The sequence below is a fragment of the Thermobia domestica genome, chromosome 1 (genome assembly GCF_964235325.1).
Source record: "Thermobia domestica chromosome 1, izTheDome1.hap1.1, whole genome shotgun sequence".
Classification (NCBI taxonomy): Eukaryota; Metazoa; Arthropoda; class Insecta; order Zygentoma; family Lepismatidae; genus Thermobia; species Thermobia domestica.
This window is the reverse complement of record NC_137454.1, coordinates 85,213,988-85,286,076: the sequence shown is the minus strand read 5'-3', so window position 1 is coordinate 85,286,076 and position 72,089 is coordinate 85,213,988. Positions and strand designations below refer to the sequence as shown.

The 72,089-nt window shown below is 35.9% G+C and overlaps 1 protein-coding gene across 1 annotated transcript; it reads right to left on the bottom strand.

Moving 5' to 3' along the window:
- Positions 1-20,101: 20,101 nt before the first annotated feature.
- Positions 20,102-69,208, bottom strand: LOC145686907 (epoxide hydrolase 4-like). Its single transcript, XM_081760550.1, has 6 exons — positions 68,800-69,208; positions 47,735-47,859; positions 46,607-46,719; positions 32,478-32,646; positions 31,795-31,949; positions 20,102-21,558 (listed from the first exon to the last, which is right to left on the bottom strand). Exons 1-6 carry the CDS (start codon positions 68,998-69,000, stop codon positions 21,293-21,295), a joined length of 1,029 nt encoding a protein of 342 aa, XP_081616676.1. The 5' UTR covers positions 69,001-69,208; the 3' UTR covers positions 20,102-21,292.
- Between the last annotated feature and the right edge of the window lie 2,881 nt (positions 69,209-72,089).

Below are 72,089 nucleotides of genomic sequence, written 5' to 3'. Positions count from 1 at the left end.
CGATATCTGTGTTCGTATCCCTGTCGTTGAAGGTTACTGGAAATAACTGTAAAACTATTACTAAGTATAATAAAGACAAGTAACGGAGATACTTTCCGTGAATCAGAAAAGAAAGTGGTCTGAGGCACTATATGTCTATTTTTGTTTTTTAATTTAAATTTGAAATCTTTCGACTATAGTATTTTATCATGATAGAAATCAGTGTGTTTCGTCGTTATCGTAAACGTGTGAAATTTACTCCATAAACGAGTGTTTTTTTTACTCTTACTTAACTGATCAGTCCTAACTTAGTGACGTGAGAATTCGTTTCGTAATTCAAGGGTCCCGGGTTCGATTCTCGTTGCAGGAAGTTGTTTTTATCAACTACAATATTCATGCCTCTGATGTGTAATAAGGTGAAAATATTCAATTTCTTTCGTTCTTACAAGTTAGGGTGGAGACGGCTCTCTTCATAGGGGAAACACTAGCAAAATGACGTCTACAACCTTAATTCTTACTGTGTGAAAACGTAACGTCTTTAGCAAACAATTCATGAATACGACCCACTTAGCCTGCTTAGTCATGGTTAGTGCCTAGTATGAGTCATAAATGTGTCCGAAACGATATTGTCTCCGAGTAATTATTCCGAACGTCTTCCATTATTACTCCTATTGCTAGAAATAATAATATTTTCGGTCGCCATTTCCAACACGGTCCATATATCCATTCAACCAACATTTGTAAATATGAACTACTCTTTTTTATATTGGTATGTATATTTTGTTAAAATATCAATATAACGAATACATAATCCAAATTTTTTTATCCAAAGAAAGCGTGTTACTATGTATCATGATGCAGACAAATCCTACTTAGTACCTATTTAGGCATCCGAAGTTTCGATATTAATATAGTCCAGGAACTGACACTTTCTTTCTCTCCTCGTTTCCTTTCGGACACTAATCCCTCGACCGTCTCTTTTAGCCTAATCGACATAACCGAGGGACGTAAAACTCAAAGATTTCATTTATTAATCCTTCGAAAGTATCTCTTATCCTTTCTTTTTCTTTTCCGATCAACTTCAGGATGCTTATTTACATTGCAATAAGACGTAATGTTGAAGTGTTAAATTTTCAGTGATAATAATAATAATAATAATAATAATAATAATAATAATAACAATGATATTAAAATTTTAAAAGTTGCCCTAAAATTAGGCAAAACTTACACATAAGTCGGGATTTCGGGAGGGTGTCTGGACCTCCAGGACACACCTCTGCAACTACCAAAATTCTAAACCAAAGCGTTCCACTGAAGTTTCATGTAGAAAGTATTCTACTGTACGTTTTGAGGAAGATAACTGTAATAAAAATAATTTAATATCACTGAACAGTAAGGCTTATAATAAACTAACTTTTAGGATATGCAGAAGTAATTATAACAGCTTTGCTACAAAAATACCTACACATACGATAATAAATTCATTGAGCTCCGAAATACAAAGTAACAAAAGAGCGTATAGGATTCAGTCTACAAAGCAATTGTTACTTAAAAAATGAACATACAATATTTCGAGAATCGAGATAAAACGAAAAATGTTTACGATACTTTTCGTCTCGTCTGGATCTCCAAAACGATACGATAAATTCAGTTAGCCTTGTCCCGTCTTGAATGTAAAATGTTAACTCTCGTCTCAATGTTGTTTGTTTTGTTTCAGAAACGAGATTAGAAATTCCTCTTCTCGTGAGCAACACTAAACAAAACCTAAATATTCTTGCCAAATGTTACAATTCTGGTTGTAATGTTATGCACTGAGCGACAATAAACTCCTAACTTTTAATCTTCTATGAGATAATAGTTATTGTTATTAGTTTATTATTATTATTATAATTATTATTATTATTATTATTATTATTATTATTATTATTATTATTATTCCTGCAGATTTGGTAGTTCAAGTATTGAAACATGCGAGTATTCAAATATCAGAAGAAAATAAAACGTGTGTCATCGCCGATCAATCACCACCAAAAATTCCAATATATATATATATATATAGATAGATAGATAGATAGATAGATAGATAGATAGATATATAGATATATAGATATAAAAGTACTGGTCGTTCGTGGATCTGATTCGATTCGACTATCTTCAGATTACGGGGCGAGCGCCTTGACCACTTACCCACGATCATTACGCAGCAATCGATTTGTCTTTCGTTTGTTAACGAGTATAATACACGGGCCACATTTGATTCAAAATAAAGATGATTTGTATTTTGTTTTTTAAAAAATCTATAATACTGATAATTTAGTGAATAGTGATATAATGCTCTCCGAGTCCTCAATTGTTTATTCGTCTGTTTTTGCCAATCATTTTTTACTATTGACAAGCTACTGTTTTGAGTGACCAGAAGAGGCTCTTTATTTATACGAGGAGGAAGACGTAACGCTTTAGATGAGTGGTTAGCGTTGTAATTTCGTAATCCGGCATTCCGTGTTCGATCCTCGCATTCGCCGTTTACACTTTTTAAAATTTCATTTACAAGGCTGAGCTCCAGTTGGATGCTGCTAAATGAAAGATAATCTCCAGTGGAGCAATTCAGTGATGCGTTAATTTCGTGCATTTTTAAATTTTTGCTTATTGACAGTATATTCTCCTTTTTTCTCGTTGTGTCTCAATGTGTAAATTTGTACACATATTAAACAAATCACGAACTCTCACTTATATTTGCAACCTAAGGAGAAATACACTTAGTAGGAGTAAGTTCTCCAACTCGTTTAAGTGTTATCGAATTTTTCATTTTTAATATTTACAAATAAATTACTGCATAACAATTTTTAGCATTTTCAAACGTTATTTGATGAATAATGGAATATGATAAGTTCTTCTTTCGAAGTAACATTACGTATCAATCAGTGACGCCGGAACCTAGAAGCTCAGACCCTGCTAGACCCCCAAAATTTTCATTGGGGGTTGGGTTCTTTTCCTGAATGATCAATCCATACTTTAATTGATTTGTAGGTAGGACTACTGTTAATAGTTGTAAAACTCGGCGCAAGGCTTTGTGTTTACTTTAAAAATAATAAACTAATACATATTCCGCATAATTTATCCCTATATTATTTGATACGCATATATGTATAGTCATTTGAAGTAAGTTAACTTATTTATATAATCCCTCATTTGAGTTAATTATAAGATTATTTAAGTTCCCCGACTGTTATCTTCTCATCGGCGCCTCTGGTGTCCGTATATTTTTTTCTGTTACTGTACTGTGTACTGTGAGTACAAGTATGCAAAGACTTCCTTTTGTCATTTCATCAGCCAGCGTTTTGCCTCACTCCTGCACAATAACACTCTTTACGATTTGTTCTTTTCACCAGTGGGGGAAACTTCATGCTGCTGTTCTAGCTACTCTACCACGCATAATTAATGTTGGAGCGGGCGTTAGTTGGGTTGCCTAACTAATAGATTTTGTACCTCAAGAATTTCTGTGACCCACTGTACACTCGCCTAGGGGCCATACCGTTCAACGTACCTCAACCAAATTTTAAACAAGTTTTTAATGTGATTCTTCAGGGAAAGGCTAGAAATTTTCTTTCTATTCCTAAAAATAAGGTTAAAATTTGCGATTTTCTCAAAAACAGGTCTAACGATTATATTTATATTTTATAAATAAATTTTTCAAAATCCACCCCATAATGTGATTATTCCTCTGGAAAGGTCGATAAGGGGTAGATTATTCATGGGTGAGTTCATCGGACGATTTTCTCGAAAACAACTGGCGCGATGTTGTTCATATTTCATACATAAATATTTCATTAATGACCTGACAATATGACTAACTCATTTGTGCTGAAAAATGTACGAAGAGTAGTTTATTTTGAGACGATTTTCACAAGAGCGGCTCAGGCAAATAAATATTGCATTATTATTCCTATAATGTGCATAAATCACCTTCATAAGATTATTCACAAGTTTCTTTCTCTTGGAGTAAGTTTCTTTCAGACAATTTTGAAAAATTCCACTCATGTGATTTTATTTAATTTTATAAACAAATATTTCATTAATAAGCCTAGCACATGGCATTAGTAATATCGTATGTAAAAATCTACAAAATATAGCTTACTGTTAGGGATGAGTTTCGTTTAGGTAAAGTTTTCCGAAAGCGCCTTATACTTTCATTCATATTTCCCAAGATAATGTTCATTAATAACTGTAGCACAATATTATTTAGTTTCAGAAATTGGAACGAGATTTAGTGAAATCGGCCGTGCCTTTGGTTCCATTAAGTCTCAACATCATAACTTTATCTTCAAATTCTACTTTCTCTTTTAAGTGCTTAGCAAGAATTATTCCCGCACCAGTATATCCTTTGCATTTCAATTCCCCATTACCTTCTTATCTAACTTCACAAACTCCTACCAAATATAAATTATTGGACTGGAATTCGAAGACGAAGGCATCATGGTACGATTAATTCAGTGCGCGTTGATAAACTTTGTCAAATCTCTAATCTAGAGCTGCCATCGTTAAGGTTGACAGGCTGTGTGCTTCACTTTATGCTTCAAGGAACATTTTCACAGGTTTTGGCAAGTGTGCCACTATTTAGCATAATATGAAATTCCGAATGTAGTTGGGATACACTTATTAGCCCAGGCTGCCACGTGAACCATCTTTGTGAAGGTGTATGTTTTAAGTTGGCTCTGTTCAGTTACTTTTGCATACTCAAATATCTAGTGAATAACATTCTCAGAGCGGACTGCTCATCATGTTTTCAAGTGAGCCATATTTTTACTTGCAGTCAGAAATGATGTATCTAATGTTCACTTAAATTTTTAGCAGCGGGGCCCCCCAACTCATTCGCAATGTCCGTGAAGCGTATCAGAAGTAAGTACTTTCATCATCTGTCCTAGTTAGAAATATCCGTGCCTTTATGTAATATGGAAGCATCAGGAGTTTATGGTAAATTTGCCAGTGAAAATATGACATTCCGGAAGTGGAATCCAGAACATTGTCATCACTGTGATTTATTCAAGTGGCAAGTACGGATACAGGTTTATCACTTGTTCCTGCTAATTTTGCTTGTGTTGTTTAGCCATTTAATCGTACGTAACCTGGTGACTTATGTGATCCAGTTATCCCGAGTGACTATTTAAGAAGTCAAGAATTCAGCATTCTCCCAAGAAGTTGGAATGGAACTTTGTACATAGTCTCACAGTTTGAAGTGTCTATCCATAAGAGTTAATATCTACACGTTTAAGTTTCAGCAATACACTATTTGTGTCTCTTACGAAGCGTTCAATTAATATGTCCTCAGTACGATGTTATGATAGCGCTACTTATTAGTCAAAATCTCCGTTGATATTCATAACATATACTTTATCTTCATTGTCTGTTAAACTGTCCAGTGAACGTCATGGATTTTTAGCATCAGGATCGGTGTGTTTACTTTTGGCGACGGTGCCCCCCAGCTTTCACCTGCCCAGATCGAGTTGTGTGCAAGACGAAGAATTCTCCTCATGTTCTATCTTCTAGACGTTATAGCTTAGGGGAAGTTCTCCACAACAGTGATCAGTTATTCTGTCTCAGTTTCTGTGCATCGTATGCGTTTTGAATAGCAGTTAGTGTGTATTTCTTTTGTGTCCAGTTGGAAATGTGTTCCGTTAATAGTGCAAGTGCATTTATGAAAGGTATAGCAGTCTCTGCTTGTTTACACCTGTCAGAAGGGTAAGTACCCTGTGTTGTGTGTGTGCCCGCCTTCGTAGCAGGCTGACCATAATTCTGCTTTGTACAGAATTATCTTGTTTTTGTTGCTGATTCATTGGAATCGTAATTGCATAGCGCCCGTAGGTGGATTTGCTGATGCCCTCCTTAAGAATGTAATTTCGACGATTGTCTGTTTGCACTTATCAATGCTGAAGTAAGCCATAGTAACACCACTACCTATATGATTGTTTAGTTAACTGCTGTGCATTGAATGTATCACTGTCGGAAGCAGGAGTGTGCTTTCAGTATTTAGGAGACACCTGGCCGTCTAGCACAAGTTGATTCAATATGTTATCCTTTTGTTTCTCCACTTAAAGCTGGTGTGACTTTTACTGTTGTCAGTCTATATGGATCACGTTACCGTCGTTTCCTTTTAAGTTCTGTCCAAATACGCCACTACTTGACGATTACATGGGTTTTGTTAGTCAGAGCATTACGCCTGTATAATTATGATGCTCACTTGTACCTAGCATCCTGATCAACGCTGACGTTCAGCAATGTATTGTTCGTTTTACTTATAATGCCTAATATTTTACAGTCCAATGTCCACCCTCTACATTCATGTCCTTATTCATTTGGGACGAGTCACTTGTCCTATGTTTACATACTATGTAGCGAGAACCTATCTAGCATGATGTTTCTTTAGGGTTCCTTACTCCTATAGTGGTTATTAGTAAGCGCATCCTATTATACTTCTGAGTATTACATAATTAATGTAAACCCGACTAGTCGTGGTAAGTAAATCTACGTTTGCTCGAGCCATTTATCCTAGTATCTGTTAGTGTCATATTACTAGTTATGCAATTTTATAGAAATATATATGTATATGTTCCAATATTTTTGTTTTATAAGAGTGTTGAATCCCATATCATTATTTTCAATTACAATGTAGCCATATGATGGGTGTGAGTTTATTCAGTTAAGCAACTGAGCAAGTCACTAAGTATAACATTGCAGGGTTATCTCAGAAAGCAGTCACAATGGTAACTTCATTATAATTTTGGTGCAATAATTGGTGAGATCCATTATTCTTAATCTGTGAATGTTTTTAAGTCCAATAAAATGTTGCAACACCCTACCATAAGTGTTATGCTTTGTGAAATTAACTCTACAGCCTTGTATTTCAGCTTTGGCATTCTCATAAGCTCCAAATAGGTAAGGAAATCACAGCACAAGGGAAGGGCTATGTTCTGTGCATTCGTAGAGTGTACAGGGGGCAGTCTCGCACATGTTGGATTCGTTTTACCGTTGTACTAGAAGTTTGTTTGTTTTTTTTTCTTTTCTCGTTCTTTTATTAACGCATTGACTTAGCGCAATCTTATACAGTGTTAGCATCTGTTGTTATTTCTTTCCTGTGTTCCGAGCAGATCACAGGTGGCGACCCCTATCACATACTTATCATCTCAGTGCTCTGGTACTGAGCAATCAAACTCAGCTGTAGTCTGCCAGGGATTGGGCCCTCTGGGGCGCTACAGCGGTTTGTGTTTGTGAGATAAGCAAGACAGACAATGTATTACTGAACGCCAGTGCTGATCAGGATGTCAGGTACAAGTGAGCATCATGATTATACAAACGTAATGCTCTGACTAATAAAACCCATGTAATCGTCAAGTAGTGGCGTATTTGGACAGAACTTAAAAGGAAACGACGGTAACGTGATCCATATAGACTGACAACAGTAAAAGTCACACCAGCTTTAAGTGGAGAAACAAAAGGACAACATATTGAATCAACTTGTGCTAGACGGCCAGGTGTCTCCTAAATACTGAAAGCACACTCCTGCTTCCGACAGTGATAAACTCAATACACAGCAGTTAACTAAACAATCATATAGGTAGTGGTGTTCCTATGGCTTACTTCAGCATTGATAAGTGCAAACAGACAATCGTCGAAATTACATTCTTAAGACGGGCATCAGCGAATCCACATACGGGCGCTATGCAATATGATTCCAATTAATCAGCAGCAGAAAAGATAATTCTGTGCAAAGCAGAATTATGGTCAGCCTGCTATGAAGGCGGGCACACACACAACACAGGGTACTTACCCTTCTGACAGGTGTAAACAAGCAGAGACTGCTATACCTTTCATAAATGCACTTGCACTATTAACGGAACACATTTCCAACTGGACACAAAAGAAATACACACTAACTGCTATTCAAAACGCATACGATGCACAGAAACTGAGACAGAATAACTGATCACTGTTGTGGAGAACTTCCCTTAAGCTATAACGTCTAGAAGACAGAACATGAGGAGAATTCTTCATCTTGCACACGACTCGATCTGGGCAGGTGAAAGCTGGGGGGCACCGTCGCCAAAAGTAAACACACCGATCCTGATGCTAAAAATCCATGACGCTCACTGGACAGTTTAACAGACAATGAAGATAAAGTATATATTATGAATATCAACGGAGATTTTAACTAATAAGTAGCGCTATCATAACATCGTACTGAGGACATATTAATTGAACGCTTCGTAAGAGACACAAATAGTGTATTGATGAAACTTAAACGTGTAGATATTAACTCTTATGGATAGACACTTCAAACTGTGAGACTATGTACAAAGTTCCATTCCAACTTCTTGGGAGAATGCTGAATTCTTGACTTCTTAAATGGTCACTCGGGATAACTGGATCACATAAGTCACCAGGTTACGTACGATTAAATGGCTAAACAACACAAGCAAAATTAGCAGGAACAAGTGATAAACCTGTATCCGTACTTGCCACTTGAATAAATCACAGTGATGACAATGTTCTGGATTCCACTTCCGGACTGTCATATTTTCACTGGCAAATTTACCATAAACTCCTGATGCTTCCATATTACATAAAGGCACGGATATTTCATGAATAGGACAGATGATGAAAGTACTTACTTCTGATACGCTTCACGGACATTGCGAATGAGTTGGGGGGCCCCGCTGCTAAAAATTTAAGTGAACATTAGATACATCATTTCTGACTGCAAGTAAAAATATGGCTCACTGGAAAACATGATGAGCAGTCCGCTCTGAGAATGTTATTCACTAGATATTTGAGTATGCAGAAGTAGCTGAACAGAGCCAACTTAAAACATACACCTTCACAAAGATGGTTCACGTGGCAGCCTGGGCTAATAAGTGTATCCCAACTACTTTCGGAATTTCATATTATGCTAAATAGTGGCACACTTGCCAAAACCTGTGAAAATGTTCCTTGAAGCATAAAGTGAAGCACACAGCCTGTCAACCTTAACGATGGCGGCTCTAGATTAGAGATTTGACAAAGTTTATCCACGCGCACTGAATTAATCGTACCATGATGACTTCGTCTTCGAATTCCAGTACCCAGAATCCCTTGCGCGAACCCGCGAACATGATGCTTCGGCAGGGTTGCCAAATACAAAAGGATTACAAGAGGAAAGTTATAACTTGTACTAATAATAATACAATTGTAGAATCGTTTACAATGGGGCGTTACAACCTCGCCCTGGTTGAAGAAAAAAAAAACTTTGACCAAATAGTTTTTTTTTTTATAGGTATGTATTCACCAACAATTCCTGGCGCTTCTCCAGAGAACAGTTAAACAACTTAACATTATCTAAATTATAAGTACCAATCCATTCATTGTTTAAATTAACCAAACTTACTGCGTTATTTTCTACACCTATGACCAAAAACGGACCCAAATACTTCAAGAAAAACTTGCTAATGGTCTTATCCATCATAGAGCTATGCTTCTGATTTTTTACGAAAACAAGATCACCAATTTTAATTTCGACACCTTTAGTTTTCACTTTAGAATCATTTTTCTTGAGACTTTTCTTTGTATTTAACAATACTGACTGATGTCTAAACTTATAGTCTACTTCACCAAACTCTGAAGGCCAATCTAATTCTTTCTTGAAATTATCTAGAGCTGAGAAATTAAGAAAAAGCTCTGAAGGAGCGTAACCAGTAGTAAGAGATATAGAATTATTTAACAGTGACTGAATCTCTGATAATTTTTGACTCCATTGAGTATGGTCTTTGTTAATAAATACTCTTAACAAACGAGAAACCTCTGAATGATATCTTTCTACAGGATTAGATTTTGGATTATACGGGCTCAACAACAAATGTTGAATGCCATTTCTGCGACAGAAACGACGCCACAGGCAACAAACAAACTGTGCTCCCCTGTCCGTAATGAGTTCCTGGGGAATAGGATAATGGTAAAAATACCTTTTAGTAAAAATGGAAGTGATCTCTTTAGCATTAGCATTCCTTACTGGATACAACACAAGAAATTTACTATAGACATCTAAGACAGATAATATGTAAGAATAAGAGTTACTCTTTGGTAAACGCCCTATAAGATCTACACTTAATTTACTGTGTGGGCAGTCAGCCTCCACATGGCAAATTTGATGTACCTTGGCCTGTGAACATGGTTTAGTTGTTGCACAAATTTCACAATCATTTATAAATTTAGCAATGTCACGCTTCATATTCGGCCAATAGAAAAGTTTTCTACAATGCAAGTAACATTTCCTGGAACCAAAATGGGCTTCCTTATGAATTTCGTCTATTACTACAGGAACTAAACTTTTAGGAATAATTAATTTCCAAACATTAGATTGCTTAACATACACTAAGTTTAAATGTTTACAATAATTTAAATTGCCTCCTTCCAATTTAGTTAAACATTTACTAACAAAAGCATCATTCTGTTGTTCTCTAGACATTAGCTGTAAGAAAGAAGATTGAGTTAAATTTCTAAACACAACATTCACCATGTACATAGCACTACCAGACTCATCCTCCTCAGGGGGATTACGTGAAGTAACATCAGCAATATAATTCTCACCAGAAGACAGGTGTTCTAATTTAAAGTTGCATTACATGAAGCATAAGGCTCAGAGACAGTTTGTGAATTTACACCCATACTTTCATGATTATTCCTAAAATTAGGACAATGATTACAATTACAACAAGATGAAATAGGTTCAGCCTGTTCACAAGAATTTCCTGACTGATTATTAGCATTTCTACTAGCATTTCTATTTCTAACATTTACTCTTCTTATATTACGATTAGCCTGTCTGTTGTTAAAATTATCATTATTCTGTCTATTGTTGAAATTGTTACTACTATTGTTATTATTACGGTTACCAAAACCAAACCTTATTCGGTTATTACGCCTGAAATTGACATTATTGTTATTATTGCTGTTATTGCTATTACCAGGAGGATTATTACCTAGGTAATCTTTTACGTTAGCATATCCCACTTGAGCCCACTTCTCTTTAGTAGGTACTTTATTTTCAGAACTGGAATTTACACTAGAGCTACCTTGTTCATTATTGTTTTCATTGATCATAGTAGTAGCAAGGTTAACATCAAAATGCACATTGCGTTTCTTACTCTTACTAGGAGTGTCATTGTCATTACCTGCTTTACGTTTGAAATTAAATGACTCTAAAGACACTAGAGGACTGTTTAATAACTTAGTTTTATCAGGTACTTCTAGCCTCATTAAGCGCTCAGCGAGTTCAGAAACCGAAGTGATTTCTACTTGACTTAAAGTAAATTGATACTCTGGAGGTAGGGTATCAATTAAATAATCCACTAATTCTATTTGTGACATGTTATTCCTGAGCATTCTTAAACCTTTAGAAAGTTTCCACACAAACTCAGAAGCTTTTCCGTGAATGCTGGGGTTATACTTGGTGGACAGCAAATATCTCCACTGAGCCCTACAAACTTTTGGATTGAGATACTGCGACAAGAAGAGACGTTTAAAGTCATGATATGAATGGATTTGATCTGAGACCTGTGAGATCCAACAAGCAGCAGAATCTTTCATAGCTCTCATAGCAACTAACACTTGATATTCAGGATCAAGATTCAACAACTTAAAATTCTGTTCTAATTGTTGCAAGAAATCAAGCGGAGAAATTTCCAACACATTACCTGTAAACTCAGGGAAATGACTCAAATCTGACAGACGCAACGATTTTAGACCATGACCATTATTATTATTATTACCATTGATGCTAGACAGTGGACAACCGTTTGACAAGAAAGAGGGAACATCTGGCTCCAAAGTGGAAGTTCTTGGGTAGGCAGAGTCACCTCGACCAACGCTAACCGATGAAACACCAGGCAAATCATTCCTATCTTTAGCATGCTGAAAAAGAAAAGGGTTGAATAAATTATTTCGCTCATAACTAGGAAAACCATCAGCTTTCCGACCGTTCAAACCTTTGTCATGACCAGGCTGGGAATGAGTGCAATGACTATGCGGCATACCATGAGCAGAAGCAGTGGAGACACAACTAGCATTGTTAAAGAAATGCTGTACCTGGGACAGATTGACTTTGGCAGGGCGAAGACAAGAGGTAGTGGTTACGGAAGTAGTTCCAATCAAAGGACTAGAAACAACCACTGGAATTTCAGACTGACTACTGCCCTCACAAGTACTAGGATTAACAAGACCTAAAAATTTTTCAAAGTCTGTGAAGTGTCTACGCTCCACGTTAACAACATCAGAATTGAGCTGGTTACTTTGCTCTTCCACTTCTTCGTCATAGTCTTGATCAAAAAGGCTGTCGACCTTCTCCTTCAAGGCTTCAAGTTCGTCCCGCAGTCCTAAACAGGAGTTGCTGGCCTGATGAATTTCTTTCACTTGGGTAGATAACGCTTCCAATTGACGCTTGCACATACTATTGTCTCTCAAGCAATTAAGCAGGGTTTCTTCCTGAGAGGCTAAATTTTCATTCACCACTTCCAACTGATGATTTAATTCCGCCGTATTATTTTCCAATTGGTTACTCAAGGCTGCTATACGAGCGTCCTGCTCCTTAATATGACGGTCCACGGTGTCTTTCAGCTCTGACATTTCCTTTCCCACAACTCCAGAGATTTCACTAATCACTGTCGCTTTAACCTGCGAAACTTCTTCCTTCAACTGGGAGGTTTCGTTTGCTACGTCCAATCTTAACTGCGTGGTCTCTTCAATCACCTTTGACTTCAGCTGCACCGCTTCTTCTGTCACAACCACTTTTATAGAGTTTATTTGGGTAGTGAGCTGCGCTAAAAGTTCAGAAAAATTAGAAGCAACACCAACTTCACTACTACTACTTCCACTTTGGCTCTTCTCTACCAAAGATCCAGCGTTTACATCATCTATTTCAATAGTATTATCCGCTACTCCTGGGAATTGTACCAAACATGAATTACAATCCCACGAAACATCGGGCTTGCCCTTCTCAACAAAAGCTTCATCACTTAATCCTGAACACTGTTTACAGTACCAAGTATTACAGGATGTACACTCTAATAAAGTGCCTGAATGGCCACACTGACGAGTTTTCCTCTTAGACTTGTTCATTCTGGCACTAACAGTTTAACACATGCACTAAAATTAAAAGAATACACTGAAAAAATAGTTTATTTAACGTTAAACACTCAATTGACTTTTACTTCACTGATATATAATGCGGGTCCCCAACCCAATTCGACAATGTCAATAAAGAGCGCTGCACCTCACCTACAATGAAAGTTGATTTAAAACAGTAAGGCTTTTTTTTTTTGAAAGATTCAGAGATGACGGTATCCATCTTCGGAAGCTAAGAAACATACAAAATATGCTAGATATACAAGATACTGATAAACAAGAATTGCAATACAATACCAACAAAATCCTATATAGAGAAATAAAAATAGAAATCACTAGAACACAAGAAAAATCAAAAGGTACCAGCCGATATCCTGGCGATCAGGTCGCCAAAAACAAAAACAATCCTATCCTGGCTGGGTCGCCAAAAACAAAAACAAACCGCTGTAGCGCCCCAGAGGGCCCAATCCCTGGCAGGCTACAGCTAAGTTTGATTGCTCAGTACCAGAGCACTGAGATGATAAGTATGTGATAGGGGTCGCCACCTGTGATCTGCTCGGAACACAGGAAAGAAATAACAACAGATGCTAACACTGTATAAGATTGCGCTAAGTCAATGCGTTAAGAAAAGAACGAGAAAAGGAAAAAAAAAAAACTTCTAGTACAACGGTAAAACGAATCCAACATGTGCGAGACTGCCCCCTGTACACTCTACGAATGCACAGAACACAGCCCTTCCCTTGTGCTGTGATTTCCTTACCTATTTGGAGCTTATGAGAATGCCAAAGCTGAAATACAAGGCTGTAGAGTTAATTTCGCAAAACATAACACTTATGGTAGGGTGTTGCAACATTTTATTTGACTTAAAAACATTCACAGATTAAGAATAATGGATCTCACCAATTATTGCACCAAAATTATAATGAAGTTACCATTGTGACTGCTTTCTGAGATAACCTTGCAATGTTATACTTAGTGACTTGCTCAGTTGCTTAACTGAATAAACTCACACCCATCATATTGCTATATTGTAAATGAAGATAATGATATGGGATTCAACACTCTTGTAAAACAAAAATATTGGAACATATACATATATATATTTCTATAAAATTGCATAACGAGTAATATGACACTAACAGATAATAGGATAAATGGCTCGAGCAAACGTAGATTTACTTACCACGACTAGTCGGGTTTACACTAATTATGTAATACTCAGAAGTATAATAGGATGCGCTTACTAATAACCACTATAGGAGTAAGGAACCCTAAAGAAACATCATGCTAGATAGGTTCTCGCTACATAGTATGTAAACATAGGACAAGTGACTCGTCCCAAATGAATAAGGACATGAATGTAAATAAAAGGTGGACAAATTAGACAAGTGTAAATATTACACATTATAAGCAAGACAGACAATGTATTACTGAACGCCAGTGCTGATCAGGATGTCAGGTACAAGTGAGCATCATGATTATACAAACGTAATGCTCTGACTAATAAAACCCATGTAATCGTCAAGTAGTGGCGTATTTGGACAGAACTTAAAAGGAAACGACGGTAACGTGATCCATATAGACTGACAACAGTAAAAGTCACACCAGCTTTAAGTGGAGAAACAAAAGGACAACATATTGAATCAACTTGTGCTAGACGGCCAGGTGTCTCCTAAATACTGAAAGCACACTCCTGCTTCCGACAGTGATAAACTCAATACACAGCAGTTAACTAAACAATCATATAGGTAGTGGTGTTCCTATGGCTTACTTCAGCATTGATAAGTGCAAACAGACAATCGTCGAAATTACATTCTTAAGACGGGCATCAGCGAATCCACATACGGGCGCTATGCAATATGATTCCAATTAATCAGCAGCAGAAAAGATAATTCTGTGCAAAGCAGAATTATGGTCAGCCTGCTATGAAGGCGGGCACACACACAACACAGGGTACTTACCCTTCTGACAGGTGTAAACAAGCAGAGACTGCTATACCTTTCATAAATGCACTTGCACTATTAACGGAACACATTTCCAACTGGACACAAAAGAAATACACACTAACTGCTATTCAAAACGCATACGATGCACAGAAACTGAGACAGAATAACTGATCACTGTTGTGGAGAACTTCCCTTAAGCTATAACGTCTAGAAGACAGAACATGAGGAGAATTCTTCATCTTGCACACGACTCGATCTGGGCAGGTGAAAGCTGGGGGGCACCGTCGCCAAAAGTAAACACACCGATCCTGATGCTAAAAATCCATGACGCTCACTGGACAGTTTAACAGACAATGAAGATAAAGTATATATTATGAATATCAACGGAGATTTTAACTAATAAGTAGCGCTATCATAACATCGTACTGAGGACATATTAATTGAACGCTTCGTAAGAGACACAAATAGTGTATTGATGAAACTTAAACGTGTAGATATTAACTCTTATGGATAGACACTTCAAACTGTGAGACTATGTACAAAGTTCCATTCCAACTTCTTGGGAGAATGCTGAATTCTTGACTTCTTAAATGGTCACTCGGGATAACTGGATCACATAAGTCACCAGGTTACGTACGATTAAATGGCTAAACAACACAAGCAAAATTAGCAGGAACAAGTGATAAACCTGTATCCGTACTTGCCACTTGAATAAATCACAGTGATGACAATGTTCTGGATTCCACTTCCGGACTGTCATATTTTCACTGGCAAATTTACCATAAACTCCTGATGCTTCCATATTACATAAAGGCACGGATATTTCATGAATAGGACAGATGATGAAAGTACTTACTTCTGATACGCTTCACGGACATTGCGAATGAGTTGGGGGGCCCCGCTGCTAAAAATTTAAGTGAACATTAGATACATCATTTCTGACTGCAAGTAAAAATATGGCTCACTGGAAAACATGATGAGCAGTCTGCTCTGAGAATGTTATTCACTAGATATTTGAGTATGCAGAAGTAGCTGAACAGAGCCAACTTAAAACATACACCTTCACAAAGATGGTTCACGTGGCAGCCTGGGCTAATAAGTGTATCCCAACTACTTTCGGAATTTCATATTATGCTAAATAGTGGCACACTTGCCAAAACCTGTGAAAATGTTCCTTGAAGCATAAAGTGAAGCACACAGCCTGTCAACCTTAACGATGGCGGCTCTAGATTAGAGATTTGACAAAGTTTATCCACGCGCACTGAATTAATCGTACCATGATGACTTCGTCTTCGAATTCCAGTACCCAGAATCCCTTGCGCGAACCCGCGAACATGATGCTTCGGCAGGGTTGCCAAATACAAAAGGATTACAAGAGGAAAGTTATAACTTGTACTAATAATAATACAATTGTAGAATCGTTTACAATGGGGCGTTACACTTAACTTCTTCTTTTAAAATTTTCTACCTTTCCTTCCTGTAATATTGTACGTTCGTTTGAAGTCACTACCCTAAACCTTCTGCTTTTGCTGGTCTTCCTTTCTCTATCTTACCCACATTTTTAATCTCTAGTCCAATAGTCCTTCTTAAGACATCCTCCTCCCGGAGATTCGAATGGGAGATATTTTACTTTCGAAACAATTATAAATAAACAAATTACTCGTTGGCTTACGGGATTCAATCACTGCTTTAAGTAAATACCAGACTGTTAGACACCAGCAATTGAAGGCATCAATCGATCTATCAGCCTAATGTGACCAGTGTAGTGGTACATCTACAAGTATCTAGATTGTAATGTCCGAACTTATACACTCTTTTTATCCATTTATTATTACTACCGATACAACACTATATTAATTCAATAAATAAACTTTACGTGCTCTCCATTATATTTATTACATCTCCTAAATCCAAACGATTTCCATATCACACAAATTACTTTCATGTATGTCAACATTATATCTATATTCTAGGTAAATACTCATTGTTTACATATTAACTTATGATCTCTACATAATTAATCCACAACTTTTGCGTAAATAATTAATATACTTTTTAGAGTTGCTGGTCTCTCGTGTTCCTGGAAACAACGTTCTTCTTATCTGTCCACTAAGTCATTGAGATATTATTGAATAGAATCATTATTCTCGTTGCTAAATTCATCTGGTTCGCGAGCAACCTGGACTGTACGGACAATTGGTATGGACTGCATCACTTGTAGTCAGAAAGCTAGGAAACTTTTTGTGTGACTTCTTTCATTAGGCCTCGATCTGTAAAACTCAGAAAACTTTTCATTCAAACATCTTGCAAAATGGTTCATCAATCCACAGGAGAAATAACGTGCGCCCTTAGCTCAGCATATGTTAGCTGCATGTCTAATTCCACAAGCTGTACATTTTCTAAAAGGCCAGTAACGACTATGTCCTCCTTATGCAGATTGATTTTCATGTCTAATTTTCTGTCTTCCTGAATTACAGAGGACTCACTTTGTTTGACCATCTCCAGTGCATGATTCCAAAGTTAAATTTTGCACTTCTAGCATTCTATACCGAATACTTTCATTCCTAACACCACAAATTTGCTGATCTCAAATTATCTCTTCTGTCAATGAATCGAATTTCCACCTGTTCGCCTGCCTCTTCAAATGCATTGCATACTGGTGCATTGATTGCCCCCAAGACATTTATTCATATTATAAAAGTGATATCTTTCTTCGACCACATTTAACGCAGTTCTGAATTGGTCCAGGAAAAGTTGTCTGATTTCACAAAAATCCATATCGAATAAGTAATTGGGGGTAGCTAATTCCATTAGTTTCAAAATCATGATGGAGAGAAAAATACAGGAAAAAGTGTAACTATTGATTCCGTTAGTCTAACAATAGTAGATAAATCTTTCCAACTACGTCTCTGAATGGTCCTCTTCTTTATTAAATGCCTCTACGTAACTCACAGTCATCTCTTGATCTACCCTCGTAGGTTCCAAAATACTCGTTGCCATGATGTAACGTCTTAACGTATACACTCTTTTTATACACTCTATACACGTTACACAAATTACTTTAAGGGTTAAGTTCCAAAGTTGTTCGTCCGTTTCTAGGAAAATTTTGAAAATTTACCGGGAAGAAATGAATAATTTACGTGTTTGTGTGCTTGATAATGTTTAAGGAGAGTGAAAGATGTGTTCATTTTCTTATATAAGCGGTTCTAAACATGGAACTATTTGGCAAGCGGAGGGAACTACTTGGCGCAAGATTATCGCATGGTAGGATTGTGAGAATGTATTTGTTTTGTAAACATGGCTGCTGGTATACAGACACGCAGTCCTGGATATGAGGTAACATTATTACAGTTTGGTAACAATAAGGCGGTAATCGGGAAAATCTACTGAAAGTAAGTAAAGGTCATGGCTTAAGAAATCTTAAATAAATTGTAGAAAATGTAATAAGCGAATAACTGTTAAGAAACGTGGAGAAAGTTATACTTTTCAATGTAACGGTAACATGACCAACATGGCGGCAAGGTTCTAGAACACAGGTTCTCCTTCACATTTAGCTGTAATAAAGACAGAAAAGTACATGCCCTGCGGGGCTCTAAGCCGCCTTCACTCGCTAACGCTCGCTCAGCAATACTGTTTGGATTAAATAATAAACCTTGATACAGAAAGGAACCAATTGTTACGCTTTTAACCACAAACTAGGCGGATGACCAACTTCGGAATAAATGTACGTCAACACTGTACTTATATTCAAGGTACATAGTCATTGCTTTCATATTAATTCATGATCTTTAACTTAATCCACAACACAAATTAACAAAACATTTGCTTCGTTTTCATCCAATCTGACATTTCACTTGTTTAAACATTTCTCGTCCAACCATTATATTCCTATACCCTACACAGATGACCAATTTATAGTCCAGCACAGACCAGGACAAAACTGTTAGAAACCATACTTGGAGGCCATTTTTCATTCTCATTGTTGCTCTTCTCTCGAATGGGACAGTTCGCTGAACGTAAGTAAGTGATTACCTTTTCTGAATATTTGTTACATACTGCTTATTCCGTTTCTTGTTTCATGTGGTTAGTCCACTTAAGGTCTGGATTACAAACATTTGAAAGTAACTCAGTGAAATTGCATTTTTCTAAATAATAATACTATCGACGCGGTATTAACAGCCATGTCCTCCAGAACGGGCTTAGTAACCAAAATATGAAAGAAAATACATTTAGTTAAAAGCTTACGGACGGCCATTTCGAAATCACTGATTTAAATAATTACTAGAGAAAATAACTATAATAGCATCAAGATAAAGTATTCTTAAATAAAATAAATATTTTTGTAAAGGAAAAATGTATTCCAACATAATTGCTTCATTAATCGTTTATTTGTTTATTGTGGATTTTGGATCCTTTTCAGCACCCAGACTGTAAACGACGGACTTGTCAAAGTTAGATTCAATCGACTATTCAAGCTTTTAGTATAGAGGTTCTAATCCGTCAACATGCGCACAAAAAACTTCAATTATTTTCGTTAACGCTGAGCAACGAATTCTTAAAGAGAATAATAATAATAATAATAATAATAATAATAATAATAATAATAATAATAATAATAATAATAATAGGGGCACCGTGGCTCAGTGGTAGAGCGGCGTTCTCCTCTGGTGCATGGGATCCCTGGTTCGATCTCAGCTCGCGTCAACTGGGCTTTGTGGTAGACAAACACCATATTCGTGGGTTTTGTCTGGACTCTCCCGTTTCCTCCCATTTTCTTCGTTCCATCATTGCATTCGTTCCATCATTACCGTCTCCTTTAGCCTAGCAGCATAACTGAGATGTAAAACAAAGATTTCATTTTATAATAATAATAATAACAAGAAGCTGAAACAGAAGAAAACATGACGTACGTTGTACATATAACAAAGGAGGATGTATGAAAATAATGCGAAGAATTATAAGAAACCATCTGAAAACTTTAAAACATTTAAAGCATACATGCTGGAACTATGAATAATGATGACACAAACTTGCTTATATATTTATTTTATTGTTTAAAAAAAAAAAAAACATTAATCTAAGTCAAATACAAAAACTATGAGTCTCATATAAATTTACGGTACTCTACACCTAGGTGCTCTAAAAAAATCTGTCGGATTTCCACGTAATGCACGCGCTGCTTTATTTTGTCTCGAAATGAAAACAAAAGAAAGTAACATGTTACTGGATGTTTCCTCTTGTAGCATATACCGTATGTTGCGGACGGGACTGTTAAACGGGAATGCCAACTTGAGCAGGTCACACATGGAAATTCCAAAAAGCGTTTAATGGACCTATATGCTTTACAAGTTTAAATTGGGAACAAACAGTAGTGGAAGAGAATGAAAACTATATCAGGCATTTTGTAGAAGTGCGATGCCACGAATAGTGCAGCAGCGTTTTAACAAATTTGTTTCAAGACGTTCGAAACCAATAACAATGGAGTACTATTGAGCCTAATAATGACCAAAGATGTAATGCATTGAGAGAAGAATTCGGCAACACTCCCACTACCCTCACGTAAGTTTACGGTGGTTCATTTTTTTTTTTTTTTTTTTTTTTTTTTACGACACTCGACGCCATGCCATCATTCGATAGCATCATATAAACCCACTACCAAACAACGAAAACCGCCACTGAATTGATATTGGGTTACGCTCTGTGTTAGTGGACTGTTCGGGGTATTGTGCATTAGAAGCTTCTGCAATTTGGCCAGAAATTCAATGCAACTGTGTACTCACATAAATTGAAACGTATGCACGAAAATTTGGGAACCATTATGGCAGTGGTTGTAAATCGTAGCGATGTTGTTTTGTTTCAGGACATCGCACAGCTATATTATTAAGACCACACGTGACATTATTATCCGATCTAATCGAAAAATGCTAATGCATCCCCCATATTTTCTGGGTATTGTAATGTTGGATCACGATTTCTTCTTTCGTTAGATAACCTTCGACTCTGAACACGTAAGCATAAGATAACTTCTTCGTTTGACGTTTCGCTGAGTTCTATCATCGTGGGTTATATAGTCTCTTCATACGTTTGAGCCAGGTTATTGCTACTGATAGGGACTATTTCCGACTTTCGACGTACATCATCATAGTTTTCATATTATCACTCTTCATAATCCGACAGAGCTTTTTAAAACACCTAGAAACTTTTTTTTTTTTTTAAAGGTTTTACGTCTTCAGAAAGTTCCACATTAGTTCATTTAGCTCTTTAGGCTTATGTTGATTAACAAAATGGTTTGCTCCTTTTACAACCTCTACTCTCAAGTTGCAAGCATGAGCTTTGCTGAGATTTAGGAAGTTAAAGCTTAAATATTTTTCCTTCTCCCCTAGTATGTACATTCCAGGAGCTTTAATAGGATCTCTTTTTGGTAAGTCTTCCCATAGATCACTAATGCAGTTTGCTCTGTAATAGTTCATAGGGGGAGTTAGAGCTCCTGCAAAAACAGAAAAAAAAATGTTAACATATGAAGCATCACATTCTTAAAACAAAAGTGAAGTAATGTTTCTAACAGAAAAATATCAAATTGTTCACTAAATGGCAAAAATGGGTGTTTATTTATTTATTTACTTTTGAGTTTTGCAACCTGACGGTTATATTATTTGGCTAAAGAAGACGACGATAAATGAAGATAGAAAAATGAGTTGTGAACAGAGGTAAAACTGGATATGAAAAGGTAAGGGGACGCTTGACGTCACGCCGTTCCCCGTGTCTATCTTTGCCCATTGTATTTTTTTTAGAAAGTGGAGGTACTGCATAGATATTTTTTTGGAAGTACGGGAACAACGTCCTCCCGCGTTCCCCTTACTTTTATCCCTGCTTGTGAAAGGACAATATCCATTACCTGAGCTAGATTTGAATCCGCGACATATAGTACTGTTGCAGTCGATAGCCTAAATCTTAAACCATACCCAAAACAATTGGCGGTGCAACATACCGAGGCCTACCGATGAAAGGGCTCCCGCAGCTTATATTAGTTATTACTGAACTTTTAATTCACTTTATTCATTTTGAGTATGTGGGATACGTATATTATAAAATAGTTGGAAACTTGTTTAGACCTCTTCCTTCCCCTTTTTCTAAAAATGAAGTATGATCAAATGAACAAAATGTATAAATCATTTAAATATTAAAACAATTGCCAGCAGTTCGCATTGTATAATACACATCATCTTGCAGACAGCCAGTTTTACCTGGGATTTTGAATGCAGAATAGCAAAATAGTCACTAAAACGATGGCGAAAATGCATCATTATAGACCTAATGTTTATTGAAACCAAAAGGTCTATTAGACTGACTTGTTTTATTTTAATGTATGATCACAGAAATAAAGGACCAGTCATTGCTGCAGCAAGACGCCCTAAGGAGAGAAGGCCTCACTGAACGAACCGGCGTACCATAAATCAATTCAAGGAAGCCCGTTGAGATAGTAAAGGAGTACCTATCGTGCTTCGAGCTTCAACGGTTCCTACAAATATTTTCCTGCACCGGGGCCTCGAAAAGATTTATTACGGCACTGGGTTAAACTTGTCTGCAAACCCAACACAAAGTTAGTTATAAAATGGAAACATCATATTAATTTTTTAAAGTATGTAACAAGTATTTGTACGTCAATACATAATTATCACACTTGGTTCAAAGCGCATTCATTTGCCATTTTTATTTAGTGTAGTTGTTTACAATAAAAAGATATAATAGGCCTATTAAATATTTAATCTGAACTTTATTATATCATAATTAGGATTCATGAAACTGTATTTAGAATTAATTTACAATTGTTACACTTAACACTATTTTTAAAATCGTAAAATTGTCATAAAACAAACAACTTTTATATATTTTTTAGCTCATCATCTACGGATGCGGAAATAGATATTGTGAATGCGATACGAATGCAGATGCGATTTTTTATGCCTTCGCAAACCTTTATCAATGAGTTAATAAAACAGAGCTGGCGCAGATTTTGAGCCTAGTTAAGCATATTTCTAATTTATGTTCGACATTGCCTTTGGTGTTGTCTTGTGCCGTGTTTGAAAGGCATTCCTTCTTATATTACTTCTTCTATCAATAAACTAATTCTTCTCGCCAAGCCTTTGGCTCGCCGTACACTATTAAAAAAACATGCTTCATTAACAGCTTCAACTATTTATATTTAAGAAATTATTTTATTTTTAGTTCGCCAACCAAACTTCATATCATATTTCATACAATTATTCAAATGGAGTTGAATTTTAATGAAAGTGATCATTGGTTTGTAGAGCAATGCTGTACAGCGAGCACCAGTAGGTAGTTACAGAATTTGATTTGGTTTGCTTTTCAGTTTAGCATCCCTTTCAGCAGCGAGACTATTTGAGACGTAGACCTGCAGATTAACGTGGAATCCGAGCTACCGCCGGGAATCGAAATCGGGTCTCCCATATCAAAGAAGCGTACACTAACGGCTTAGCCACAAAAAAATCACGGTTTTGTATTAGTTAAACTTTATTCTTCTTGTGTGAAGAACTGGTACCTCTGTTAGTAACAGTATAATTTATTGTGCTTTATTCTGTAATAGTAATGTTATGAGTGTTATGAGTAAAGGGGTAACTTGAATTTGTGTTTGCATTGTGAACAGGAAATACAAATCAATTCTTACTTGTTTATTTGAAGCACTACTACTCATGTGAAACAGATTCATTGTTATATTTTTTCTTTATTGTATAGTAAACTGCAAAAGAATATATTGAATGAATTACCATTTTCTACGAAGTATTTCAGCCTACCCTTTTCGAAACTTTTCGCTACGTTACTGTCTGCAAGATTGTCTTAAATCAAAAAGTTGCAAAGAAAAGAAGACTTGTTTGCAGCATAGTTCTCACGCCATTACGACAATCTTTTCAGTCATGGATTAGCTATAAGCATTACAACGAACGTCCATTTAGACAGCCCCCCCACCTTGTCAAAATTGGACGAAAATGGTGTCAATTGTTTGTGCATCGTTTGTGCAGAAATGTGCAACACAAATTTTCGTTTGTGCAACAATGAACAATGAGCTAGAGCGAAAACAAAGTGGGGGGGCTGTCTAAACGGTAGCCCCCCCACCTTGTCAGAATTAGTCGAAAATGGTGTCAATCGTTTGTGCATCGTTTGTGCAGAAATGTGCAACACAAATTTTCGTTTGTGCAACAATGAACAATGAGCTAGAGCGAAAACAAAGTGGGGGGGCTGTCTAAACGGTAGCCCCCCCACCTTGTCAGAATTAGTCGAAAATGGTGTCAATCGTTTGTGCATCGTTTGTGCAGAAATGTGCAACACAAATTTTCGTTTGTGCAACAATGAACAATGAGCTAGAGCGAAAACAAAGTGAGGGGCTGTCTAAACGGTAGCCCCCCCACCTTGTCAGAATTAGTCGAAAATGGTGTCAATCGTTTGTGCATCGTTTGTGCAGAAATGTGCAACACAAATTTTCGTTTGTGCAACAATGAACAATGAGCTAGAGCGAAAACAAAGTGGGGCGCTGTCAAAACGGTAGCCCCCCCACCTTGTCGGAATTAGTCGAAAATGGTATCAATCGTTTGTGCATCGTTTGTGCAGAAATGTGCAACACAAATTTTCGTTTGTGCAACAATGAACAATGAGCTAGAGCGAAACCAAAGTGGGGGCTGTCTAAACGGTAGCACCCACCTTGTCAAAATTGGTCGAAAATTGTGTCAAACGTTTGTGCATTCTTTGTGCAGAAATGTGCAACACAAATTTTCGTTTGTGCAACAATGAACAATGAGCTAGAGCGAAAACAAAGTGGGGGCTGTCTAAACGGTAGCCCCCCACCTTGTCAGAATTAGTCGAAAATTGTGTCAATCCTTTGTGCATCGTTCGTGCAGAAATGTGCAACACAATTTTTCGTTTGTGCAACAATGAACAATGAGCTAGAGCGAAAACAAGGTGGGGGCTGTCTAAACGGTAAACCCCCCACCTTGTCAGAATTAGTCGAAAATGGTGTCAATCGTTTGTGCATCGTTTGTGCAGAAATGTGCAACACAAATTTTCGTTTGTGCAACAATGAACAACGAGCTAGAGCGAAAACAAAGTGGGGGGCTCTCTAAACGGTAGCACCCCCACCTTGTCAGAATTAGTCGAAAATGGTGTCAATCGTTTGTGCATCGTTTGTGCAGAAAAGTGCATCACAAATTTTCGTTTGTGCAACAATGAGCTAGAGCGAAAACAAAGTGGGGGGCTGTCTAAAAGGTAGCCCCCCCACCTTGTCAGAATTAGTCGAAAATAGTGTCAATCGTTTGTGCATCGTTTGTACAGAAATGTGCAACACAAATTTTCGTTTGTGCAACAATGAACAATGAGCTAGAGCGAAAACAAAGTGAGGGGCTGTCTAAACGGTAGCCCCCCACCTTGTCAGAATTAGTCGAAAATGGTGTCAATCGTTTGTGCATCGTTTGTGCAGAAATGTGCAACACAAATTTTCGTTTGTGCAACAATGAACAATGAGCTAGAGCGAAAACAAAGTGGGGCGCTGTCAAAACGGTAGCCCCCCCACCTTGTCGGAATTAGTCGAAAATGGTGTCAATCGTTTGTGCAGAAATGTGCAACACAAATTTTCGTTTGTGCAACAATGAACAATGAGCTAGAGCGAAACCGAAGTGGGGGCTGTCTAAACGGTAGCACCCACCTTGTCAAAATTGGTCGAAAATTGTGTCAAACGTTTGTGCATCGTTTGTGCAGAAATGTGCAACACAAATTTTCGTTTGTGCAACAATGAACAATGAGCTAGAGCGAAAACAAAGTGGGGGCTGTCTAAACGGTAGCCTCCCCACCTTGTCAGAATTAGTCGAAAATTGTGTCAATCCTTTGTGCATCGTTCGTGCAGAAATGTGCAACACAAATTTTCGTTTGTGCAACAATGAACAATGAGCTAGAGCGAAACCAATGTGGGGGCTGTCTAAACGGTAGCACCCACCTTGTCAAAATTGGTCGAAAATTGTGTCAAACGTTTGTGCATCGTTTGTGCAGAAATGTGCAACACAAATTTTCGTTTGTGCAACAATGAACAATGAGCTAGAGCGAAAACAAAGTGGGGGCTGTCTAAACGGTAGCCCCCCACCTTTTCAAAATATGTTTAAAAAAAAAGGTGTCAATCGTTTGTGCATCATTCGTGGAGAAATGTGCAACACTAATTTTTGTTTGTGCAACAATGAACAATGAGCTAGATTGAATACAAAGTAAGGGGCTGTCTAAACGGTAACCCCCCCGCCTTGTCAAAATTGGTCGAAAATGGTGTCAATCGTTTGTGCATAGTTTGTGCAGAAATGTGCAACACAAATTTTCGTTTGTGCAACAATGTACAATGAGCTTGAGCGAAAACAAAGTTGGGTGCTCTCTAAACGGTAGCCCTCTACCTTGTCAAAAACAACTGAAACCATCGTAACTGGTTAGGGCAAATTGGAAAGCCGGATAAGACAGCAACAAGTTTATTTTTGTAATCGTTCCATGTTGCAAAAAAAAATTGTGTTGCAAATTTTTGCATAAACGATGAACAAACGATTAAAATAATTTCGGACCTATTTTGAAAAGGCGCAACCTACCGTTTAGACAGCCCAATTTTCTTTTTGTTCATTGTTGCACAAACGAAAATTTCTAATACATATTGCTGCACAAACGATCGACATCATTTTTGGATTGATTTTGACAAGGTGGGGGGTACCGTATAGACACCCACTTTATTTCTCCTCAAGCTCATTATACATAGTCGCAAAAACGTAAATTTGTCTTCCACATTTAGGAACAAAAAATTCACAAACAATTCAAACGATTTTCGACCAATTTTGACAAGGTGGAAGCTAACATTTAGACAGCTCCCCACTTTGTTTTGGTTCTAACTCATTGTTCATTGTTGCACAAACGAAAATTTGTGTAGCACATTTGTGCACAAACGATGCACAAACGATTGACACCATTTTCGACCAATTTTGACAAGGTAGGGGTCTACCGTTAAGACAGCCCCCACTCTGTTTTCGCTCTAGCTCATTGTTCATTGTTGCACAAAGGAAAATTTGTGTTGCACATTTCTGCACAAACGATGCACAAACGATTAACGCTATTTTCGACTAATTCTGACAAGGTGGGGGGGCTACCGTTTAGACAGCCCCCACTTTGTTTTCGCTCTAGCTCATTGTTCATTGTTGCACAAACGAAAAATTGTGTTGCACATTTCTGCACAAGCGATGCACAAACGATTGACATCATTTTCGACCATTTTTTACAAGGTGGGTGGGCTACCGTTTAGACAGCCCCTTACTTTGAATTCAATCTAACTCATTGTTCATTGTTGCACAAACGAAAATTAGTGTTGCACATTTCTCCACGAATTATGCACAAACGATTGACACCTTTTTTTTCGACATATTTTGAAAAGGTAGGGAGCTACCGCTTAGACCGCCCCTACTTATTTTTTGCTCTAGCTCATTGTTTAATTTTGTACAAACGAAAATTTGTGTTGCACATTTCTTCACAAACGATTGACACCATTTTCGACCAATTTTGAGAAGGTGAAGAGCTACCGTTTAGACAGCCCCCACTTTCTTTTCGCTCTAGCTCATTGTTCATTGTTGCGCAAACGAAAATTTGTGTTGCACATTTCTGCACAAACGATGCACAAACGATTGACACCATTTTCGACTAATTCCGACAAGGTGGGGGGGCTACCGTTTTGACAGCGCCCCACTTTGTTTTCGCTCTAGCTCATTGTTCATTGTTGCATAAACGAAAATTTGTGTTGCACATTTCTGCACAAACGATGCACAAACGTTTGACACAATTTTCGACCAGTTTTGACAAGGTGGGTGCTACCGTTTAGACAGCCCCCACTTTGGTTTCGCTCTAGCTCATTGTTCATTGTTGCACAAACGAAAATTTGTGTTGCCCATTTCTGCACAAACGATGCACAAACGATTGACACCATTTTCGACTAATTCTGACAAGGTGGGGGCTACCGTTTAGACAGCCCCCCCACTTTGTTTTCGCTCTAGCTCATTGTTCATTGTTGCACAAACGAAAATTTATGTTGCACATTTCTGCACAAACGATGCACAAACGATTGACACCATTTTCGACTAATTCTGACAAGGTGGGCGGGCTACCGTTTAGACAGCCCCCCCACTTTGTTTTCGCTCTAGCTCATTGTTCATTGTTGCACAAACTGAAATTTGTGTTGCACATTTCTGCACAAACGATGCACAAACGATTGACACCATTTTCGACTAATTCCGACAAGGTGGGGGGCTACCGTTTAGACAGCCCCTTACTTTGTATTCAATCTAGCTCATTGCTCATTGTTGCACAAACGAAAATTAGTGTTGCACATTTCTGCACAAACGATGCACAAACGATTGACACCATTTTCGACTAATTCCGACAAGGTGGGGGGCTACCGTTTAGACAGCCCCTTACTTTGTATTCAATCTAGCTCATTGTTCATTGTTGCACAAACGAAAATTAGTGTTGCACATTTCTCCACGAATGATGCACAAACGATTGACACCACTTTCGACATATTTTGAAAAGGTGGGGGGCTACCGTTTAGACCGCCCCTACTTATTTTTTCCTCTAGCTCATTGTTTAGTTTTGTATAAACGAAAATTTGTGTTGCACATTTCTTCACAAACGATTGACACCATTTTCGACCAATTTTGAGAAGGTGAAGGAGCTACCGTTTAGACACCCCCTACTTTGTTTTCGCTCTAGCTCATTGTTCATTGTTGCGCAAACGAAAATTTGTGTTGCACATTTCTGCACAAACGATGCACAAACGATTGACACCATTTTCGACTAATTCCGACAAGGTGGCGGGGCTACCGTTTTGACAGCGCTCCACTTTGTTTTCGCTCTAGCTCATTGTTCATTGTTGCACAAACGAAAATTTGTGTTGCACATTTCTGCACAAACGATGCACAAACGATTGACACCATTTTCGACTAATTCTGACAAGGTGGGGGGGCTACCGTTTAGACAGCCCCTTACTTTGTTTTCGCTCTAGCTCATTGTTCATTGTTGCACAAACGAAAATTTGTGTTGCACATTTCTGCACAAACGATGCACAAACGATTGACACTATTTTCGACTAATTCTGACAAGGTGGGGGTGCTACCGTTTAGACATCCCCCCACTTTGTTTTCGCTCTAGCTCATTGTTCATTGTTGCACAAACGAAAATTTGTGTTGCACATTTCTGCACAAACGATGCACAAACGATTGACACCATTTTCGACTAATTCTGACAAGGTGGGGGTGCTACCGTTTAGAGAGCCCCCCACTTTGTTTTCGCTCTAGCTCATTGTTCATTGTTGCACAAACGAAAATTTGTGTTGCACATTTCTGCACAAACGATGCACAAACGATTGACACAATTTTCGACTAATTCTGACAAGGTGGGGGGGCTACCGTTTAGACAGCCCCCCCACCTTGTTTTCGCTCTAGCTCATTGTTCATTGTTGCACAAACGAAAATTTGTGTTGCACATTTCTGCACGGACGATGCACAAAGGATTGACACAATTTTCGACTAATTCTGACAAGGTGGGAGGCTACCGTTTAGACAGCCCCCCACTTTGTTTTCGCTCTAGCTCATTGTTCATTGTTGCACAAACGAAAATTTGTGTTGCACATTTCTGCACAAACAATGCACAAACAATTGACACCATTTTCGACTAATTCCGACAAGGTGGGGGGGCTACCGTTTTGACAGCGCCCCACTTTGTTTTCGCTCTAGCTCATTGTTCATTGTTGCACAAACGAAAATTTGTGTTGCACATTTCTGCACAAACGATGCACAAACGATTGACACCATTTTCGACTAATTCTGACAAGGTGGGGGGGCTACCGTTTAGACAGCCCCTTACTTTGTTTTCACTCTAGCTCATTGTTCATTGTTGCACAAACGAAAATTTGTGTTGCACATTTCTGCACAAACGATGCACAAACGATTGACACCATTTTCGACTAATTCTGACAAGGTGGGGGGGCTACCGTTTAGACAGCCCCCCCACTTTGTTTTCGCTCTAGCTCATTGTTCATTGTTGCACAAACGAAAATTTGTGTTGCACATTTCTGCACAAACGATGCACAAACGATTGACACCATTTTCGACTAATTCTGACAAGGTGGGGGGGCTACCGTTTAGACAGCCCCTTACTTTGTTTTCACTCTAGCTCATTGTTCATTGTTGCACAAACGAAAATTTGTGTTGCACATTTCTGCACAAACGATGCACAAACGATTGACACCATTTTCGACTAATTCTGACAAGGTGGGGGGGCTACCGTTTAGACAGCCCCCCCACTTTGTTTTCGCTCTAGCTCATTGTTCATTGTTGCACAAACGAAAATTTGTGTTGCACATTTCTGCACAAACGATGCACAAACGATTGACACCATTTTCGACTAATTCTGACAAGGTGGGGGGGCTACCGTTTAGACAGCCCCCCCACTTTGTTTTCGCTCTAGCTCATTGTTCATTGTTGCACAAACGAAAATTTGTGTTGCACATTTCTGCACAAACGATGCACAAACAATTGACACCATTTTCGTCCAATTTTGACAAGGTGGGGGGGCTGTCTAAATGGACGTTTACAACGATAATGTTCTTTGGATGCTTTGCTTTTTAAAATCATGAAAATTGTTAAGTAGTACTTCCTTATAACAACAAATAATTACAATAGTAAAATCTTAAACCAACAGCGACATTGTTATAAGCAGAAATCATGCCCATGGTCGAATATATCACTTTACCTACACGTTAGGTTCGGGAAAGAGGACATATAGAAGGGATATTATAGCTTCCTTCAACGGCGCAGACTTTCCAAAATTTATGTGGGTGCATATCAATGGTGGGATGTGTTGGCCTATATGTTTTCAAGGAAGTTTCGATATTTGATTTATTTTTAGTTAAAATCTTTTATGAACACCGTCATAAAGGGTTGTGCTGTGCTAAAGTAAAATATACCGGTACTATAAGGATGGGCTGCTTTAGCTCAGTTGGTAACACGGCTGACTTAAACGCAAGAAAAACGGACTTAAACCCGGCTCCAAACTAAAATTCTTGTGGGTGGCCCGGATCACCAAGATTATAATTATTTGTGTGGGTGCCGGAGCCCCGGAGCACCTACGTAGTCGGCGCCCATGGCTTCCTTGCCTCAGCCTATGGCTTTTGTCATATGGCAACTTCGAAATTTGTAAAGCATGTTGGAAAAATTCGGGATCTATCTAGAAGGCTAGTCCACCTTATGCATCGAATGATTATTGCAACAGCTATCCTCACACGTTAAAGAGAGTTTTAAAAAAGGTGGAATTTCAGAGAAATTTTGTTGAGAATGGTATAACCATGTGAATTATGTTTCGCATTAAAGTAATTAGTAGCCATTCGTGTTTATACATACTATAAACTATATGACAATTCTCTGTGTACAGTTCTGTTCAAAAAAAATCTTGTCTTAGCCACTCACTTCTCTTCAAAAAGCCCCTCCAAAAGCGGAAATAAGTCAAACAAATAAACATCTTCTTTGGCTGTCTAAAAATCTTGACTGTGTCCTAGCCTATACAGTTGAACAAATACGGCCTTTTAAAACATATATGGGTGTTTTTAAACATATAACACTATTTTTTAAAAATGATTGTAAGCACAGATACATACCTGGTTTCCCAAAAGTGTATTTGTATGCCTCTACATCTTCTTGTGTCACATCTGAATCTAGCATATCACGCCTAAATATCTGATCAAAGGCATCTAAGTCGTCTCGTTGAATGATAAGTTCGGGAATGATAGGTACGTGCAAATAAAAAACATACCTGAAAACGTATAAATACAGGATGTATGTATGTATGTATTGTGTAACCAAATTGCTAGGCTATATCCAGCATCAAAATAATCCCTAATCATGAAGACCATTTAAAAGTCTAAAACACAACAAAGAAGGTATTGGCGAACATACAGAGATTTAAGGAGCTTTAGATTTGAAGGTTAGTCCCAAGTGTTACCTCTATTTTTTTCCTTCAATACAGCAGCAAAGTAACCAGAGATTACTGCTCATAATAGCGTATAAATATCCCGACTGTTCGCAAATAGCATTTGCATACTTTCAAAATAGAAAATTGCAGGAAAAGTAAATAATAAATTTAGAAAAAATAGACTAAGGCTAATTGGTTTCACTCAGCGGCAAGGTGATCAACTTCAAATGGAAAAGTTTTAACTCCGATTGTCATATCTCGGATATCACGAGAATTTCTCCAAGCTCCTTTAGCTATACACATAGTAAGATGTCATGATACCGAAGATAGAATAGATAAATGGTAACACAGTATAAGAAAGAAACTCACCAAGATTTAAGGAACTGAGAGACGGATGAAGCTATTGTTTTTCTCCAGTCATCCATCTGGGGGCCATCCATGATTATAAATTTCTCTACCATATTGGAATGTTTTATCACAAAATCCCAGCCAACAATTCCACCCCAGTCATGAGCAACAACGATGCATTTTTGTCGTCCTGAAAAATAAGTAAATAATTAGATAATAATAATAATTTTTGAAGATGATTTTAACAAATTTTGAAGATTCAGTGATAAAATAGGTTCAGTTCTTATTTCATATTAAAAAAAATATGCGAGTTTATAACTTCTAATCAAATTGGAAAGAAAGAAATATTTATTTTTCGTATATTCGCTATGTAACGAGGTTACCGAGAGGCTGTTGGCCTCCATTTTGTTCTATACGATTAACTTTTTTTTTTTAAGTACGTATTCATGTGAAATAATTAATTCTTTTATAGGTTTAAGCGGTATTTAGTGTCAAATTCTCAGAAACCAAAAGAAAGATTAATTTCTATTCATTCCCCATAATTGTTACATTTTGTGATATTTTAGAAGTACAATGAGTGCGTGTGCTGCAAATTTTACTACGACGTTAATTCCAAAAGTAAGGTCTCGAAAGCGCTGGGGACGCAGAGAAACTGTTCGTGTGACTGTTGCCAACACGGTTGTGCTTGTTGTTTCACGCACTGCCAAATAAATTTGCACACACCTCCCTGCACCCTCCCTGAAAGTGGGACGCTCAACTCGGGCTCAGTCTATAATAACAATAATAATAATAATAATAATAATAATAATAATAATAATAATAATAATAATAATAATAATAATAATAATAATATTGTGGTTCTGTTACTATTTCTACGTTTCTTCTTTTATCCAGCTAGTGCTTTAACATCGCCGTGGTGTTATTTTTACACTACAAAACTAACACCTTAGTTCACTTTAATATTACTTAACATCAACTCTGTTTAGCCTGTGTTAACCGCAATCCCCGACCTCTGGTGTCCTACATAAAATCTTAAATATCTTAAAATACATTTTAGACAGGTATAAAGTGTTCTGAAAAATTGATAGTTTCAATTTCTGCAAGAAATTCCATGTAAAAAGAAAATCTCCAAGAAAAAACAGAAATAGGAATAAATATAATTTCTAGCTGCGACATTGCGTTCACTTCCAGAATGATTAAGTATAATTTCTTCCGTTAGTGAAACAACTAATATCTCTTGTCATAAACGACACGCCTCCTTGACGTTGATTTATTATGTGTTAAGTGGCTTGCACTTAACTACATTCAATGCACATAGTTGCCAGATCTGTAAAAAATTGTATGATGGGCGTGGCTGTAAAGTAATTTAAGTATCATCAGCAATTCATCATTTTTAAAATTAGAAATAGACATTGAATGCAGGAATTTGGTTTTGGCTAAAGAATATATGTGTGCATAAAGTTTATTTTGGGTCTGCAAAGTACTGTTAACATTGCATAAACATTACAATACCAAAATATAAAATAGAGAACTCAAGGTTCATGTAAGTTGAAGTCTGCTACTACATAGCAAGTGGAATAGGCATAGCCGTTAAAAAAAAAAAAATAGTCTTTCATTTCATATGTATGTGTGTGTATGTGTTCAAAACATATTTAATTGCTGTTTAAATAGTATTTATTCTTATTCTTATGCCCAATAAATTGAATTAGAAATTTGTTTTTCCATAATCAAGAACACAGGAACCTTTACATTATAATATTTCAGACATTTGTGTAGCACATCAGGGTGTTTCATGCCAAGTTTGATCCGGATCGGATTATTTACATGATTTTTTTTTAAATATATGACTCAAACTATGACCGCTCATAACTCGGGAATCGAAAGCATGCATAGCATTTCACACGCTTCGTCTTTATGTATTTCACCTTATAATGCAAATCAATGTCTATCACTATGCCAAGTTTGATCCGTTCGGATGAAGTCGTATGATAAATAGTGTTCAGGGGAAATCAAACGGAGGACGAAAATATGCTATTTCACATAATTCATCACTGCCGAAATCCAACTTATAAATATCTACTTCAGCAACAAGCAATATATGTAAAATTATTTATACGATTTTATTAGTGTATTTTCTCAATTGCCACGTGGCACTTTAGTAGCTAATTCAGTATGCCTTGCACTGAGAAAAAAATGCTAATAATAAGTTGTACTACCATGAGCAAAATAAATGACGCGTCTCTTTATTTTGAAGTTTTTTGAAAATATCTCCGTTTTCTTTATATGTTCGAAATTTCGGAAGGTTTCCCCAGCAGGACAGGTTAATAACAAACCCGTTTTTAATATTTGTGTTAGATATTAGCTTAAAATAAAGAAATTAGAAGCAAAAAACATTAAATCGACAGAAATCTCGAGAATTACCAACTCTGCTAAAGTGGGAAATTTTCAAGAACACGAGGGAATTCTGCATTTCAACACGAAGCAGCGACATCTATGTCATTGAGAGAAATGTGGATTAAATCTACAAACTAACTTTTAACGAATATTTCTAGTATGTCTTATTATATGCATTATCTGCAAACTCCAAATATATGAATATATGCTAAGTATTAACATAAAGATAGAGCAAATAGTGGAAATTATCTATGGAAAAGGACGAATTGGTAGGACGATCGTAATGAAATATCGTCTTTACCGGAACAGGCTCAGTTCACGTAAAAAAACAAATAGCTCAGTTAGTTAAAGCAACGAGTCTGTATGCTGAAGGTAGCGGGTTCGATCCCATGGAAGTGCCGTTGTCATTTTTATCTCTACACTACGGTTATTTTATTTATTTTTTTATGTGGGAAAGAATTAAATTGTAACGTATGTGTAAAATTCATGACAATACCAAAAAAAGAAAAAATGCCGTTGTCGCACTTGCATTAGCGTCCCTAATTTTGTTTGCAAAGAGTTTCGTAATTATTTCCCCTGTGCTCACTGCTCACCATATGCTCGCTGGCGCATAACGAATGTTTCCCAGTAAATGTTAATTCTAATTTCGAGAATTTTATAAAGTTTCACAATATTTCTCACTAGATACTCTTCTATCTACGTGTTTGGATATTTTGATAACAGATGTCCCTATTAAATGTTTAATTTTCCCTAGATGTTTAATTACGGAAAAGTTTTACAATGTATTTGTATTGAATTGAAATTGTTTTGAATTTACTACATAAGGTAAGTAGACCGAAGGAGGAGAACTCAAGTAATTGATATTCTACGTAAAAGCAACCTATTGTAGAATGATGATGCTTCTTATCTTCAGCACATAATCTTTACGTTAGAGAGTCAGACAGAGAAAAATCCTGGTTTTTCCTCCTCTATGACCACCCATCTTAAACCTCTACATATCATTGTTCGTCTCACAAAATTTTGGTGCTCCAAAAACATTCAAATAATGATAATAATAATAATAATAATAATAATAATAATAATAATAATAATAATAATAATAATAATAATAATCCTGAATATGCCATCCTTACATAATGTAAGGATATCTTAGTTTCCTAGTTTAAATCTTAAATATCTTAGTTTAAAATGCTTTCTTTAGTACTTATTTGAGCAACCATGTAGGAGGGGGTACGACTTTTTATTTTGCCCCTCTCAGTACCCTTCCAACAGAAAGTAATTTTTGATAAGCAGGACAGACAAAATGAATAAGAAATATATTTACAGCATCCTCTCCCCTTTTATGATTGGAATATCACGTAATATTTTTTATTCTACGAAAGATGGCCCTGTGCGGTTAGGGGTAGGTAACTAAAAAAATACCTAATATATAGCGCCCCTTGATTGTAATATTACCGCTTCTTTATTTGTACGAGGGAGCCCCTACACAATCAAGGGTGACAAAAAGAATAGGAAGAGTGTCTATTGATTCCAGTGGTGGATCCAGCACGAACTCCTGGGGGAGGGGAGTTGAAGTGAAACATTCTTTTGATGATGTGAAGCTGTCACAAATTACCACTTAACTAAACTAAACAATAGTGGGGGGAACCGGAACCCAGTCAGTTTAAATTGATGTAAAAGTTTAATTTTTGGCTTCATATTAAAAGTTGTGGTTTCAAATGAGAATTTCAGTCCAAGTGGTCAATCATCAAATCTCGTGGGGCTATTCAATGTAGGCTAATACGGCCCCCTTATGAGAAAAGGCAAAATTATTAACATGTTTATAACTTTCGAATTTTTCGTCTATTTTAAAGAAATATTTTGCTTCGTATTAAAGTGTTGGTTCCAAATGACAAATTCAGTCCGAGTGGACAATGATCAAATCTCCGGGGGGGGCTATTCAGTATAGGGGGCTACGGCTCCCTTATAAGAAAAGGCAAAAATATGAAAATGCTTATAACTTCCGAATTTTTCGTCTATTTTAAAGAAATTATTGGCTTCATATTAAAGCCTTGGCTTCAAATGACAATTTCAGTCCGTGTGGACAATGATCAAATCTCGGAGGGCTCTTCGGTGTAGGGGTTTCGGCTTCTTTATGGGACAAGATTCACGTAGTTGATATTGCAAAATTGTTTTGTATATATAAGTGGAAACTTGCACCATTTGGTTAATTTTACCTCTTATGTTTTGCAGATTCATATTCCAAGCAATAGTTACTTCGCAGAGCTAAAAGAAGGCACTTACTAGTTTCATTAAAATGAAATGTCTTTTATGAGAAGTTCTCATGGAGCCGACGAACGAATAGGCACCCAAACGTTGGTTAAGTCGAACGGTTGAAACCCGTTGAGCTCGCTACAATTATTATTATTATTATTATTATTATTATTATTATTATTATTATTATTATTATTATTATTATTATTATTATTAATAATAATAATAATAATAATAATAATAATAGAGCATTAACCTTTGGTGCATGGGGTCCGTGGCTCGATTCCACTTCGCGCCAAGTGAAATTTGAGGTGGACAAATACCGTGTGCATGGGTATGTGTTTTCTTGAGATTTTCCATTTTCCTCCCACTTTCTTCATTTCACCATTTCATTCATCATCATTCTCCCTTAGCGTAGGTGCATAATCGACCAACGTTAAACTAGATATTGCAATTTCAATAATAATAATAATAAAAATTAATTCAACTGAAAGGACTGTAATTTATGTGGACAGCAATTATCATAAATATGCAACCATTATAAAAACAATGCTTTGAGTAGAAAGATAATCCTTTCCAAGTGTTAACGAATGCGCACGAGATAAGACATGTCTCGAGAAAGAGACAAGACGCGCTTTGTGACATCCAAGATAATACGAGGCAAATGTTTTGGACACGAGATAGCTTGTAAAATGTCTCGTCTTGTCTGGAATGTCTCGAAAACAAAAGTCTAAGTTTTAATATTATCTTTCAAGATCTATTCTCTCAGAAGTAGTTCTCTGCCTTAAAATTAATAACGACATTTGTGATTTAAAAAAAGATAAACAATGCCTAAAGTTAATAGTTAACTTTTCGAAAAGAAGCTTCATTAAGGGTGAACCTGAAAGATGTCCACAAACTTCGGGAGGTGATTCGTGACATAAAAAGGAGACAAATGGTCCTCTTGCAGTTTTCGAATTCAGCTTCGTTGTCGAGATACAGGGTTGCCAACTGGTCGTGTTTGAGAAACTCACTGAGAATAAATTCAAGTCCAAGAATAAACTACTACTCATATATTTTTCAGGTCAATTGACTTATACCATGTTGTAAGGTCAAATATTTATTTATGAAGTGTGTACAAAATTCGCCAGGGTCTTTTCTGAGAAAATCGTCGAGAAAAAGTCACCTCCAAGAATAAACTACCCCTTGTAAATTTTTCTAAGAGAAATATCTGATACTGCAATATAGGGTTGTTAATTAAATATTGATTAATGAAAAATAAACAAAATTGTTAAAACCATTTTTGAGAAAATAGCGTTTTTCGATTTTCGGCTGTTTGTAAACCACACTTATTTTAGGTGGTAGGAAAAAATGGAAAAGCTCCTGTAAGAATACTAAGTAAACCCTAAGTTTAAAATTTGGTGTAGATAAGTTGAACGGTATGGCCTCTAGGCGAGTGCATATAAAAGTGTGCCGAACGGACGGACCGGAAGGACGGGTGTCGAAAAGTCACATTTTCGGTATGTAGACGCCATGAAACATGTAAATCCGTTGAAATCTGAATTTGATATTATTTTCACAATCACTATATTTTCTTCTCTCTTTTGTCGCTCGAAAAAGAAAAGCCTAAGTTTACCACAAAAAGCTAGGGAGTTTCTCAAAAAATATTCAATTACAGGGCCACCGCACTAAACTTTTTCAATTCAATTTCTTAACTGTGTTAGGCCGCAGTTGTTACTGAAGTGTGTATTTGGATAATACGAATAAAATTATCGTATTATTCAAATACATCGAATGTCAGATTATCGAATAAAAAACTTCGATTGAAGAAAATCCACACTACAAAACTAACTTACACTTTGAGCACATTTTCATTAGACATATAATAGACCAATTAATGAAATCATTGTTTATGAAATATGAAAAAAAATCAAATGAGAAACTTTGGGAAAGTCGTTCAAAAAGAACACGTCAAGAGTAACCTACCTCTTGTGAATTGTTTCGAACAATGAGTTAAGATATACTTTTGGTTATTAATGAAATATTTATTTGCGAAATTTGAACAAAATCGCCTGTCGTTCGAGAAAATTGTCGAGGAAATAACCTTGACCCCAAAAATAAACTATCCGTTGTAATTGTTTTTCATAGAAATGACTTATACTAAAATATAGGGTTATTAATGAAATACTTATTTATGAATTATCAATAAAATTGTCCGAGTAATTTTTGAGAAAATCGTGAGGGAAAAATAACTCCCCGAATAAACTATCTCTTGAGGATTCTTTCAGGGTAAGCGAGTTATTCCATATTACTAGGTTTTTAATGAAATATTTATTTCTGAGTACGAACAAAATTGCTTGACTCATTTTTGAGAAAACCGTGGAGGAAAAACACCCCCAAGAGTAAACTACCCCTCGCATATTTTTTCAGGACAAACGAGTTTTGCTATATTGTTCGGTTATTAACGAAATATTTATTTTTGAAATATGAATAAACTCTTTTGAGTCGTATTTGAGAAAATCGCCCAGACAACACTCCACCAAGAATAAACTACCCCTCGCATTTTTTTAGGACAAACGAGTTGAAATCTTTATTTATGAAATATGAACGAAAACATTTGAGTCCATTTTGAGAAAATCACTGAGAAAAAACTCACCCCCTTAGTATAAACTACCCCTTGTAGATTTTTCTCAGATAAATGCCTTATACCACAAAATAGGGTTGCTAATTAAATATTGATTTATAAAAAAAGAAAGAAAACAAGATCGTTAGAGCCAGTTATGAGAAAATATCTTTTTTCTATTTTCATCGTACAGGAAACTACCCTTGTTTTGGGAGTAGGAGGGAAATAAAAAAACTATAGGAAATACTATGAAAATCTTAAACTAAAATTTGGTGCAGATAAGTTGAACGGTATGGCCTCTAGGCGAGTGCACAGAAAAGTGTAGCGAACGGACGGACGAACAGATAGACATGTATCGAAAAATAACTTTTTCGGTGTTAGGGGCTATAATACATATAAATTCGTTGAAATCTCAAATTTGATTTTTTTTTCGAACACCATACTTTCTTCTCTCATTTGTCACTTCAAAGTAAAAGGAACTCAGAACTACAGATAAAAGACACCTACTTTTACACATAGACATTATTTATTGATTTAAAACTGTTTTAGTTTGTGTCATTTCACTTCCAATTGAAAGGTTTTACAATGATTAACGGCATACCAATGACGAGACGGAAGTTTTCAGGAAGTAAATGCATTCAGAAGTCTAGATTGCATTACAGCTATCAGCCTGTTTTTATTTCTGCAATTGTTAACAGCTGTAATTTCGTCCAAACGCTACATGAAATAATTTTTGGTTGACGTCATTGTGTTACTATTTTAGTATTGTTCTCTTCAGACTTGGTTGAAGTTTTGTCTTAACGGTTATACATTTTTTTCTTATTTCATCGTTACACATAAGAATAAAATGTTGTGGTGACTGGATAGATTCGAACCTACGAACATTGAGTTTTTATTCTTCAAACAATTTACCAATGGACCAAGCTTTGTCCTCATGTTAACGTACGGTTACAGGGTTTATTACGATTTAAATAAAATGGCTGGCTGTTAGAGATTCCTGCCCAAATATTTCGATAAAAAATTTTCATTGCTTCGTACATTGTTTAGATACACATTTTAGGAGAGTGAATTTTGGTGTATATAATAATTTCATGCCAGATAAAAGCTGGATAAGTTTTAATAACATGTTTCATATGTAGTTCTCAATAATAGACTTGTTGTTCGGGATGACGTTCCAAGGTTTAGCATTGACTAGCAGTTTTTGCTATTAATATCCCTTCTAGCAATATTGGCAGTAGACAAAAGTTAGCCCGTGTTAAAGCTTTTTGCTCCTAATTTAGTTATTTTACTTTATTATTTAACGAATATATTGAAAATTGTCAGAGACACGTATGCAGTAATTTATTTCGGGAGGGGTCCGACTTCAATATTAGGATAAATTATAATAAAATTTTAAAAGATAATCCCCAAAATTAGGCTAAATTTACAGAAAAGTTGGGGTTTCAGAGGGGGTCCGGACCCCCTAGACCCACCCCTAAATGCGTTCTTGTTTGTCAGTAACATTTCCTCATTTTGAAACCCTCAAAAACTTCGGATATACTATATAAAGGAAAACGAGTTATTTTCGATGAAATATCACTTCAAGGAGACGCGTCAGTTTTATTGCACAGTGTGGTATCCCACGTTCACAATGGCAAGAGTTTCTTTCCTCTGATTCTCTGTCATTGTGCTCTATCGAAAGGTTAGGTTTGTAACATATTACTCCTACGAACAAGCATGACTGGCAGATAGGAATACTGAACACAACTCCAGAGAAATGCCTGCTGGAACTTACGTTTATAGCTACGCTTTGGGGATTTGCCCTCAAGGTCAATCGAATGGTAATTCAGTTCCGTCTCTGTTCTTAAGCCATGTTCGTATTACTTCGAACAGTTTTGATAATGAAAAGCATGCCTCTTAATATAACAGACTTCTTTCGCGTAAGAAATCGAAACTCAGTTGGTCAGAGCAACTAGTCTGTAAGAATTAGGTTGTTAGTTAGTTAGGAGCCCAGTACGAGTAAGGGTTTTTATTACTATTGTTTTTATCTTTTTTATGTGAGGAAAAATCAAATTGTGACATCGCGATATCAAATGTATTTGATTAGGTAGCTTTGTCTTACCTAAACTTTAAACATCAGTAACCGTCGAAATTATTTCACTAACCGATCACTTACTGAACATTTCAAACACGTCAAACCAGTGGCATAACATGAAGGTTAACCTCTCCTCCGCAGTCCTTAGTTATGCGTCCGTACTTTCAAGGGCGGACTAAGGGCCGGGCGACTGCCCGGGGTGCCAGAGAAAGAGGGGCACCAAAACGAGCCTCAAAAAGTAAATTTTACAATGTGTTTTCTACTGACGTTTTTGGTTTATATTCTTGTAAAGTAGTGGCAATTATATGATCTTTTTACATTTCACTATGGAAGAAGAGAGTTTCATAGTACTAAGGGGGCTGTATCGAAAAATTGAGAGATGGCATGTAGAATAAAGAGTGCCGGAAATTAAGTATTGTTTGTTTGTTTGCTTGAGTTTAGCGTTCCACGGTTATGCCTTAATGGGCAAGGGAGATGTGGATACTAATTATAGTGGAATCCGAACCACTTTTATCGTTCAACAGTAATCCACCGGGAATTGGACCCGGTACCACAGAGGGCAGGCGTGCTAGCCACTAGACCAGAGGGGGTGGAGTTGGTATTGTTTATAGCGGGCCATATTCTTTGTGAAGTTTTCCTAGGTAATGGATTTCTTTTTGAAAATGGGTTTAAAACAGGGGCGTCATTTAGGGAGGGCAGGGAGGGGCATTTGCCCCCCCCTGAGTTTGAGATGTATATAGATTTTATCATTAGAATAGTAGTAAATCAGTGAAAAACGCGAAATTTTACTTATATCAAGAGGTCTTGCCCCCCCCCCCCAAAGCAAAATCTGAAATGACGCTCCTGGTTTAAACTATTAAAAACACTATGATAAAATGTAAAATATAGGCTACTACTAGGGGAAGGGCGCCAAAAAGTCACTTTGCCCGTGTGAAAATTTGGCCTGCTCCGCCCCGGCGTACTTTCTGTATATTTTTTGGCCTTGCAGCTTGTGCGGTCCCCACGCCACATTGTTGCGGGGGCGCTATTTACGCCTACCTTTCGAACGTAATTCAATAACTGTTTAAGAAATTCTACCATCAGCGTGGAAACGGGAATATATTTTTCTAATAGTCCCATAGAACTTTCACTCAGAACGCCAGATGTAATTTTTCAGAGTGGGCTCTGGCTCATATTCAGGAATAATAATAATAATAATAATAATAATAATAATAATAATAATAATAATAATAATAATAATAATAATAATAATAATAAATATGAATGTCTTTCGAGAGCCGAAATTATGTGACACGAATCATTATAGATAGAGCTTTAAGATGAGTGGTCATAGGGGAGGAAAAACAGGATTTTTCTCTCTCTGACTCTCTAACGTTAAGATTATGTGCTGAAGGTAAGAAGCATCATCATTCTACAATAGGTTGCTTTTACGTAGAATATCTATTACTTGAGCTCTCCTCCTCCGGGCAACTTTGCTTATGTAGTAAATTCAAAACAATTTCAATTTAAGACAAATATTTATAGAGAAAATTAAACTTTTGATAGGGAAATCTGTTATCAAAACATCCAAACTTTTTTTTTTTTTTTGGTATCGTCATGAGTTTTACACATATGTTACATTTTGATTCTTTCCCAAAAAAAATAAATAAAATAACCTTAGTGATAAAAATGACAACAGTACTTCCACGGGATTCGAACCGTCTACCTTCGGTATACAAACTCGTTGCTTTATCTAACTGAGCTATTTGCTATCTTACGTAAGCTGAACCTGTTCTACAGTAAAGACGATTTTTCATTACGATTGGGCTAACAATTCGTCTTTTTCCATAGGTAATTTCCACTATTTGCACTATCTATACGTTAATACTTAGCATAGATTCATATATTTGGAGTTCGCTGATAATGCATATAATAAGACATACTAGAAATATTTCGTTAAAATTTTCGTTTGTAGATCTAATCCACGCTTCTCTCAATGACATAGATGTCGCTGCTTCGTGTTGAACTGCAGAATTCCCTCGCGTTCTTGAAAATTTCCCACTTTAGCAGAGTTGGTAATTCTCGAGATTTCTGTCGATTTAATGTTTTTTGCTTCTAATTTCTTTATTTTAAGCTAATATCTAACACAAATATTAAAAATGGGATTGTTATTAACCTGTCCTGCTGGGGAAACCTTCCGAAATTTCGAACATATAAAGAAAACGGAGATATTTTCAAAAAACTTCAAAATAAAGAGACGCGTCATTTATTTTGCTCATAGTAGTACAACGACAATCTTGGTGGTCTCAAGGAAATGTGTTCATTCAAAAATATGTTCTCAAAACTTTTCAAGGGGAAATAATGGAAATGTGAAAATACACTACGTACATGAGGATAACAAGTGAAAGAGTGGATAGCAGAATTTTAATATTTCCGCTAAGCGTAGTGAAATACGAAAACAATGCAAAATATAAGTCAATAAAACCTCGAGAATTCAAACTGCAATTTCTCCTGGAAATGGGATGGGTAGCATTTTCTTAGGTGCAATGGAACACTTTTTGTTTTAAAGGATAACTTACGTTAGTTGGAGCTGACATCGATCAAGGACAAGAAAGTGAATTCATTCCCATCTACTCCAGATACTTAAAATGTATTTCACGATAACTTAATTTTTTTTTTTTTTTAAGGTTTAAAAATTATCAGTAATACCGACTGAAATTATGTTAAAGATAAGGAGGTGAATTTAGTCCCCAACTTTAGTATATTGTTTATGATTCGTTGCTGAAAGCATCATCATTAGAGCGAAAGCCTAATCAAAAAGCTCTAAGTTGTTATTGTCCATAACTTTAATGACTCATGTGACTAAGGGATTACTTTTATTCGTGATAACATCCAGCCACACACTTTATAAGCAGCTCTTCAGTACTAGGAGAATGTCCACTATAACTTGTTAAGGTAGTCATTACTCTGACTTTAATACATTCCATGTCACTTTAGTTTCTATTCTTGAGTGATGTAAAGACCAATATGAAAATATCCTTGAATGGAATATTAAAGGAAACACTATGGGGCTCTAGGTTCAAATACTAGGCTATGGTAAAAAGTTGCAGAAATTTGGAGACAATCTGGTAGGTAATCTTCGTCATTGGTATGCTCCGAGGTATAGACATGTACAGGGCCGCGCCGTGGAAAATCAGCGCCCGGGGCGAGAGTATACGACGGCGCCCCCATACATATATTCCAAACAATTTTTCGTACCTTTTTTCCTTTTTTCTCCCGAATGTTTCGCCACTCTTACTTCGTCGCCCCGCTCGCCCCCCTACGGCACGTATATGGATATTCTTGTCGAATTTCCAAAAGTCGTTCTTTAGTGGTATCTTACGTCACAAATCGTATCTCTAACATAAAGTTTTTAGCTTAGACGGTTTGATCAGTCAAATCGGTCATTCAAGACTTACTTTATATATGGAGATTTTCTCTGTTACTCTTGATATTGCCACTTTTATAGAATTACATGTTTTAAAGTTATTTTCTGCGTGTGTCACGTTTTGAAGTCACATAATTCTTAGACTCAAGAAAAACAAATGTGTTTCGTTTTACAGTGTGAAATTATGGTAGACTTTCGAACTATAGGAAATCAATATTCAAATTTGGAATAGTAAATCTTAACTATTAGTTGCAATAGTTAAACAAAATCAAAGATAGAATCTGTTACTCGGACTCTTCAATCCATATCAAAAAGACATTACTCGTAATGCTTTACTGTTTTCTCCTATGGTGATAAAGCATAAAACCGGGAATCGTTAATTTGAACCATTTCCGGTTTGAATATTTAGATGTGGTTTAAGGGAAGAGATAGAACCTATTCTAGAGAAGCTGAATCGATTTCAAAATACTACATATCGATATCTCTTACTATTTTTGCTCTAACCACTTCCGATTTTGGTACAGTGTTCGACATAGTCATAGAAATTTGGCATGAGACGCTAAATCGTTAGCAAAAAACCGCTTCTCGCTATTTGTTACCGTTTTCGTTCTATCGCGATAAAAACTGAAGCCGGAAATTGTTAATTTCAACCACTTCCGGTTTGAACAGAGGGTTAATGGAGAATGTGAAACCTATTCTTCTGATGCTGAGTCTATTGCAGAAAACCGGATCTCGATATCTGTTTCTGTTTTTGCTCTGTGGAAATCAGTAGTAAATAAGAATATGAAGATAATTAATTCGGAAATTACACAGTATGAAAAAAAAAAAGAACTCCCGGGTCACATCGACTTCCGTTGGAAATGCTAAGAGTTTACATTATAAAAATATTTGTTTTCTTTTCGTATAGCAAAAATTAAAAAAAAATGTAAAATAAAAAAATCTGTATATAATGAATTATGAAACCATTATGATCTGTAAGTCAGTTGCCACTAGCAGTTTTTAGACTAATTTGGCTAACGTAGTAGCTACTTAACTACAGCAGTAGTTTCCATAATCCAATTGACACTATAAGTGACAGTATAAGTGATAAGACTTTCGTATCAAGTGAAGTTCTTGTTAATGTGAAGCAAACTCTTTACAAATCAACAGGTAGAGGAACTTTCTCGTGCAGGTAGGCCTAATAAATTTGTATATAAAAGAATTTAAATGTTGTTGCGCAATGTTTTCTACAGTTACTAACATCATCAACAGAATGAAAGCCACTTCAAGCACTTTCATAAGCAATTTCTGTATAGTTGAGCACTACTTCTGTTTTTATTATTATTATCACTTCTGGTTTGTACTTTTTTCTACATTAAAAACGCAATTTTGACTACTAAGTTATGGGTCACTCTGTATTGACATGTTGAGTACTTACGTACCTAGTCCTTCAATTAACAGTTTAATATCTTGTGTAAGATACTCTAGTTTGTAAGGAGACAATCCTGATGGTTTATCAGAATCTCCATAACCTCGCATATCCAGAGCAACAACCCTACACAAAAAGCAAATGTATAAATTACTACAATACTCTTTCAGTTATCTTATTAACGGTTATCACAGTTCAATATGATTAAATCCAGAAAAAAAGTCGAATTACATACTTTAATTTGACTTACTTTAAAATAATAATAATAATAATAATAATAATAATAATAATAATAATAATAATAATAATAATAATAATAATAATAACATAGTAAAAATATTAAATAATTTACAGTTAAATCTCATAGAAAACTGTCAAATCTCATTGTAATTTTTTCAATATTTTTTTTTGTTACTTTAGTGTGAACTGAAGGGACACACATACAGTGGCGGCTCGTGGCGTAGCCAGACGGGTGTGCAACAGTCATTAATTTAGATCCTGTCCCTTCACCCTCTGCACACACACACACACACATACACACATAAATTGCAAGCATTAGCTCAAGGGCTCACAAAATTCGACTTAATTAATTAATTTGAGAAAGCAATACTTTTTTATGTAGGAACTCATATGCTTATACTATTATAATTTATATTATTCTTAATAAAAAAATCAAAACAAGTATCTTGTGATGTCGTGAGAATTCAGCAAAATGTATTGTAAGTCAAAGTTGGGGACTACTGTATTAAAGAACACCTAAGAGCATTAATAAACTTGCAGATGTTTACTAAATTATATGAGCCAAGTGTCAACTACATTTTGCACAATTATGGAACATACTGTACTTATATTGTAACAGGACAATTCTTCATGTATTCCATCTTTCTGACAATTCAACTACATTTTGCACAATTATGGAACATACTGTACTTATATTGTAACAGGACAATTCTTCATGTATTCCATCTTTCTGACAATATTGTACATAAGCACTCTTAACATTTATGAAACTAATAATATTCATTTACAGACACTTTTACTATGAATTTCCAATTGGAGGAAAACAGACTTTGCAGAAGAAAGTCTCCCCTTCCCTTATAGAGCAAAGTGCAAATAAAATGAAAATGTGTATTTTACTTACCAGTATTCCTTTTGAAACTCTTTTAGTTGATATCTCCAAGAGTACCAAAACTCAGGAAATCCATGAATAAATACCATTAGAGGTTTTGTTCTGTCTCCAGCCTCTACATAATGTATTTTAAGTCCCTAAAGATAAGAGAAAAAGAGATAAAATAATCGAAATCAAAATGTATTGGAAAGGTGTTCTACAAATACACTACTGTTTGTTAAAAATTGCAACATTCAGAAAGAATGGCCCGAATGATACCACACTCGAAGGTTTGGTAGAACAGTGTACTAGCAATAGGTGATTATGTTTGCACTGAGATGGCGGATACGTAGTCCCAGCAGCATCCTATTTTTGAGCTGGTATTACTCCCTTTCTTGTGGTAGTTTTATGCCACGCTAAGTTAGTGAAGAGCCATCAAACGAAATAGCAACACTAAAGCAAATACTAATAAGCTTCTTTGACGTCAAAGAGCGCAGTGTCAGCATGTGAGTGCGCTCGAATGGGGCAAAATGATCGGTTTCCGAGAAACGGTTGTCATATCGTGATATTTCGTGTAATATGCCATTACAGTTTAATGTGATGATGTTTTAATAGGAGGATGCCCGAAATTTTTGCACCGACTGTACTTGACGTTTAACAAAAAATTTCTGGCTGTTCATATAATTCGTAATTTTGTTTGTTATTCTATTTCAAATGAACATGGAAAGCTGTAAAATATTCATTAGGAATTATAGTTTTGGGAATCAATATCTTTATTTATATATTAAATTAGTTATAAGTCTTGTATATGGATATGTAAATGGATTATTACAATTCTTACGGTGTCAGTGCGATCTGAAAATATAGGTCCACCATTGGAAGGAACTTTTCGAATAAATAACCAATCTAAAATTCGACAGAATTTTCAGGACCACCCTTCACCTCTCTTTTAGATACCTAGGTCCTTCTGAAATCTAGTTTAATCCAGATTTTACCAAATTTTATTCGTTTCAAAGCCCCACCGCCAAAAATGCTTTGTTTTGATTGGAGGATTCACCCACGCTATGATGTTAGAGCGCGATTATTCCCATTCCCTGCAAAAATTTCGCTGAAGACAGAGGACTAAGATCTTCCCAGCTCAGAAAATTAGAAATGAGCTAGAAAAGCTGCATTAACAAGGTAATTTTAGTTTGATAATTGAATAAACACCATCCAGGAAGCTACGGAGCCATAATTTGTTAAATGTCACAGTAAAAACCGGACTGAAGAACTAAAATAGGAAGCGTAACTCAGTGACGCCATGTTTTGCCGATATAATTAGTGATGGACAGGTTCCACTAAGTGAAGTGCATCAGTTTGCTAGTTGTTTTTAAAGATCCACAAACAGTTTCGGAAGATTAGTGTTTTCTCCCTTAAAATACTTTTATCCTTAAAATTATTCCTTTTCGAGTTACGTAAGGCCTGCCCCACTGCCGTTTGTGTTCGTGTATGTAGTAAATGTGATTTCTTCTTTTTGTACTTATTTAGTAGTAACATGGCGGTATTTAATTTCTTTGTAGTTAGGATAGTGATTATAATGCACGTGTAAAGTTTCAAGAGGGCTCCTGTCTACTCCCAACTTGGGGGCACGGCTTCCAGCAGGGATGGGTTGAAAGTGTAGTTGTCGTAAGGTTTGTTTCCCTTCAGGAAAGGGGCCTATATATTTTCCAATAAATAGTTTGGGTATTAATTAAACAGGTTGAATTAAGAATGTGATTTAGTGAATACAAGGGCCAATTGGCCCTGTTCCTTTCTCTCCCTTTCCTTTCGTAAACCGATAGAGCCGATTTAAAATGGTAAAATCTGAATGTTGTTTGTGTATATTTATTAGTATAACATGTATTAATGTAGTGTGTAGTATGGATGTGGCATGTATGTGTTCGTAATGTAGTATCAGTAGTAGTGATTGTAGTTAAGTGATGAAAGAGTGTGTGAAATAATGAAGTATGGACAGTGTATCATTCGTATTCGATCAATATTTAAACGCAACATATCGATCTATAGTAATATCAGAAAATGAGAGTGTCATAGTATCAAAATTTCCGTGTACAAGGTCACATTCAGTGGTTCAAGGGTTGATCATATCGTCGCTAGCCCCATAGTGTCAAAATTCAGTACTAACCGTCATTCTTATGTCGATGCTTTTAGTGATTTAGTTTCCATGGAATTGACCTTTCTTTTCGAAATAAAACCTAGTAAATATAATTCCCAGCCCATATGGATACACAGTTAGGTTAAGTGATCCAAAACTAATGTTTTCTGAAAATTACAACATTCTACTTAGTCTAGAAATCGAAATATTTAATTAAATAAACAATACGTAATTTCTTAACAGAAGTCGGGCGATATGATGCTAGTTCTTCGCTTTGAAATTAGATTAAATGTTCTTTTTTTTGTGGCTGCAGAATAATTTCATTGTTGTCAGAATTTCATAAACATTAAATAATATCGTGGAGAACTCTACTTTCTGTGAACATACATATATTTTTGTTTTTACGTGAAGCTACTAAGTATAACATAGTATTGTTTGTGTGTAAGGGAGTCTTGAGTTCGAGGGATGTTTTGTGTTGTGGCCAGAACATGAAATGTTGGCAATGATTTATAGATTTAGAAGTATATGACGAAGTGTGCATACAGTCTGGGTGTAGTTAAAGAAATAGGGTGTTTATTAAATACGACGTCGTAATAAATGAATAAAATGATAGTATGAATATATATTGTGAAACGAAATGAATGAGAGGACACCCATATACATATATAGGTATAGATATATATAAGCCCAGTTATGATTAGTCACGTTTCGGTAAAAGAATATATATATATTTAAGTATTATGTGTAGCTATCCACATCTCGGGTTCTGGCCCCTACACCGGAGCATCCTGCGAACATGTGAGTGAGATATTGCCGGATTATGTTAGTGCTTAATAGCTTAATTTGTGATTGCAGTCGTATTCGTTTAATAATATTTGTAGCATCATATAATCGCTGACTGGACATATTTAATAATCAATTATGTAAACACAATAGCTGTTACATAACGGGGCTGTAGTGAATTATATTTTTCGGTCGGTTTTAAAATAGAATATCCTGCTCCGTGAGATTTTTTTTTCTTCACGTTACCTACTCGGGCTAGCTCATAATATTCATGGAGGCGACAGCGCTGACAGGGTTACAGAATCAAAACAATTAGTTATTGAAATTTATTTTCGCGTACCCGGATGTCGACCCCTAGTCCCCTTAAGTATTTTCATTTCTTTTCTTAGTTTAATTAGATGAGGGAAATTAACGACATCCCAGACTGTGGCGTGTCTGCGCAGGGTAGCTATCGGTGATGTTTTGGTAATTGAAATCACCGATCCAAAATTCAGTTTATTTAATTTTTTTATTATTTCGGCAAATCATTAGTTAGGGATATCTTAGCTAATACTTTTACTCTAGTTTCATTACTGTCCTAGAACCTTCTTAGTTGTTCTGAGAGGTCGAATATTTTTTCCTTAGAGATTTCAAAATTGGGGACGCAGTTACCTGGTCCCTTCCCCCTCTCCTTTTATCCTGCTGGTCTGGGCCGGATACGGGGCTCGGATTTCAATCTTACAAGCAAACTCTTGTGGCATTGGGATCTGATGGACACAGAACTTGCATCCTTGGCAGCAGGACCTCCCCCTAGTTTACGTATTTAAGTAAACCACCCTCTTTCGGCATATGTGAATATTTTTGGCTGAGTTGTTATATATTTAAATTCGATCACTCTTCTGTGTAGTGAGTAGTACTTTAATCTTTCTCCTTTCGTTGGCGCCGCTTTCTCTCTCTTGTCTCTTCCTTCTTACTTCGAGATTTTTTTTTTAAATTTTCAACCTCCCCCCCCCCCGATTTTGAACTTGTCACTTACAATTTATTTAACGTACAACTCTAATCTGAAATTACCAGCGGAGACGTTGCAAGACACGATTCATGGATAAAGTAGATAGTGATTGGGTCCTCCATCACATTTTGACCTATTGCCAAAATGAATAACGACTTCATATTTGACGACACTTCAATCACGTTATTTCACCGTCGTTCCTCTAAGTTTTTTTTCATCGGTCACTTTCCTTCCGTTTTGGTTTTCGTTTATCTTGTAGTTAACCTGGGCCCAGAAATTGTATTTTGGTTTATCTATGTATATCTTTAGGAATGTTCTGTGTTACGTGCCTGCCTCACAAAGTTTTTTTTTTTTTTACGATTCATGCACGAATTGACTATATGAAAGTTGAATTTATAGATGCGCGGTATCAGGTAAAAAATCAATTCTTTTCTTCATATGTAATGTCGGAAGTCATTTGTTTTTCTTGTACAATGTTTGCAACCTTTTCTGAAATTATTGTTGGGGTTATTACTTTAAATGTGTGCGCATTTATTAAATATATATATATATATATATATATATATATATATATATATATATAGACAAATGAATACGTCGAAGTGTACATGTACTTAGTATGTGAATATGATGTTAAAGTAAAAGTATGATATTAAATGTATTATATGAATATATGTAAGAGCGCTCGTGTCTGTCCCCCCAGACGTGTATTGGTTGCTATAGTTTACAAGTAAGTTTTCCGACGAATATAATAATATAGATTTTTGTCAAGAATACCGCCGTGCACTCAAATAATTTTCCTTCTTCTGAATAGATGTAAATCATAACTTATGTAATCATTATTTAATGGCATGTACTAAGAAGTAACGGCAGGTCTAAATGTAACCCACATCATAATGAATATTATTCCCGAGCTACCAACCTAAAACCATTGTGGAAAGTGTACCTTTAATCCCTCTCACCTGCATATGTATCCTGTGACTTGACCAGTGTTTTTTTATCCTCAATGTAAATCATCATACTCCTTACACCTGTGGAAAATCGTCTTAAATTCGAACCATATATACATATATACAAAAGTGATCCTAAGGAAAGGTTTCATGACGTGTCCCAGTGTTAAACAAATAACTTGAAATTATCCAATTAATAAATTTGGAAATGGTCTGACTAAGAGGTGAAGCATCCTCTGGCGGAAAGTGAATTTTCAAAACCCCTAGATGGGTATACACGTCGCAGTATGCGAGTGCAGATATAAACTGCTAATAGTCACAAACTAAATATAGTTGATGAAGGGTTTTTATAAACCAATAGTTATATATATATATATATATATATATATATATATATATATATATATATATATATATATATATATATATATATATATATATATAGATAGATAGATAGATAGATAGATAGATAAACACAAACTAAGTTAAATGGAGCGAAATATTTTGGACGCTACGAGTAGTGCGCGATTTGTGATTTGAACGCTCGGAATTATTAATATTTTATTGCTCAATGTGAAGTAGAGACTCATAAGTGCTATTACACCCAAAAGCTTTATTTCTTTTCTTTTCTTTGTCTATTTTTTTTTTGTAAAACAAGTGTCTTCTTTGCGTATGTCGCAAATCATAATTTTGCTTTAGCATGCCTAAGATATAATATATGTAATTATTTTTTTTCTTTCCATTTGTCAATATGATCAAATATATAAAGACTTACTAAAGTATAACTCTATGTATTCTATTGATATATAAGCAAGAACTTGTGCTTTTAATATTTTTTTCTTTTCACTATGAATGTAATAAACTATTTGTACCTTTGTAGTTAGTTAGTTTCCTTTAAACATATATACACTGTCCTGAGTGAGTGAGCGAGTGAATGCATGATAGATTTAATTTAAGTAATTTTAGTAATAACCTTTGTCATATTAATGTGTATAATATATGTGTCATATTTTAATATATGTGGTAAGGTAAATAACCTAGGTCATGAAGGACCGCTACTAACGGTTTAAATCGGCTCTAGGAGTGAGACGAAAATAGCAGGATGAACCTAAATACGACATCTTTCTTCCAGGAAGTTGAAACTCTTATTGATACGATACATAAATTCATATTGAGTTATAAGTTTGATTTTTTTTTCTTTCTTAGCTAATTCATATGTGTGGTCGATCCTAGAGAACAGAGTTCAGATGCTGGATGGTTATCAATCACCGGTTGGAATAACATTACAGAGAATGATTTCGATTTTCTCATTTCCTGGTCTAGGTCTGGGCAACCCCACGGACGTGGTGCCTGGAGCTAGGTCTGGGTGGTATGAGGGAACATGTGTCTATTCCGAAGCATTCCAAAATTGAGTAGTCGTTAATAACACTTAGAATGATTTATCTTTCAACGATTTTCCCGACTTCTTACTATATTTCCGGAAGTATCCAGTAATCTGTTTCTTATTAAAATACTCTATTTGTTTTCTTTCTTTTTCCTCCCTTTTCCTACCTCCTTCTTTTACCCTCCTACTTTCTTCTCTTTCTTTTCTATTTCTGAATGAAAGAAAACGTAGTAACGACTGAGAGTAGTCGCTATTGGCACGGTCAATAAGTTGTTTCGATGAGTTTTCTTCGGGAGTCCGATGTGGGATAATTAACCATGAGATGAGTATGTATTGAGGGACGAACAATAACAAGAAAGTTTATTGAATTTTACTTTATTGGAAAATAATCATGATTTCAATTAGTAGGTGATGTTTCGTAATCGCCCTCGTTAAAAAATTAATTTTAGCGACTCCTCTACTCTACATGCAGTTCCACTTCTTCTTCGTTTACTATATATATATTTTTTTTACGTTTTCTTTCATTCGGACACACTTTTACGACAGTGGTGGGTGTCGAAACAGTGCGTAGATGATCGCACAAAGCGACAAGCGGGTACTGGACTATGTAATGCGATCATAGTATCGGATGACCGGCATCTGTCTATTTGGTCGCTTGTAGAGCTTGTTCACAGTGCTGACTCGAGGTTGTTACACTGTAAGGGTGCGTCAAGGGTTCGACTCCGTCTGCTACGAGATAGGTTGATTCCTCACATGCCATTGCGTTAGCCGTATTAGCCAGCAACCAGAAACACTTCAGACTGCAACAGGCACATTAATACTATCGTTGGCGTGGTGTATGTATAAAGATATGATCCCTTTATTCTCCTTAAAACGGGAATTTTCAAAAACATAGGTCCGCTGGAACATATATCCGCTTATTTTAAATTAGGAATTATATACAAAGTTTCACCTACCTAAATTGACAGGATTGTGAAATACTAAATTTTTCGCATAAATTTTGACCTCCGTTATTTTCTTAGGATACATGTTCTAAACAAAGCAACATGATAAAATCCTAAGTTAAGCCATGGTCCACACATGTATTAAAAATTTCCAATCCCATGCAAAGCTGCAAAGGTAATTCTAATTCATAATGGTGGAGATAAGTTGGATAGAAACAATTATAGACCTATATCTATATAAAGCTATGTTTCAAAAGTAATTGAGAAGTGTGCACATAATAGAGTGGTAACATATCTGGATTCTAGACAAAATATCAATATGGTTATAGAAAAAAATTCAGTACCTTGAATGCTGTAACTGATATAGTATATAGAAATTCGAGAATGTATGGATAACTAAATTTCAGCAGGATTATTTACTGATTTGAAGAAAGCATTTGATACACTCAAGCATATATTGCTACAAACGCTAGAGAATATAGGATTCAGAGACGTATCTCTTTCTTGGTTCAAGAGCTATCTACTTAAGAGGTTACAATATATACTAGATAATGGAAAAGAAAACAATTATGTAAAAATAGAATATGGCGTACCACAAGGGTCTTTATTGGGACCGTTACTCTTAATCTGTGTGAATGATGTACAATAACATAAACTAAGAGGTAGAATAACTTTATTTGATGATGGCAGTGCTATATTTTATGAAACAGACACTATAGAAGAACTGATAGCATATATTAATGAAGACATGTCTAAGCTATGTCAGTAGTTATGTACAATCTCTTTGTCTTTAAATTTAGAAAAGTCAACGTATATAGTTTTGTTTTTAACAAACCGTTGTCAAAGATAACTTTGCCCAATAAAACTGGTTTTAAGAACTTGGAGGTGAAAAGAGTCGAACGTACGACATATTTAGGAATAGTAATAGATCAACACCTGATTTGGAAATTGCATATTGAAAGTTTAGGAAAGAAGATAGATCCTATACTAGATATTATGCATCGCTTTAGAACAGTTTTAACAACAATTTTAAAAAGAATGGTGTACAATGCGTACATACGAAGTCATCTGGTATATTTACAGTAGAGCGTCGATTATCCGAACGTCGGTCAACCGAACGACCGCTTAACCGAACTGTGTACTCGCTCGCACCTGTTACTCTCCCACCTTACCGTCCATCATCCCCTTCACTCCCAAACCAAGTTTCCCACAGTAGTCGCCGCACTGAGCCACCGCTGGCGGAACATTGCTTCTAATGGGGCCTTCATAAGGCGCTGCTGACCGGCCAGGCCGCCAGTCGCTGTGTTTCAACAATCAGCACACTTCTGTCGGTTTGGCACTGGCTGTAGAAGTAGTGGCAGTATCAAAGCTGTTCACAGCAACAGCTGCGCCAGCTTAGAGTTGAGGCGTGCCGCTCCGCGCATGGCAAATAAACATGTACAGTTCGATTATCCGAACAAACCAGTTTTCCGAACACCTATGTCCCCCAATTACTTCGGATAATCGACGCTCTATATTATTTGGGGACACAAATAAATAAAAAATACAATCGCTTAATACAAAAGAGAGCCGTAAGAGATATATATGGTGTCCTATGTACTATCCAAGTAAGAATTTGTTTATGGAACCAAATATACTGTTATTTGCTTTACTAATAAGAATTAATTATTGTATGTGCATAATATACTAACACGTAATATACATAGTAATTTATTTACTTCTAATAAAGAGGAGAGGTGTCTGTAATTATAATGAAATTGAAATGGAATGAAATTGAAACAGACAATGTTAATTCAACAACTTGTGGTATAAATAGTGTTAAGTATATCACTCAAACATACAGTAGACTGTTCCAAAAAATGAAGGATACAATATCAATTCCATTATTTAAAAAATAAATTAAAAATACTTTCTGAATAAATATGTTCAATAAAGCATAACTTAAGTAATAAAAATGAAAAGACTAAGGTATAGAGATATTGACACAAAAATACAAAGATGTTATAAGATAGAAACACTTAGTCCCTCAATGTTAACTAGTGCTCGTTGGGACTACCTAATTCTCATTCTTTTTTCTTTAATCTTCAATACCTGTGAATATACCATATGCAAATTTTGGAGTAACCAATCCCCTTTGTTAAATAAATTATAAAATGTGGGAAATCTGAAGAGTACCGATTTCTCTTAAAAAAAAAAAAAAAAAAAAATCATGAAATAAAATATAAGAAGTTTGGATATCCAATTTCGGTTGGGTATCATCTCCTTTTTCTCTCCTTTTTTAATTGCATCTTATTGTAACCTACTAATGTACTTACATTTTGTTATATTACAGCATTATGGATTACCACTGTTTGTTGAAGGAATGTTGTGGGATCGGGAGTTCAGAGTAATAGTGTAGGTTGCTGTATATTTCCTTCTTTAATAAATAAAGTTTCTTTAAAAAGAATAATTAAAATCTGTTGAGCAGTCTAGGAGGTCGTGGACAAACATCGTTACATTTATTTATACTTTTACCTATATACAGAGTCCACAAAATCTGGTCCCGGTCATTTTCTCAGAAACGGTTCGGAGTTGGAGATTTTGCTAACAGGTAGAGTAAGTAATGTGGGAGATCACTGTTTGAAGTACTCGAGATTAATGGGTCACCCCAGAGGCCAGGGTTAACTCAAAAATTTCAAATGAGAAGGTATTTCAAATTGGATGGTATTCGAAAGCTCGTAAGGAACAACGGTTGGGAACATTCATCCCATACCGATACAGCACATGGTTCATGAATGGTGACAGGTCAAATTACAAGTTCAATCTCTATCATTACAACGATATAAAGGCTGGCCTCGGACCATTTCCTCAGAAATGAATTCTAAGTTCGAGATTTTTGCATCTGTAAAAGGCCCATTGTTTGAAGTGCTCTTGATAAATGGATTGCCCCCAGGGGCCGGAGGAGAGGCCAAATCAAAAATTTCATGGATGGCATTCGAAGGGTCGTAAGAAACAACGCCTAATAACGTTAATCCCATATCGATACACCAAAGAGGTCACGAATGGTGACAGGTCAAACTACTCTGTTTTGTCTTAAAGGAAATTAGCTCACTTAGGTAATAAATTATGATAATAGTCGTATCCCATTTTACGATACCACTTGAAAAACGCCTACATATATATATAAACTTCTGTGCATGAAATACTTCTGTTGAAATAACCAGATTCTACAAAAGAGTTTCCTTTCTATTGAAGTTATAGAATTTTTTAAATATTGGATTTATGAACCATTACAGTTTTAGAAACGTACAGTTTCTAGTATCAACACTTCAGTTAAATTCTTAAATTAAAATTAATATTTCGGCCAATTCAAAATGAAGTAATCCTATTACGCTAAAAATTCAAATTAGTCCAAATATTTAAGCAGGGAATTACAGAAGATTTATCTCTAGTTTGATTAACCAACCTAAAAATTTAAAACTTTGAATGATTTTCTCAAGATTTAATCATGTTTGTATTACAATAGTGGAAAGTCAGTGCTATCACAGAAAAATAAGATTGATCGGGAACGCTGGGTGGAATAGATATTCATTTGTTTCCCTTCAAAACAGTATGGTGGCAAGCAGTTGTGTTAACGGTTGCTTTACCTTGAAGTTTTAGAATATTGAGGAGAGTTATTGTAAAATTTACGCGTTTTAAAGTGATTTGTCTGTCCCTGTCACACCCGGAATCAAATTTTGCTAAAAGTTTTGTTTACTCGAAAACAAGTAATTACTTTAATAGCAAAATACGTGAGAATGAGTTTTATAACGTTTCAAACCTACATCGATGTTTATTTTTTCTCTGACGATACTGTTAATTGTAAAATAAGGGTTCCGGGTGTGACCAATATATTAAGTTCCGGGTGTCACATCTTTGTTCTATGTGCTTTCTTTCTGTTAATTCATAAGATTGGAAAATAATTTGAAATCTGAACGACATAAACATTCGAAGTAAACCCAACCGCAATTTTTGAGGGTACTCATTATGAATGTTTCATATGGATTAGCTAGGGATAAGTGAAGATTTCAGATCACCTTCGGAATTAAATTAGGGATAAGTTTCAGAGCAATAAGACACCAGAGATGCTATTAGATTGATGAGAATTATAATGTAAAGGAAGAGTTGTGTTTGTGCTTCATCAACTGGCGAAAAGCTTTCTACCGGGTCAATTGGACGAAACTTCTGAAAATACTTAAAGAAATCTGCAACGAATCATTCAAAACCTGTTCCTAGGACAACGAGTGCAGTTGCGCTTGAATATGAAGGAGAAACCAATAGTGTGGAGATTGGAAGAGAAGTCAGACAAGGATGTAGTTTGTCGCCCCAAATTATTCAACATTTACAGTGAATGTTTAATGAAGGAAGCATTAATGGGAATTGGAGATTTCAAGATTGGAGAGCATATCATTAACAAGATTAGGTATGGAATGCAGATGATACGGTTATTATAGCTAGAACCAAAGGAGACTACAGGAAATGATTGACAAAATAGTTGACACTGGAAAACTATGAGTGCTTCGTTTCCTAACCGGTGTGCCGCGGCACACTGGTGTGCCGTGAGTGGGCCGATGGTGTGCCGCTAGTAAATCGAAACAAAATTATTAATTCTACAGCAATTAAATTACATGACATGGGGGAAAATGTATATTTGTATTTCACATTACTATGAACCTCTAATATGAATCTACAATTTTGAGTTTCATACCGCGTTACTTTTCTGTACATTCTTGATATTGAAAAAGGTATTTGTTATCATTGTTATGACATTATGACCATTATTGCTTCTTTATTGTTGCAGATTATTTCGTAACTTCAAATTTTAAAATATTCAATCCATTCGACAAAACAAACATGCATACGAATTACCTACATTTGTGTTTTAAAAGTAAAACAGATTTGTTTGTTCTTTCGTTATTTAGTGATCTTCCTTGTTAGTGAAAGTTTGGATGTAGTTTTCGAAAAAGAAAGCGTATTTTTAAAAACCTAAGTCCAATATTTCATTGCAATTGTTTTCTATTTTAAATTAGAATGAAAAATAAGTATAATGATTTACCATGGCGGAAAACCATTGATCGAGCTTTCTTCTCTGTGAGATCAGTAATCACAGAAAAAGATACCATGGTATTTTATATTTAAATATAATGAAATCTATGAGTGTGCCGCGAGAATTCAAGTTACACCCATAGTGTGCCGCAAGTTGAAAAAGGTTGGGAAACGCTGCTCTATGGAATGGAAATTAACATCAAAAAGTTAAAAGTCATAAGAACATCCCGTGGAAACACGCCCTTACGGATCAGAGTAGAACAAAGAGAACTTGAAGAGGTCCATAATTTCAAGTATCTGGGAAGTATTTTGACGAGAGACGCTTACTGCATCAAAAAGATCAGGTCAAGAATTACCATAGCTAGAGAAGCACTCAACAAGGAAAGATTACTCTCAGCTAGCACACTCAATATTGGAATTAAGAAATTGGCAAGTGCTATATATAGAGCATTGGACTGTATGGTTCAGAGACTTGGACATCACGGAAGTTAGAGAAGAAATATTTGGAGAGCTTCGAAATGTGCTGTTGGAGGAAAATGGAGAAGAAATAGACAGAGAGAGTAAGAAACGAAGATGTTTTAAAACAGATAGAAGAGAAGAGGACACTTCTATCCAGCATCCTTCGTAGGAAGGTAAATTGTATTGGACATATCTTGCGAAGAAATTGTCTTCTTCACACCGCCATAGAAGGAAAGATGGAAGGGATGCGAGGAATAGGAAGAAGAAGAACACAGTTAATCAATGATTTGAGAAATAGAACCAAATATTGGGAGTTAAAAGAGGAAGCTGAAGATCGAGAAACAAAGAAGATACATTTCCAGGCCCAAATCTAACTTTTAAAAAATCCTCAGTAGTCTCAGGATTTCCCGAAAGGCAGAACACTTAATAATAAAAAATATCGTAAAATAGGTTAGACGCCGGGTTCAGTTCTGTATGGTAGGCTTACTGAGAGTAGCTGTTCTTAAAACTTGTATCTCACAGCCACTTGGTCCTTCTTCGCAGCATCCCACGGCAAAGGATCAGTTGACGGATTTGGCGGGACTGTTAAAAGATCCGTTTGGAATGCTGTTCATGCAAAAGAGTACAATGTTGATGACACAAATTCTTTTACGGAATATGCCAATGAACTAATGAGAGATGTTTACTGCATTCTGGTTGCGAAGGAAGAAATTCAGGCGTGCAAGTCGATACTCAACGAATGCTGGGAGAATTTGCACCCAATGGAAGGTTTGAAGTCGCTCTATTTGTTCTATAACAATGACAAAACCTCCCTTACTGTAGGAGGAACTATTAGTTCTCCACCCAAAACTTTTTTTTTGGTTCTTCCATCAGGAATGTTTCATCTTTGGACCTCACAGATGTCTACTCAGATTCTAACGAGTCAAACGATGAAGTTGAATCCTATTCCATTCCTTTAGGTATTGAAATAAGTGAAGAGGATTTGCAGGCAGGGGAATTCATGATGGTGGAATTTCTTAGTGACAAAACTAACATAAAGAAACCATATGTTTGTACTTGCCAGTCGAGCGTGTCTGAAACGAAAATGATGAAAGTGATATTTCTTGAACCTTTTGGAGGATCGCATTCAGAATACACAGCTGGTAATAAAGAGTGGGTGATTTCTTTAAATGAAATTAGAAAAATAATTTCTCCTCCGCAAATTAAAATGCAATTCATACACAGAGTGATGTATACTTTAACGGAAGTTCCTGTGTAAAATATTGTGTTACAAAACTAACACAGAAACTGCCATTTTTGTGATACTAGTGTATAGTGAATTTTCTCTATACATGTGCAGTTTGTATATAAAGGATGCCGCCTTGTACGTGTGGGGGCTAGTGCCATAAATAAGTCATCGTCCACGGAAACGTGGAAAATACCCCCAATAACTAAATAGCCAACCAGAACTCTCATTTCCAGCATTTGACAACCGCTCGTCAACTCCACATGGAGTACTTAGTTGCCACAGTTTCTAACGTTGTCCTTTCAGTCAGTGATTAGAAGATTGCTGTTCAACATATATAGTTTTCTTATGCATATATATTATACTCGATTATTGCAAAATGTGGAGGCCTGACATCTGTTTCACATTAGCGATAGTATTGGGAGACAGAGTTACAGACACGAGACACAGTGGATGCTGCGACATTGCAAGCTCGCAAATGCGGTCAAAAGAGAGCTAGGGGGAGGAAGAGATACTGTTGTAAAATCCAGCAGGGGAAGTTAAAAGAATTTGCCGAACTGCCCACGTATAGAAGAAATACACTTTACTGTGTGGCACAATAATGATTTAACATCACACTGTACGATAAGTTTAATATTTAGTCATTTTTCTAGGAATAAACTGATAAACTACTTAAATTTAAGGTGCTTAATTAGTTACTATTTATTTTTTTTAATAATATAAAAGTCAAACTCACTGAAAAGTAGCTTTATTGTATAGTTTATTCAACTTTATTGAAGAGTTGTTTTCTATACTGGGTAGTTTTTAACAATCTTACGTGTATTTCAAATTCAGTGTTAAAAGAAGACTGTGTTTAAACCTCCTTTTAAACCGTTTGCTCAAACCAAGGATGTTATAAAATAGAGGATCTGCCCATAGGTATTTTCATCCTATTTAATCAATGAAGCCAAAAAACATCCGAGCATCGGCACGTATGATTGGCTACTATCGTTTCTGCCATCGTCTAATTGACTACTTTTGTTTCCGCCAAGATTGTTGGCTCAAAACATTGCAATCTTATTGGGCGGAGTGGGCAGAGTAGGGATGGCGAAACTGTGACGTATGGCTTCAAGATTTTGTTGTAAGGGCAGATCCTCTATTTTATAACATCCTTGGCTAGGTAAGTATGTTTGTATTAAACAGAGTTAACTTGTAAGGTCTTCTCAGAGGTCACACCCGGAACCTTTTTCTTATTTTTAAGAGAAAAACTTAAGCATGCTTTGTCGAAAATATATACATTATACGAAAGCTTGAAATCTCCTTATTGCTCTAAAGTGTTTGATTGATTTGTAAAGTGTGAATATTCACAGATTTTTGCGATTGAAGAATGATATCCGTGGTTTGACTGCCCGTGTGCGTCACACCCAGAACGCAAATTATTATTGATTTATAGGAAATTAAATGTAAGTTGAAAACCGACATTTTGAAGATAGTAGAATACAAATATTTTGCCATTGTAATACCAACAAAAACTAGCCTAACAGCCCTTGATTTTTAAAATATTTAGCTTTCTAGTGTCAGATGGTCACACCCGGAACTCCTGGATTGACCGATTTATCATCTTTATCATTGCGGAGACTTTTTTTTCTTAGTTTCGGTAGCTTGGAAGAACAACACACTTTTCGAACCATACCTATCAATAGAACTTTATTTTGATGAAAAGTTCTAGTGTACACAGTGTACGAAATAGTCTCATTGAGGAACAAAAATTAGAATTATACTTCAGCGTAACGAATATAGATGGTATTCTACAGATATGCGGTTATAGGATGATTATAGATAGAATACAGAAAGGAGACAGAAGGATAGAAGACACGCGATAAATAGTTAAAAAAGAACATACATTATTACCCAGCGTATTTTACACGAAGCACTACTGAGTGGTATTTAAAGTTTTAGCTGTTTACTCCTGTTGTCAAGAATTCGCAATTGTATTGTGTAGATTTTTCCTTTGGTAGGAATATTATGATTTAATATTTTCGTAACACGCAACTGGCTAACATAAAAATAATTTAATTAACCAATGATTAAGGAAATGAAATTGGTTTCGAAAAAAACTGATATAAAGATTCCATGCAAAATAATAATAATAATAATAATAATAATAATAATAATAATAATAATAATAATAATAATAATAATAATAATAATAAAATATAGTGTTTTTACTATGTACCTATCTCTGAACGAAATCGTAGACCAGCGTTTCCCAACCGCTGTGCCGCGGCACACTGGTGTGCCGCGAATGGGCCGCTGGTGTGCCGCGAGGAAATCGAAACAAATTATTAATTCTATAGGAACCAAATTCCAAGATATAGGGGAAAATGTATATTTATATTTCACATTACTATGAACCTCTACTATACTATAATTCTACAATTTTAAGTTTCATACTGCTTTACTTTTCTGTACATTTTTAATGTTGAAAAACGTATTTATCATTGTCATGACCATTATTGCTTCTTTATTGTTGCAGACTATTTCGTAACTTGAAATTTTAACATATCATTCAATAAATTCAACAAAGCAAACATGCATACAAATTACCTACATTTGTGTTTTAAAAGTATAGGAGATTTGTTTATTTGTTCCTTATTTACTGATCTTCCCTTTTAGTGAAAGGTTAGATACAGTTTTCAAAAGAGAAAGTGGATTTTTAAAAACCCAAGTTTTATATTTCATTGCAATTGTTTTCTATTTAAAATTAGAATGAAAAATAAGCATAATGATTTACCACGGGGCAAAATCAGTGATCGAGCTTTTTTCTCTGTAAGAAGGAGATCAGTAATCACAGAAAAATACCACGGTATTTTATATTTACAAATAATAATAGTAATAATTATATATATATATATATGTATGGGTGTGCCGCGAGAATTCAAGTTACACCTGTAGTGTGCCGCAACTTGAAAAAGGTTGGGAAACGCTGTCGTAGACTCTCACGTTGAGAGCCCTGGTGACCCCGTAATTATCACAATCATGATTGATACATCGTTGGAAAGCTTATGGCACACTCATTTTAACGAGGTAACATTTCTGCAATTCTCGCCCTATTCGTAGAAGAAACTAAAAATATGAAGAAAAAAATTGAGGGCCTCTGGCAACCTTTGCTTTTACTCTAAGCTGACAAAATTAGCCATTGCTGCAATACTAAGCGAGATAAAAATTCAGAAGGAAATTTGTATAAAAACGCTTTGTATATCACTTTCGAAGAGCTGTTGCAGACCTTTGCGTTGGCGGCCCTGGTGAGTCCCCTAATTATCACAGACATGATTGATACGTCGTTGGGACGCTTTTGCAACACATATTGCAACAAGGAAACATTTATGCAATTACCGCCCTATTTATAGAAGAAGAAGAAGAAACAAAAAGTCCTTTAAAAATATGACAAAATAGAATTTGGCGGCATGGCAACACTTGCAGTCACCCTACGTTGACAAATTATTGTGTGTGTGTGTCAAAAAATTATAATTGTTGTGCTTTACTAAAGAGAAAAGCGTAATAAATTCGTTTAATGTAGGAAATATTCTTTAAAATGAAAACTTACGCATAGAAGAAAAAATAACACTGGTAGGGTATATACAAAATTTTGCTTATTATCATTTCTTGATGAATTTTTATGTATTTTGACCCCCTGAACACGAATTCGGCACTTATTTTTATGTAGTGTCAATATTTTCAGTGATATAAACATGTTTTATTTTTCTGCCTATACTGGTTTTTGCAGAGCAATTTGCGTGCATTTATCTCAATACTCACTAGGTGGTACCGCATTTGTTATTAAAGATAATTGTTCGGAATACCAAACAAAGCATATAGATTCTAAAGATTCATAGCAGAATTGTGAATGGATTAAATAGAATCTAATTAATAATTAAGCTGTAGTCAATTCTGGTAGTAATGAATTGGACATAAAGCGCTGCTTCCACATTTTCCACAGTTATTTTATATTATCGTATAAGTCTATCTGAGTGTAGGTGTGTGTAGCAAAATCAGTGTGTAAGTGTCAGTGTGTAGTTAATGTATTTGAGCAACATGTCGTCCGGTCGGAAGTGCAAGTTTCGTGCGGATTCCTTTTCTTATGTGTGTAGATACTATATTGGTCCGAAAAAGGTGAAGCATAGGATTGTGCCTGGAACAAAATGTTATGCAGCCTATAAAGCTTACTTCGAAATGGCGGTTGGGGATCTTGATAAGCCATGGGCCCCACATGTGTCTTGTGGTAATTGCAGGTCGACGTTGGAACATTGGTTGCGTGGGAATAGGAAAAGCATGCCGTTTTCCATTCCGCGAGTGTCGAGAGAACCTACCAACCATCATGGTGATTGTTATTTTTGCATGATCGACTTGACGGACTATACGAAAGGCGAAAACAGATGTCAGCTGCAATACCGAAACATACCATCCTCCCGAGCACCTGTTTCGCATAGTGAAGAACTCCCTATTTCCTCACCTCCACCCCAAACGGTTTTCAGTAAAGAAGTAGCTCATTCCAACAGTTCAGATAGTTCGTTCGTTTTGGAAGGTAGTGAGAAACCTCATTTATTGAACCAAAAATAACTAGATGATTTGAGTAGAGATCTACAATTACCGAAAAATAAGTCCGAATTGCTAGCATCACGACTCAAAGAGTGGAACTTTCTACTTCCTTGCTGCAAAATATCTAAGTACAGAAGCAGACACCAACGCTTTTCCGTTTATTTTGCTGTTGAGGATTCATTGTGCTACTGTACAGATATCGATGGTCTTTTTAGGGCAATTGGCTTTCAGTATGAACCAAAGGAAAGGCGACTGTTCATGGACAGTTCGAGTACTAGTCTGAAGGCTGTTATTTTGCACAACGGAAAAAAGTATCCTTCAATCCCTGTGTCATATTCCATCCACATGAAGGAAAGTTATTAAAGTGTGACGCTGTTGTTGAAGAAAATTAAATATGAAGAACATCAATGGAACGTGTGTGGAGATTTCAAAATTATTGGTTTTCTTCTTGGGTGCAAAGTGGTTATAGCTTACTAAATATTCTTGATTTCAACAAATGTTTCCAGCTTTATCCGAGGCAAAAGTTCTGGCTGGCATTTTCACAGGGCCTCAGATTCGTGTCATGCTTAATAGTGCTACACTTAAACAAAAAATGACGAAGTTGGAAAGAAACGCTTGGGAGGCCTTCCATAAGTTGGTGACGGGATTTCTTGTGTATAACCGAAGTGAAGCGTTTGATCACTCAAGACACTCATTGATCAATATCGAGCATTGTGATGTAGAATGTCTTTAAAATTATGTTTCATTCACATTTGGATTTCTTTAGGGAGAATTTAGGAGATGTTAGAGAAGAGCACGGGGAACGTTTCGATAAGGACATTCAGATAATGGAAAGCAGATACCAAGGAAGGTGGGACTGCGCAATGATGGGTGATTATATTTGGGGGTTAGTCCGTAACGAAGTGAACGCTTCCCACAATAGGAAAAGAGCCACTAACCTTCACTTTTGACTACGGAATTCCAGTACTTGATAAACACTTTCCTCCAATCTCAAGTACTTTTGTATATTTTTTTTATAAGAAATGTAATATTCACATATTTCGGTATTTATGTATTGTTATGTAGATTTTTGTTACCCAGAAAGTTGATGTCCAAAATGTGTGTTATGTCTGTAATTCAATGTTCTCAGAAGATACAATTATATTATATGTTGCTGTTTCAATAAAATCAAATATGCTTATATCATCACAAATTTTGACATTACGGGAAAATAACTGCCATATTCGTGTTCAGCGGGTGCAAATCATTAAGAAACCGACGAAAAACCAACATAAGCACGAACTTGATCAAAATTTGTATACCAGTGAATTATAATTGAATTTGACATTCGCCCCGCTTCCTCCCCACCATAGTACCAGATTGCATGCACATCATTTTTGCTGCACACATCATGTATAGCAACAAGAATTATGCTTCTATTTCAATTCAGTGAAATGAAACTGTCCTGAAAATAAGTATAATTTACGTTAAAAAAAAACTGACTAAAAATTGGCCAACTTTGCCACTCCTCCTCCCCCACATACAGAGTATTACCATTACCAAGTGGCCTACTTCATTGATTCACATACCAACTTTTATGAGTGTACCCCCCACCCTCCAAAACAAACGTGATGCAAATAGACAAAAAAAAAAAAAAAATGAACTTTACCCTCTCCTTCCGCCGTGGTACCCCCCACATACATAAAATGCATATCTGCGGAAATCATAATCTTTCAGGAATACATTGATATCAAAATTATTTTCTTAGCTTAATTCAAGGATGAGTTATTGAGGTTTATAGTCTTAACGCAGCAGTTGCATCAATGAGCATTTAAAGGTTAAAGGACACACATGGTCATTCTCTTGGCAGCAAGCCCGTATCCAGGGGGTCTAGGGGGGCCGCCCCCCTAAATTTTCGCTGGCCCGCCCTAAAATTTTCACGGTATGTTTGCAAATGCACTATAACATGGTGAAGAACTATAAATGGTTTGATAGCCCCCCCCCCCTAACTTCAGCCGGCTCTCCCTACATTTTTGGGTTGGCTACCGGCCTGCTTGGCAGTAGCTATGCTAAATGGATACCGAACGTTACTCTTCTTATCAATTATCACATATCCAGTGCTAAAAGAAAATATGTAAACTCGTTGTACTTTCCTGTATACTATACTGTACCTTAACGATATTTGTAATCCATTCCATCATCATTTTTTCACTCGTTGATATATATGAGGATTTTTTCTTTGAAATGAAGTGAAATTTTGCTGAGTTCTTCTTCAAGCCTAATTACATATCCATCGTTTTTAAAAATAATTTTCTCATTAATATTCCTCAAATTAAATTTCATCATTAAATATTAAAATTACTACAATTCTAGAAAAAAAAAATATTCCCCATACAAGTCAATGGACGAAAAGGTAAAGATGGAATTTGTTCTAAACACCGTTAAGTTACAGTATAGAACACACAAAAATACAAATATTTTTACTTATTTTCTTTATGTGATATGTGATATTGATTAGAAGAAACAAATTTCCATATAAATCAATGAGCTAACAAACAAAGATGTTGCAGGTATTCAACACCGTTAACAGCGATTAGTTTTTCATGAACTTACTTGCAACTTGATGAATGAATGCACTCCCCAAGACGAATCGGTTAAACATGCAGGTGGTGTATCTCTTCTTTTTGGTTTCCACGTCGTCGTTTTCCAATTTAACATCCATGTCACAATATTCACAAGAGAGATGAGAGTGGCGTAAACGACTCCTAATAAATGAACAAATAGCCACACAATCAAATACCTCCAAACAGTCATAGCGTTTGTTTCACTTCTTTTAACTTAGAACTGTTGGTTCTTTTAAAATGTTGCAAGATGTTCATTACATCTATGACATAGCTACAATCTGAACGTATCCCTTTATATGCTTATCATGATAATAAACACTTTTACTTCGGACTAAACAGTCGACCTTCAATCTAACATAGCAATACGCATGACAACAGTGAGTCATCAATATTCAAGATCATTGCAGACTTTGTGTATAGAGAAGATGCATTCTCAAGGCCAAACAAAATACTCCACTCAATAATACTGATAACGGTTTCCTTTTATTACTTCCGGGCAGTACTATATAGACCATTATTAGGTATATGTACATATATGATTTGCAGGATTTTCCGATAAGTGAAATACGTTGATTTATTTATTAAATGACAATACATAATTAATTTGTTGCAATCCATTCATCAAGTCAATTTTTAACTTCTTATAAGAACTGAAGTGCTGCTCCAAAAGTCCATGCTGCATCGAACGAAACAAGTGGTTCGGGAAGGGACATGTCTGTTGAATACACGGAATGGGGTAAAACATCCCAGCGTAGTGCTTCCAAATTTTCCCGAACAGGCTTAGCAACGTGTGGTCGAGGATTGTCTTGAAGGGGCAATATCCTGCCATGTCTATTGGCTTCTTCTATATGATTTTCCTTCAAAGCTAAGTTCAAATCGAGTAGTTGATATTGGTAACGATCTGCAGTAACTGTTTGACTAGGTTTCAACAGCTCGAGTACAAAACACCCATCTGAACCCATCAGATGAAAAGTAAAGCCTTCTTCCCGTATATATTACGTTTTGTTTGAGATGTTGCTAGCTGGCCTGGATCAACCCATGATTTTTGACGTTTTAGATTGTTAAAACACATCCACTTTTCATTGTTAGTAAAAATGCGATAAACAAAAACTTTGTCTGCCAATTTTTCTCTGTCATTAAAAAAATGGCAAGTTGTTTTTAGTCTTCACCCATTTTACTTCTTTTGGAGTTTTCCTAAGGCATGTAGACGTCTGGAAACGTTTGTTTGCTTAACCTGGAATGCTTCTGCAAATTGATTTTCCGTTTGAGATAAATCTTCATCCAGCAAAGCTTGCAAATCAACATCTTCGAAGGTTTTCCATGCTCTATGGCCTGAACACAATCGCCATCTTTGACTCATTTAAACCATCGTTCACACATGCTGACTGATGCATAAATATCTACTGCATGCGAATTTTGCTCACACTTAAGTAGGAAGTAATATTTCGGAAACTGCATTTTTAAAACACTTGCAAACAAAAGTTTATTTGTACATTTATTGTTTCTTATTCTTAATATTGTAAACCAGAAGGAAATTTAATATTTACAGAAAGTAAGTAGATTCCTACAACTTGCTAATAATCGTAAACAAAATAATGCTTTTATAAAAAATATCTTTCGTTGGGTAGATCAGTGTTATTGCCTTCTCAATAAAAATTTAGAAAAATAAACTGGAAACAAGGAAAATATTTTGTGGAGAAAATGAAGAAATGGAACAAGACGAAAAGCATTGCGCGCTATTCCTAAGGTTGAAGGCTAAGATTTTTAGTCTTAGTGGTTCAACATTTTCAGTCATAGAGAAATAACTTGGGAGCAACAGTCTCTTAACTTTTATTACGAAACGAAAAATACTCAAACTTATTTATTATAAAGTCAATAAAACGCCTACTCATCTGCAACTAACCAAAATTCTGTGGAAAGTTTGGTTGCATAAGCATCAGGTCGTTGATAGGCTAATTATATCTAAATAATTAATTTTATTACATTTACAGCTTTAAATGGCAAGCTATAGCGAAATTATGTGAAAATATTGTAATGTGATTGGGTTAACGTATCTCTACAAAATTTCAGTGTTGTAGTTATTATGGAAATGCTTGAAGCTTAATTTTTAAAATTCAAATCTAACAAACATAAAAGTAGCCTACGTGAAATTCAAGTTGGAAGATTCGGTACTAACAAACATAAAAATTCTTAGTGAAATTTAAGTTACAAGACACGACTCTACCAAATATAAAAGTAGTTTACGCGAAATTTGAGTTTAAATATTCGACTCTATTAAACATAAAAGTAGCCTACGTCAGTGGCGGCCAGTGGATTGTGGTTTCGGGTGTTGCAGTAAAATGATTGGAGATAGAAGATGTAAAGTGGACTCATTGATTAATCAGCATAACTTAAGATGCAAATGGTAGGTGTTATGTGAAATTAAATACATTTCTTTTTTTTTAAAAAAAAATAATAAATTAATGCAGAACATTTTATCCGGTTAGGGGTGATTCTGAAATTAAGGGGAATTTTCAGTCCCTCTGATTTTTCAGCCTCTAGATATGCAATATTAAAGTAACAAAGTTATTATTAAATAAAAAATAATTAGTACTTTATGTTCCCAGATTTTATTTTAACATTTATTTTATTTTTCTGCTTTAAAAAAAGCGAAAAACATGTGAAATGTAACCTCCGTGGAGTGTCCCCACCAGCATTTTTCAACATTAACAGAAGAGAAAAATATGTTTTCACTAGAAAATTCGTGAAAAATCCACATAAGTTACTACTGTAAGACATAAATAATGAAACTACTTAGCAAGAAATTAAATTTTAAGGTCATTTTCATGGCCTATTTAATGCGAAAATATTGTCCCTGGGTTGTGAGGTAACCTCCATGGAGTACTTTTAAAATTACCAGAAACTCTACTAGGAAGCAACACTGTCCAGTCTCTAGATCTGAAAGTGAAGTTCAGAGCAGCCATTTTGTGAGTGATATGTTGATAAGTGTGTGTGCAGTATTGTGTTCGTGAAAAATCTTCACATCTTGTGGAAAATAGGTGCGTAATCTTTGATCTTGTAACCTTCATGTATTTGCTAGTTTTATTATTAAAAATGTTGAAAATGTTTTTTCAATTGATTATTGTTAAAATAGCAGTTTTCCTATTAAAAATGAAGTCATTGCATATTTAGTCTTCTAGTTTTGAGTATCAGGCTGTCCGAAGTGCACTTTTGTAACCTCCATGGAAGTAACCTCCATGGCTTCTATCTAGCATGGAGTTTACACATGATCCATGGAGG

Excerpts from the sequence above, each read along its gene's own strand:
- LOC145686907 (XM_081760550.1), bottom strand. The coding sequence starts at position 69,000 with ATGACTGTTTGGAGGTATTTGATTGTGTGGCTATTTGTTCATTTATTA. Across the intron at positions 47,860-68,799 it reads ATTCATTCATCAAGTTGCAA|GGACTTAAAATACATTATGT; the intron begins GTAAGTTCATGA and ends TCTTATCTTTAG. Across the intron at positions 21,559-31,794 it reads ATACACTTTTGGGAAACCAG|GAGCTCTAACTCCCCCTATG; the intron begins GTATGTATCTGT and ends CTGTTTTTGCAG.